The following is a 72,089-nucleotide window of genomic DNA, read 5'->3' on the forward strand; positions in this document are numbered from 1 at the left end:
CTCCAAGATCAAGGTGTTGATTTGATATTTTTGCACAAGATTTTGCAATTCGGATTTAGCTGAGTGAAAGCTTTGAAGAACGTGGTTTTGTCAAAGGAGTAACGATAATTCATAATTGGTTCAGTCAAAGAAGTAGCGGTAACCAGATGATCAATTGTTATTATCAGGTTACTTGGTCGAGCTCAAGATCTAAGGAAGAGAAAAAGTTAGAATCAACATCAAACATTGGGTTTGTAGGATTGTATTGCTACTTTTCTCTTGTAACAAATTTTTGCAAAGTAAGATTGATATCTCATTTCCATTTCGAATTTGGGGAAGATGTAGCCATAGCGAGGACGATTGATGAACTACCTAAACAAATTATTGTGTCCTCTCTCTCTCTCTCTCTCTCTCTCTCTCTCTCTCTCTCTCCCTTTCTAATTTATTTTCAATTGCAAATTATTAAATTCGTTGATTGTGCAATCGACACGTTTAGATAAACTTTTTGTAAATTCAAAACTGTTTTTTGAGTTGATTACAATCCACTAGATTGTAATTGGTTTTTGAAATCAATAAAACAATAAGAAAAAGCAGACCAACATATATTGTACACGAAGTGTTTGATAATTTTCTTCTTTGTGTTTGTTGTTTTATATTTCATTGGAAACACATTACTATTGTGATTACATTCAAACATATTGTTTGTGGAAATATATTGTCGTTGTAGCTTATCATTATCATTGCATATAACATTGGTTTAACGCATATCTGAGCTTTTCGATAACTGTTCGGATAAGACGATAATTGATCTGGGTGTTTTCCGCTTGCCATAGTTCACATATTTTTAAAACATAATTTTTAGAAGTTTATTCTTAACTTGGGATCTATTCACCCCCTCTAGATAAGTTGCTTTCGTCTAACAAGTTATACCCCAAGAAATTAGGTATAACAACTTTGGTAAATCGTCGTAGCTTCTAAGAACTCAATTTATGACAAATAAACACATTCATCAATAGTGCTATACAAGAAATTTAAAATAAGACATGATCGTTTTTTTTCTGATAATTTATAACAAATTGTTTATTTTCCCGTTTAACCAAAATCATTGCAAAATCCCTAATTTTATATTTTATTACACGTTACAATTGCTTTTTTATACAACAAAAAATAATAATTTTATAGAGATTAAAAATCAATATTTTTTTTATAGGGGCTAAAAATTATTTTGGATAATTTCATAGGGACTAAAAACATATTTAACCCAAAAATATAAGATAAAAAAATAGGTGAGATAAAGGTATTAATATATGTTAATCCAAATATCATAACTCTAAAAAAAAAATAAAAATTCTCAAAACTATAGTAACATATTGACAAAAAAAAAAAGAATACAGTAACATAATAATTGTTTAAAAATGAATTATAACATTGATATTCGACAGAAATACATCTCTTTAGAGATGTGTCATAATCTCATACATCCTTACAGACAACAAGAAATTTAATTAAATATAATACAGACATATTCAAGGCCAAGAAAATACCTACAATTATTACATTTTTTCCTCATAGTTTTTCTTAAACAAATCCACCCCATTTAAAAAGTCACCTCATTTTGCGCCTATCATTATCACTTAGTATTTTCAAATTATTAGACTGCATTGTCACAAACTCTTCATAATTTTCATCATTTTCTTCACCATCTCCCTTATTATTATTATTATTGCCACTACTCAAATTTGGAACCTCTTTTTTCCTCTTCAAAACACCATCTTTAAGCCATTCCACAACCTCTATCATACTAGGCCTTTTATCAGGACTACTATCAGTGCACATAACAGCTATCATAATCACAGATTTTAACTGCTCTAAATCAAAATTTCCTTTCAATTTTGGATCAGCAATGTGTTTAAAAACACCCTTTTGTACATAGGGTGTCACCCATTGAACAATGTCCCTTTTTATTCCACCAGGTAGTTTTTCGATCGGTTTTTTTGCACTAATGATTTCTAAAAGCAAGATTCCAAAACTGTAAACATCACAGCTTTCGGAAACTTTCCCCCACATAGCATATTCTGGTGCTAAATAGCCTAGTGTGCCTTTGACTCTTGTTGTTAGATGGCTTACGCCTTCTGGTATTAGCTTTGCAAAACCAAAATCAGCTACCTTGGCTTGAAATTCTGTGTCTAATAGAACATTGCTTGCTTTTATGTCTCTATGGATTATGTGAGGATTTGCCTCATGGTGCAAGTACCTTAATAATCAAACACATTAATTGGTCATAGACGGCAAATTAAAGTTCAACTAGTTTAAAAAAAATATTAATAGATAAATGAGATTTGAATATGTTATTTTTTAAAATTTATGAATAGACTATTTCAAGTATAGAAGTATAATAAGGTGCATTATTAAATAAATTATGGTGTAACGAAAAATCTTAACATTAAGGTTTTTTTTTCAAACCCCTCTATCAAAATTCAGCTTCAACTATCACAATTTATATGGTAGCAACTGCATTGATAACAATCACAACTTTAACAACTACATCCGCAACAGCTACCGTAATTTAAAATCATGGATCAGAGTAAATTTAACAATAATAGATATTAATGTGTATTTTTTAGTGTAATCCTTGCGAATGGATAAATTTTTCACATAGAGACGGAAATAGGGATGAGACATAAATTTTGATTGGAGGTATGGGAAATATCCCCCCTCCTTTTCACCCATTAATATCTCTACTCAAGTTTCACAAATTTTCAAAAATATTTATAAATTATTTAGTAAAGAGGTTATCATATCGGTAGCGGAAGTCAAATCGCCATTCTTGCGAGATATAAGCTAACTCATGAGTAACTAAACTAACAATTATCGACATTTCCTGATTTTTAAAGAGTTTTTAACCTATATATACAATATCTAGAGGAACTATTGAAGGATATAGATTGTAATAAAATTTTAGAGAGGTAAAATTAAGGAATACTCACGCTAAACCTTCAGCTGCTCCAATTGTTATGTTCATTCTTCTAGGCCAATCTAGTAAACAATCAGAGGCAAGTTGACCATGTAAATGAGTGAGTAGACTATGATTAGGCATGTAATCATACACAATTAACCTTTCATCTCCTCCTGCATAGAATCCCCTCAATCCTAACAAATTCCTATGCCTCACCCTTCCAAGTACTTCCACTTCAACCGCAAATTCCATCTCGGCTTTCGCAGTCATTGTCTTCAACCTCTTCACAGCAATCTGCATATGTTCCATTCATCAGTGTCACAAAAATTTCTAATACCTTAAATATTTGCAATTGCACTAACACAAATAAAGACAGAAACACTGTTACGTCAAGTCAACACATTCTATGTAGAACATCTGACACATAGAGAAACAAACACGACACTACTCACATGTCAAATATATTAACATGTCAAGTCAACATACGTGTCGAACATCAGACACATAATTGATTAGAAGTGTTTGCGGTTTATAAATCATAATAAACAAACTTAAAATTTAAGTGGAAAAAAATTTAATTGCCTCAACGCCTTTATTTGTCTGACCCCAATATACACTTCCAAATCCACCTTCTCCAATTTTGTTATCTTGATGAAAGTTATTTGTTGCACGAAGCAACTCCTTCAAAGTGTATCTTTCCCATGGATAATCCCTACTATTTTTCTTCTCATCAACATTCCTAACAAAAGTTGAATATAAAACAAACATAACAAAAATCAAGTGTCAATTAATTAGATCATTGTATCTAACTTATAGGTAAAATAAATTGAAAACATGCATACCGTCTTGGACTTTCATCTTCATTAGAGAGAAAACAGCATAAACATTTCAAGGACATATTTTGTGATAGAATATTTAGGTATGTTGGTATTAAGAATCTAAATTCCTTAATGAAAAATTAGATTTGAAAGAAAGATGAAAATATGTATCGGCAAATGCAAAGAAAGAACAAGAAACAAAAGAGTAAATTAAAAACAAAAACATGAAATAGAAAATGACTTACGATTACGACAAAGGGCTGCCTTCAAAGTCAAGGACTCTAAAGCCAAATCAATGAGTATTAAATGTGTCAAATGCCTTAATAGTAGAGACATAGGCCAATTCAATGATATATTATATAAAATCTCATTGGTATATACTAGTGTTTGTAAGCTTTTGTCAAACAACATATTCCATTGGAAATGTCACACATTTATATAATATTCCATTTAGATAAATATTCTTAACGTTTTGTTCAATATATACTAGTTATTTGTTAGCGGGGTAGGTAATTTAATTGATAAAAAATAAATTAGACTTTAGCACTATTTCAAAATTTAATCATTAGACATTGACATAATCTATTTTATTTTCTCTGGTAGAACAGCTTTAAATTGACCATAGAGTTGTTTATTTAAACAACCTTTTTATTTTACTCAAGTTGTGTATGCAACTTAGGAATTTGAATGTCTTATGAAGATTGTTAAAAGTTTGGATTCTAACTAGCTGTCATATATTATTTACATATGTTTGGAGTTAAAAAAAAAAAAATCACCATAGGTAATTATGCCTTTGGGATAAGTTCTGTCAAAATAGGGGTCCAATGAAGGCTTTGGTTAATTAAGACAAATTTGTTAAAATAATAAGAATAATAAAATATTTTTTATATAAAAAACTTTATATTTTACAAATCAGTAAAGGTAGAGATAGAGAGAGTTATTTGTTTGAATTTAATGAAATTTCTAATAGTAAATAAAATATTTGATACGTATTTTTATCAAATTCTCAATGAGATTCTTAATAATAAACAAAATATTTGATTGATTTAATGCAAATACACTGACAGTGTAAAGCAATTTTACACTGTCAGTGAATCGCAGCCGTTAAACATTTATTAAATTTTGACTTTTATTTTAATTATTTATAAAATAATATATGTGAATGGTTGTGATGCACTGACTGTGTAAAGAATTTTACACTGACAGTGCATATCCATTAAACCCATATTTAATACGTATTTTATCAATTTTTTTTGAAAATTCCATGCATATTTTTATAGACATTGAATTTAAATAATACTCGGTGTATCGGATTTTTTTTAAACCCTTGAAAATCCTATAGGTTAATTTTTTTTTTCATTCCAACGGTCATAAATGGATGAAATGGAAGAATGGGGTTCTGAAAAATTTTACACCCTATTTTATCACTATAAATGTATATTTTATTAGTATTTTATCTTTGTTCATTTGATATTTTTTAAAAAATTTATCATGAATTTATTTTATGTTATAATTGATAGATATTTTCGCTATTATCACGAGTACAAAGTATTGGCCGACTACATATATAGTATTGTTGTAGTTACGTTCGATTTGATACAACAAACGGGTAAGAGAAAGGCACAACAAACTAATTCTTGGGTTGAGAGAGGAGGAAACTTCAAGAATAAAGAAAATGGGTCAAGTGCCCTTTAAATTTGAGATTTGTGTTAAGTAGTTGTTGTTGAAACATAAAAGTTAGATGTGCTGCTCAAATCCACGATCTATTTGAGGATTTTGGTGGTCATAATATACTTGGGATAGATGTAAACATAAAGGTTATATGTAGACACACCTTGATTATATAAAGCTACTAAATTTGTTTCATTTGGTTTTGATCTTTGATTTTATGTATGAAACTCACATGTATACCATTACTTGAAATTGTTGGTGTGACATCAACTGAGCTGACACTCTCAGTTGGATTTGCTTACCTTAAACATGAAAGGGAAGCCAAATGTATTTTAGAAGAAAAAAAAACAAATCATAGAGAAAAAAAGAAAAACGTAATAACAACACAAGAAATTAACGTGGAAAAACTCTCAAACTAGAGGAAAAAATCATGAGCGTTGTCAAATGACAACTAGAAAATAAAACTATGTGAAAACTACTCTCAATCATCCCAAGGCCCCACTACACGTGAACTCTCTAAAACAAATATTTAAATATATCTCACAACACTCTAACACAGAAGCATAAGAGAAAAAGAAAAAGTCAAATGCAAGCTTAAAATGTTTTTGATTGGTGCATCTTGTAACAAACAACTTGAATAGTTTATATAGCCTTGGCCACTCCTAGGGGTGTTTAAAACCAAACCAGCCCAATAGAAAACCGCAAACTAAACCAAACCAAATTGAAACCGCAAAAAACCACATTTAGTTTGGATTTGTTTGGGTCAACTTTTAACAAAACTGCACGGTTTGTTTTGGTTTGTGGTTTGTATTTTGTAAGCCGAACCAAACTGAATCAAACCGCATCATGTTACAATCTAACTTTTACTTAACTCACATCCAACCCAAACTTAAACCTATTATACTTTAGCCTTGTGATTACGAACAATTTTCTCTAATAGCATTATCGCATATTCTTTCCCACATACATCTTCCCTCTTCTTCTCTAATCTCTACTCTCTTATATTCTTTCTTTTTCACCTTTCCATTTTTATGCAAATGTTCCCTATTTCAGTTTCGTTTTATCGCACATCTTCTTCTCTAATCTCTCAACTTTTATGTTTTTACTTTTTCATCTTGTCTAATCTCTCGTCTCTTCTATTTTTTTGTTTCATTATAATAATTTCTATATTGTTTTATACTATTATTTTATGACCAGACCCCTTCTATTATTTTATACTATTATTTTAAAAACAGTTTCTCAGCGTCCGCCCCCATAAAGCCAGCCAAAAAAGCGAGCGGGGCGGGCATGACCGCCAAGTAAAATGGACAAAAAAATCATGACCGCCCCGCCAAGGTGGCGGGCTTGCTCGCCCATTTTTTAATTTATTTTTATCTTATTTTTTAATAGATTAATAGTCTACTTTTACCTTTCAATTAAATTTTTCACTTAATTTTTAAAATAATTTTTTATAAAGTATTTTTTAAATAAATTTTACCTAAAAAATATTGCATATATTTACAAATAAATGTATAAAAAATAATAAAAATTTTAAATTACTAGAATTAACTAAAAAAGGATGGGCTTAAGGTGAAACGAACATAACAAATAGGTGAGGTGGGCTTTAACGGGCGGCAAGCTTTGGCGGGGAGAGCTTAGGCAGGTGGCTGGTTTTGGCGGGGCGGGCTGTGGTGGCCGGCGGGCCAAAAATCCCAACCCAACCCGCCATTTTTTGGCGGGTGCGCGGGTCGGCCTAGCGGGCCACCGCCCACCGCGCATTTTGCCACTCCTAATTTTTAACCAACCCCAATAATCTCCCCCCTTGATTAAAAATAATAGATTAGCTTTTCATTGTCTTTACAAACAATCATACTCCACCGTAAAGAGTATAGTCACTTGAAGCTACACCACTTCAAGAATTTTCACATTGTCTTCACTGGCAATCATAGTTCAAACAATATCATACTCCATCTATCACTGCAAGAAAAACGTTATTTGTCGGGGGTTAAGATCATCACTGAGTAAAAAAAACCCTCACGGAATATCATTTTGCGAGGGGACAGATCCCCTAACAAAACAGGTTATCGCAAACTGTTTGCATGGTGATAAGCCCCTCGCTAATTTGCTTGGGGTATTCCCCCTTGCAAAATGCAAAAATCCTGCTGACATGCAGACTAGATCCAATGTGACACAGAAGAGCAGTGTGGTACAGTTATATTTCAGTCATTATGCTTGGGGTTTCCCCCTTGCAAAATGCAAATATTGTCTTTTTGCTTGGGGTAAACCCCTAGCAAATTGTAAATTTGTATATTTTTTTTACAAAATATTATAATAATAAATAATACAAAATATTTACAATATATAATATAAATAATATTATAATTATAGGATAATATAATAAATCAATATAAAATTAAACCAACCATAATCAAAATTAAAATAAACTTAAACTCCATACAAATTAAACTCCATATAGATTAAAATCCATACATATTCAAGATATTTAAAATAAACTTCATACAAAAAAAATATTATATTAAATCATTTACTTTTAATACTAAAAATATTATATTGTTTTATTTTTGTTTTAACTTAAAAATATAAAAAATTGTTTTAAGCATAAATAAACTTTTCTATATAACTTTATATTATAGTATGCTGTTTTTTTTTCTTCTGTAACTTAAAAATAAAAAAATTATATTAAGAAATAAATAAGCTGTTTTATATAAATAAATATTTTTTATAATATATAAAAATTCTGTAATTGTTTTCTAAAATATATAAATACTGTTTTCTTAATAAATATTATAATGTTTACTAACACATAAAAAATGTACTCAACATAAACTTATTTTTAATACTAAACATAAATTATATTATTTATATTAATACATTTATTTTTAATACAAAATATATTATACTGTTTTTTTAAGCAATACAAGAAACTGTTTTATATAAATAAATATTTTTTTAGTATGTAAAAATACTATTTTTTTCCTAAATATAAAAATACTGTTTTTAAAATTAATAAATATACACTCTTTACAGAGTTTCTTTAAAAAATAGAAAAAAAAGGTAAATAATAATGATCAAAATCAACAAATATGTTGTTTTTTAAAATCAATAAATTGTATTTTAAATATTAATTTTGAAAAATTTTAAAAAGAAAAAGTTTAATATATATATATATATATATATATATATATATATATATATATATATATATATATATATATATATATATATATATATATATATATATATATATATATATATATATATATATATATATATATATATATATATATATATATATATATATATATATATATATATTATTTCTTAAAATATATATCAAAACGCAATAAATCTATATATAATATAAACACTATAAATCTCCATCATAGAGACACATACATAAAATATTTATAAATTTTATATATGTACCTTAATTGAAGACATATTTGCTATAAATTTTGAAATTTTCCTTCAAAATATTCCTCTTTTAAAAGAAAAAATTGGTAAATAAAACCCAAAACTAACAAAATTAACATTATAATTTAAATTTAAAAATAAAATAAGTACATAATTGAATCATATATAATATTACCTCAAATTTTTTTACTTTAGAGTTGAGATAATCTTATGATTCATGGATGAAGATGTTGAACAGAAATAATTTTTGTTAATGGAAAGAGAGGGGAAACGGGGGGTTTGGAAAGGAGGGGGAAACAGTGGGTTTGGAAAGGAAATTCCAATTTTTTATAATGTTAATACTGAAGCGGTGGGTTTTGTGGCCATTAATTGATCGAAGGGGATCTCGTCGCAAAAGAAACGGTCACTTATCGCGTGGAGCATCCCCTTGCAAATTGCTTGCCTATGGAACATCATCTGCACACGCAGTCTGACCGCCTCGGTGGATGGGATGCATGCATGCCTTTAATGCGTGCGGGAGCCCCTCGGAAATGTACTCCAGTCAAGTTACGTGAGGGAGCCCCTCGCAAATGCATGCACCACCTGACCAACGAAAACACTTTTTGGTGCAATTTACTTTAGGCAGGGGTTTCCCCTCGCAAATTTATTTTCAAAATTCAAACATTTCCATCTTTGTTATTTGTGAGGGTTATACCCACACTATAAATTTTTTTTTGAATTTTTTTTAATTATGCATTGTGAGGGGCTTCACCCTAAGCAACACTATTTTTTTTTTTGGGTTTTACCTCTGGCTAAATTCTCTGGAAATATATAACTTTTCTTGTAGTGTACAGAAGAGTATACTTCACTTGAAGTTAAACCCCTTAAAGAATTTCTACATATCGAAAAGCATGTTGAAAACTTATGTGGAAACTTCCATGTTGGTAGAAAGCTCTTCAACTATCGACATAGTCTCGAAACACACTTGGGATCAATGCCCATGTATTATTCCACGAGAAATAACCCATCCTTTCCCTTGACAGCATAAATTTCAATAGGAAACACTTCATAATTTTCAAAGAAGACTGTCCTCTCTCACAACGAGAAAGACATTGCTAGCATTTGACTCAGAGTCCTTTTCTGACGATGTCCCAACATGATACTTTATATGTCCAAATTTTTTATAATTCTAACATCTCACACCTGATTCATTGTATTTTTTCTCACATAAGGCCTTCCTCTAGTAACCAACACTGAGTTTTATGAAGTATTATCCTCACCCTTCAATCTTCTTTCTTCAGAAAAATTTTTGTCCTCATAACGTGCATCTCAAGAACTGTGATATGGAGATTGGAGACGTTGTGGTTAGTTTCTAATTGCACTGCCTTGCAGTCTTTACCATTCCCATTGAACTAGAAAATCCTGATCTGCCTTGCACTGCCTTACTTTGTTTGAAATCATTTTGTAGAGTGTGGGGCTGAGCAGTGCAACCATAAAGTTTCTGAAGGTCTCTTTAAATTGTTAGACACAAATAAGGTATGTAATTGTGTTTTTAATACTGTTAGATACAAGATGCATACTGTAGAATGATCTTGAATGCCCCATGTGTAACACCCTTCTAATTTCCCCGCGTAAATTATAAAGCAATCAGAGTTTAACATGAATAAAAGGGCGCCACAATTCATTTAAATAAAATTCTACATTCATGGTCATTCTCTGCTGAGAAACAACATTTGATTGGAATAAAATTCATGTTTATCACAACAGAAATTAAACAAACTTTAGATAATTTTTAAAACCACATAAAATACTATTCATAAGGTCACATGACTTAGTTTCAAAAGAAATAATTATCCAAACAATCAAAATTAAATAATAGAGTATAATCAACTCTCACTCAAGCGTTCCCCAGTGTTACAAGTCTCAGAGCATGACACCGACACCTATTTATTAAAACTTAGGACATGACTTTACAAGCCACCCCACCGATCGCTTAACTCGCTACTTCAATCTGAAATCATCAAAGTAAGGGTGACACTACATCATAAATTAAATAGCATTATAAATTGTCAGATATAGAATTCATAAGCAATTATCCACCCTACTTAGCATATTCAGATTTACTAATTCATACCAATCACAAGCACAAGTCAAAAGTATGCACCAATAACACAACACAATCATAACACCGATTTTCATTCTGACATGTCACAATTTATACACACATCCACCAATCACAATCATTAATCAACACACAATATTATAACATTGGAACACTTTCATTCATGTTATAATGATTCATACACCTAATGCAATGCAACTATATGCATGTGGTACCAAACATGGGATAACTCATCTCACCAATCCACCATCGTCAATGATACGGCGACACCCACTAACTAATTCCACACAATGGGAATTAGCTACCACCGATCCACCATCGTCAAGGATCAGCCACATGATGATTATGAAATGCATGTATCACCCATAACATGCTCATCATCAACATTAAACAACCAGATGTCATAATCATCAACCAACATAACAATCAATAGCCACACACAGTTATGCTATTTCTCAACCATAACAAACACATATTTTACATCAACAATATATGTATATCAATCACCAGTTACAACCACGACATCATAGCAAATAAAACATTCATCAAAACACATGATAACCATATTTACCAAGAATAACATCCATTTTCATAACAAGCAGAAGCAATCACATTATATAACTCGCATCATTGCACATATTCAATTAGGCAAACAACAAATCATTCCACCTCATCAACTATGCAAAACAAGAATAAACCACATTTGGAGAAAATATTAATTTTCAAAATAAAATCAAGTTATTGTTGTTTTCTTTATTTCATAAGGTAGAACATTCAATTTAAGGAACAACGTCCAAAACGGCATCTAAAACGGACTTACGGTTTGAAAGTTAGAAGCTTTTAAAGTTAAGTGAAAATTAAGAAAAATCTATGGAACCCGGTTCCTCCCCATCTGGGAACCGGTTCCTGCTGAAACAAATCACCTCGTTTCGGGTGTTTAATATGGGAACCAGGTTCCTCCCACCTGGGAACTGGTTTCTGACGCTGCTGAAGCAGAAAAACTCCAATTTTATGACTTTTCTTCATTCCTACTTTCACCGTCAACACCAAATACGAACCCACACATTATATTGACCAATTTTCATCAGTTTTCATGATTCTAACACAACAACAATGCAATATATCTATCATCCATCAATTATAACAAACCAATTGCATCATATTCATCAAATTGGGCATGTCAGTGTCAGAATCTCATAAACCTTAACATCCTAAATAGAGGTTCAACTCTTAATCTATTCTACCATCATCAAAATTATAATACTAGTAAATAAATAATAGTCACCACTTACCTTAATTCACGATTGGATTCTATTTCTCTTTGCATTCTCTCTACGTATTCCTCCATGTTCTTCGTGCCCTAGCTCTCTCCCTCTGCCTCTTCTCAAACTTTTATCGTACCGAATGATTCCCTATTTCCTCTTTTCTCTTTTTAACCCTAGGACCCCTAATATGGTCTTCCCATATTGCTCTCACTTACTCTTTACAAATGACCACTCTTATCCTTAATATCTCTAACACTGATATTATTTTATTTTACTAATTAAAATAATTCCAATTATTATTCTAATTATTCTAAAATACGCCAAAATTCATCAATGCACATAAGCATAACGCAAACCATCACGACATCAGATGAATCACCAAGACATCGCATAAGTCACCATAATCCCAAACATCACAGATCCTCACAAACCATAATAAGAACTCAACATATCATCACTTTTTTCAATACTTCACAACGACTCATAGATTCACGCTAAAATAATTAAATAAATAATTAGTCTAGAATTTGGGGTGTTACAACTCTCCCCCACTTAGAATATTTTCGTCCTCAAAAATTTATTCGATTTAACTTCTGCAACCACTTTTTCCATCCGACTAATCAACTATCATCTCCGAAAGGCAACCCCCCGTATGATACAACAATTCATAACATTAATGGCGAAAACAACACGAATGCTACTCAAGTAACACATTTTACAACTTAACATCACAACACAAAGAGTAACCAACTTAGGAATTCTCCAGTTTAAGATCTAGAATACAACAACATAAGAACACACAACTTAAACACGACAGCAACGCAACCAACCTACCAACATCATTTTTACTCCCGTATGAACAACTCCAATACACCATGCATTCGCTGCGCCACCCTGATTACTTGTAAAGTATCAACTCTGCCAAGTTTACTCCAAATATCAATCACCAAAACCGACATAACTAAGATCTTCGACTTAACTCTTCAAAAGTTCTTTTCCAACAGGTATTCTACGCTCTCGTAATTACCGAATACTTCAAACTTAGATTCGTAAGACAACACCTCGGAACATTCAACATAAACATACATATTCGTGTTCATTCATCAATGCACGAATGCAAAGTTGATAAATGCAAATCATAGAGACCGACTCACAACTCTATGCAGATACAATGCGGTACCGACTCAATCATCTCAAGTTCACTCAGGATTTTATTGGAACCATCGTTCTTTACTTAATGTAACTCCCCGTCGAGCATACGATGTTCACCCATTGCTCACACCTCACACAGCACACGATGTTACAACGGGTTCTCATTAGAATCACACAACACAAGAATGTACATCATTGTGCTTCACATGCAAAATGACTCAAGATACTCTTGAAATGCATACATATTCACAATATATATTCATGCATTCATCTCATACTATCACATACAATCCACATACATTCACATCAATTACGCCAAACTGCAACGAACTCATTCACAATTAACATGCATTTACCTTTAATCTAGACAATGCATTTATTTGCCAAAAGGCCACAATTCACAATGGAATCCACAATCTAGGATTCACTCCATAAGGCTACCCACAACACATCGTATAACAACACACACAATTCTTTAAAAACAACCATTGACAAATCAAATAATACACAAGTGCTCGGCTTGACTTCAACCAATTCAACATACATACTATACTAGTTATCATGACACATCTATCCATCAATTATGATTTCGTCTAATATCAACAATAGATTAAGGGTGATCAGTTCCTCAATTTGCCAATAGACAGTCGGTAACCATAACAGTGGCATAAATAATCATTACCCAACGACAATAGCGTACTTCAACTTGTGCCCAAAGTTCATAAGCATAATGTTCCGCTAATTCTATAAGGCCTATCAACATATTCTTAGTTTCCTCAATTCCAACCTTGCCAATGATATAAAAACATTCAAAATCCAATACACATTCTTATACACGCTCGTAGCACCATACAATTATCAATTAAACATCCTTCTAACATCGGGAATTGTTACTACATCAAGTACAATCCAATTCGGTTCGCTCCAATTGCAACTTTCATCCAAGTTAAGAATTTCAACCACGCTAACCAACCAATAGTCTTTCTTTTATTCTCATAACCTTTATAATCCACCTAGTTTCACACTTGGCCTCATTCAATTCACAACTCAACATTATTATCGCGACCTCTCTTGAATCCGTTCTCCTCTCAACATTACCATCTCATAACATCGTCACTATAATCATTCTCATTCTACATAAATTGCATCGCTGTGCATTTTTCAATACCGTCGCATTCTTACAGATACCAATGTTTCATCAATATTTTACATTCTTCTTCACCTTTTCAATTTTCAGCAAGAATCACCCAACTTCAAACACAATTATCTCTTCCAATAAAGACCTCCCAAGTACAAAATTATATTCCAAAATGAAGGGAAACTCATGTAGATTCCAGAACATCGAGAATCGCTCAAATCCGAGTTACGAGTAAAAATTTATCATCCTTGCAATGAGACTGGTTCAGAATTCCCGTATGCAGAATTTTCCAAAAGTAAGCATCAGACCCAAATATTAAAACACACTTTTCTCCCTCTTCACAAACTTCCTAATGAGAAATCTTATATGCAAACTGTAGAGAATTTTGTAAGCTTTCCAAAAAGTCTAGAATCGCTTCAATCTAAATCTCAAGTAAAAAGTTATGCCCCTTTTACTGACAACTGCTCCATAATTGCAAAAATCAAAATTTTGAGATTGATGAACATAAGTCCCATCTCTCTCGCTTGCTTCCAAGGTTTACCAACATCCTTTCTTTTCATCCAACTACGAAAATCACTCGACTATAATCCAACTATACTCAAGACATACCATCTACATAATTAATCCATCAACTATCATTTCCATTGGAATAATTCTTCATTCTCAATCAATTCACCGTCCATAATCTATGCACATCTCAAACTCGACTGATATGAATTCATGAGTCCATACTCTCGCCGGTTCACAACAACATCGCTTCGATAACATTTACACTCTTACCATTATCATCTCCTTGAACCAACTTCTACATACTAACAACACGTCCGAGAGACAAACCTTTCAATTATTTCTTCCATTCGTTCAACTCTGACACTAACATTCCGTGCAGTACCAACAAACAAGTCTCGTTCTAAGAACAAGTGTAACCGCAACTTCATATCTTTCCAACATTATCCTGTCACAATTAAATATGTTACAGCTGCTGAAACCATTTTTATAACAAAGTTCATCTCGTTAGCTTTCCGGCGCTTCAAACGGAACTCAAATCGGATGTCTGGAACTCCAGTTATGAATTTTCGAAGTTTCATAACGATTCAGCAATTTTCCTGCGTTTTGCTTACGGAAAATCTGCTCCAAAACTCATCCTCTTCAAATTAATCACACTCTTAACGTCCTTTTATCATATCTTTTTGCTTCCAAACTTCTTATAACTTGAACAATACATTTCATCACCGAAGTCCGATTACTGAAACATCACGACAACAAAACAAACAAGTACCGAAAGTAATTCACTCATATGTCGCGTACCAAGGGATAATACGCCGACAATATTCAACTGTCGCGGAACTCAACTGACTCAACACTTGGCCGGACGGACCGACCTGCTCTGATACCACTATTGTAACACCCTTCTAATTTCCCCGCGTAAATTATAAAGCAATCAGAGTTTAACATGAATAAAAGAGCGTCACAATTCATTTAAATAAAATTCTACATTCATGGTCATTCTCTGCTGAGAAACAACATTTGATTGGAATAAAATTCATGTTTATCATAGCGGAAATTAAACAAACTTTAGATAATTCTTAAAACCACATAAAATACTATTCATAAGGTCACATGCCTTAGTTTCAAAAGAAATAATTATCCAAACAATCAAAATTAAATAATAGAGTATAATCAACTCTCAATCAAGCGTTCTCCAGTGTTACAAATCTCAGAGCATGACACCGACACCTATTTATTAAAACTTAGGACATGACTTTACAAGCCATCCCCATCGATCGTTTAAGCCACCACTTCAATCTGAAATCATCAAAGTAAGGACGAGACTACATCATAAATTAAATAGCATTATAAATCGTCAGATATAGAATTCATAAGCAATTATCCACCCTACTTAGCATATTCAGATTTACCAATTCATACCAATCACAAGCACAAGTCAAAAGTATGCACCAATAACACAACACAATCATAACACCGATTTTCACCCTGACATGTCATAATTTATACACACATCCACCAATCACAATCACTAATCAACACACAATATTATAACATTGGAACACTTCCATTCATGTTATAATGATTCATACACCTAATGCAATGCAACTATATGCATGTGGTACCAAACATGGGATAACCCATCTCACCGATCCACCATCGTCATGGATACGGCGACACTCACTCACTAATTCCACATAATGGGAATTAGCTACCGCCGATCCACCATCTCCAAGGATCAGCCACATGATGATTATGAAATGCATGCATCACCCATAACATGCTCATCATCAACATTAATCAACCAGATGTAATAATCATCAACCAACACAACAATCAATAGCCACACACAGTTATGCTATTTCTCAACCATAACAAACACATATTTTACATCAACAATATATGTATATCAATCACCAGTTACAACCACGACATCTTAGCAGATAAAACATTCATCAAAACACATGATAACCATATTTACCAAGAATAACATCCATTTTCATAACGAGCAGAAGCAATCACATTATAACAACTCGCATCATTGCACATATTCAATTAGGCAAACAACAAATCATTCCACCTCATCAACTATGCAAAACAAGAATAAACCACATTTGGAGAAAATAATAATTTTCAAAATAAAATCAAGTTATTGTTGTTTTCTTTATTTCATAAGGTAGAACATTCAATTTAAGGAACAACGTCCAAAACGGCATCTAAAACGGACTTACGGTTTGAAAGTTAGAAGCTTTTAAAGTTAAAAGCTTTTAAAGTTAAGTGAAAATAAAGAAAAATCTGTGGAACCCAGTTCCTCCCCATATGGGAACCAGTTCCTGCAGAACAAAATCACCTCGTTTCGGGTTTTTACTATGGGAACCCAGTTCCTCCCACCTGGGAACCGGTTCCTGACGCTGCTGAAGTAGAAAAACTCCAATTTTATGACTTTTCTTCATTCCTACTTTCACCGTCAACACCAAATACGAACTCACACATTATAGTGACCAATTTTAATCAGTTTTCATGATTCTAACACAACAACAATGCAATATATCTATCATCCATCAATTATAACAAACCAATTGCATCATATTCATCAAATTGGGCATGTCAGTGTCAGAATCTCATAAACCTTAATATCCTAAATAAAGGTTCAACTCTTAATCTATTCTACAATCATCAAAACTATAATACTAGTTAATAAAGAATAGTCACCCCTTCCCTTAATTCACGATTGGATTCTATTTCTCTTCGTGTTCTCTCTACGTATTCCTCCATGTTCTTCGTGCCCTAGCTCTCTCCCTCTGCCTCTTCTCAAACTTTTATCGTACCGAATGATTCTCTATTTCCTCTTTTCTCTTTTTACCCCTAGGACCCATAATATGGTCTTCCCATATTACCCTCACTTACTCTTTACAAATGACCACTCTTACCCTTAATATCTCTAACACTGATATTATTTTATTTTACTAATTAAAATAATTTCAATTATTATTCTAATTATTCTAAAATACGCCAAAATTCATCAATGCACATAAGCATCACGCAAACCATCACGACATCAGATGAATCACCAAGACATCACATAAGTCACCATAATCTCAAACATCACAGATCATCACAAACCATAATAAGGACTCAACATATCATCACTTTTTCAATACTTCACAACGACTCATAGATTCACGCTAAAGTAATTAAATAAATAATTAGTCTAGAATTTGGGGTGTTACACCATGCATCTAACATTCTCCCGCTTTATTGCAGGTATGTTCTGTGTTAGAGCTTATGTGTCGAAGTCGTTGTTGCTGCAATTTGCGGTTGATTCACTGCTGTTGTTGTTGTTTGATGTGGTTTAATCACAAAGATCAAAGTACGTTACTGTGGGGAAACTACTCAGGTACGATGTCCTTGGGTTGATTCATCTTCAACACTATACGGATTTTTATTTGAGGTAAATACATCTATTCAATAATTTCCTCCTTTGTCGTATTTTTTTCTTCTTTTTGTTCTTCTTATGTTTTCTTGTCATAACAATAGCAGATGATTCGTATAATTTTTTTAAACCAGTGGCTGTTGTAGTTTCGTAGGTCAGGAAACCTAGAGCGAATATTCTTCCACCTTGATAAATAACATTTCTTGTAAAACTTCAATGCTAGGATCTCAGCTCTCGGGAGGTCGAAAGCAAAGAGCTGCAACAAAATGGTTTCATGGTTACAGTGTGCGTGTTTCATATATGATTAAGTTGTTCTTATGTTGTGAAATGTAAGTTTAGAGATGATAACCGCATATCAATACAATTACCTAATATTTGTGTCTAGGTCTGCTTGTCTAAATTATTCTGCATTGTTTGATAAACCAATTTCTTTTTGTAGGAACTTGAGTATGACAATGATTCTTTTTCCTCGGCAGAGTTTGATGACGAGTTTGAGGATGAGTTTGAGGATGAACGTTCGCCACCAAAAATAAGTAGATCCAAATATCAAAGAAAGCATCAAAGGATGTGGACAACCGCCGAAGTGATGAAGTTGGTTGATGGCATATCTGAACATGAAGTTGGTCGATGGACTGATATACAGAGGTTTTTGTTTTCTGCTTCAGGCTACCGAATTCCCACATATATCAGGGTACTTTACTTTACTGAAATTAACAAATTCAGTTGAAATCTTTCTTCCGAAATATGATTTATGCAGGATAACTGGCGTAACCTTCTCCGAGCCAGTTCTGCTGAGAAATTCATCCAGAAAGAGGTTAACTTTCTAGTTTCCTATTTTGAAAGCAACTTTTGTAAATATGCTATATCTCTGATGTAAATTATTGAGGATAAGTTAATGTAAACAATCATTTGGTGATTGTAAGGTGAGGAAAATGATAAGATTGCCCCGCGGTCCTTACCTTTCAAAAGTTTGTTACATTTAAAAGCATGTTAGTTTTTTTATGGCTCCATTCACAGGATCAACTACATGAAAAGGCTAAGTTATAAACATGCAGAAAACCTCATTGCACTGCCACAGAATGAATCAAGGTTATATTTATATATGGTTCAATATTGAGAAGGCTTTGGGTTTAGGTTGGACATTCTTATAGTCAGTTTCATATAAGGTCTAATATCATAAATTAATACACCAAACTGGTGATGATTTTGCAAATTTAAAATTGGTTAAATACTTAGATATATGTATAATTTCTTTTTAATATAAGTCACAGGCCACTGGCAGGATTATTAGCTTGATGACACTGGCACTACATGGACTGACAGGATTAGTTGTGTGCTACATGGACTGACAGGATTAGTTGTGTGATTTAGAGAAGAAAGAGGAAGAGCCGTAAAAAATACAGGTGATTTTATTTACAGTGACAACAATGTGATGTTGTTGTTTTTGGTGGCCTTGCAGGTGAAAGAATTACCAGCCTATCTAGCAGTAGCTTCAAACACCTCAGGTTCAACTTCCGAGGAATTGTTTGAAGATCTTACCGAGTAGCTTTATATTTTAGCCCAATGTTGAAATTTTATTTAGCCTAATGTTGTTAAATAGCCACAGGTACTGCATTGATGTTTCATCAATAATAAGATATTATATTGCAGATTTTTATTAGACCATTTACAATGGTTGAAAAACTCAACACCCACTTTTTCAACTCCCAACACTCCACATCATTTTCTCTTTCTTCCACCTAATAACTCAACACCCATTCAACTTTTACCCTCTCCAATGGTTTTTCACTCAACACCCTACCCCACCACTTTTTATTTTTATATTCTTATTTAAATTTTATTTTTATTTTTATGATTACATAAAATTACAATTATTGATTAAAATTAAATTAAAATAATAAATACTTAATAATTTATTTTTTAATTTTTTGTAATAAAAACAAAATTTATTTAAATAATTGGATACGATACAAATCATCTTAAATTAATTTAAAATACAACACACAATTAACGTAATTAGTACGTTACAAATAATTTAAAATGCAATACAACACACAGGTAACGTAATTAGTACGATACAAATAATTTAAAATGCAATACAACACACAAATAATTCAATCACGGAACATTCCAAACTTTGTCCATATGTGCTTCACTAGATCGGCTTGCAATTCTTGATGAACATTTGGATCACGGAACTCTGATCTAGCACGCACATGATTTGCAAAAGCGGGTAACACCTCGGTCGAGTATGGTTGTGGTGCACTAGATCCACTTTCCCCAGATTGCTCAAAATCGGTCCAACGTTGAGAATATGAATCTCGTTCATCCTCAACAATCATATTATGTAATATGATGCATGACCTCATGATGATACCCAAATCAGCTATGTCCCACAAGCGAGCTGGTTCACGGATGATTTTAAATCGAGCTTGGAGCACTCCAAATGCACGTTCGATGTCCTCCCGACATCCCTCCTGAAATTTTGCAAATAATTTATCGGGTTCACTTTGAGGAAGTCTAATCGATTTGACGAAAGTTGGATAAGAAGGGTAGATACCATCAGCTAGATAGTATGCCATATTATATGGACGTTGATTCACAAAGAAATTCACACTTGGAGCCTTTCCCTGTTCCACGTCATCAAACACTGGTGACCGGTCTAGAACGTTTATATCGTTCAACGTTCCCGGACATCCAAAAAAGGCATGCCAGATCCATAGGTCATGAGATGCAACTGCTTCAAGAATAACTGTGGTGGTTCCCTTATCCCCTCTAGTAAATTGTCCTTCCCATGCTTTAGGACAACTTTTCCACTCTCAGTGCATGCAGTCAATACTCCCAATCATCCCTGGGAACCCCCGCATTTCACTAACATGCAGTATTCTTTGCAGGTCATCTTGGGTTGGTGCTCTCAGATACACTTGCTCGTACAAGCGTATGATTCCTTTACAGAATCTACGTAAGCACTCCAATGTTGTAGTACCTCCTATTTTGATGTACTCATCGACCGCATCTGCTGCCACACCATATGCTAACATTCGCATTGATGTGGTACATTTTGCTAAGGGTGATATACCTTCTTTATTGGCTGCATCAACTCGCTGGGTGAAGTAGTTATCACTACTTGAAAGGTCCCCAACGATTCGAAGGAAAACATTTTTTTTCATCCGGTACCGACGACGAAACATTGCATCGTCATATGTAGGCTCATTGGCAAAGTAGTCGTCAATTAGTCTTTGGTTTGCCGCTGCATGATCTCTATTGAGATATTTTCTACTACGAGGTGCATTATCTTCCGATATTTTGTTTCTACGCTCTCTAAATCGATTGACTATATAATTTTCTTCAATTTCACGATTTTGATTATAGGCTGCGATATCAAAATGATATTGTGATGGATCCATTTTTTTGTGATATTGGAGGTAGATTGGATGGGATTTGGGATATTGGTACATAAATGGATGTATGAGTCCCTATATATAAATGGATGTGGGTGGTGGACCACTGACGGATTCGAAATAATTTATTGTATAGAGTTAATTATCAGATAAGGAATAGATTCGAATTGGGTGGTGGACCACTGACGGATTCGAAATAATTTATTGTATAGAGTTAATTATCAGATAAGGAATAGATTCGAATTGGGTGGTGGACCACTGACGGATTCGAAATAATTTATTGTATAGAGTTAATTATCAGATAAGGAATAGATTCGAATTTGGTGGTGGACCACTGACGGATTCGAAATAATTTATTGTATAGAGTTAATTATCAGATAAGGAATAGATTCGAATTTGGTGGTGGACCACTGACGGATTCGAAATAATTTATTGTATAGAGTTAATTATCAGATAAGGAATAGATTCGAATTTGGTGGTGGACCACTGACGGATTCGAAATAATTTATTGTATAGAGTTAATTATCAGATAAGGAATAATTAAAGCAAACACTACACTGGCATATTGAAACAACAATAATTAAAGCAAACACTACACTGGCATATTGAAACAACAATAATTAAAGCAAACACTACACTGGCATATTGAAACAACAATAATTAAAGCAAACACTACACTGGCATATTGAAACAACAATAATTAAAGCAAACACAACACTGGCATATTGAAACAACAATAATTAAAGCAAACACAACACTGACAAATACTTCATTGAAATTAATTATCAAACAGTTCTGCCTCCAACTTTTTCAACAGCTGGTTCTTTCGGTCATCTAGATGCTCTTCGGAAGTTAGCTTTAGATACATCTTCATTTTCTTGGTTTTAGTCTTTTCCAAGGCTATATTGTTAGCCTGCTGTTGCATCAAGGCTATGTTGTCCAATCGTTCAAGCTCTTTCGTCTTGAATTCTTTGTATTCAGCCCATTCTTTGTCCACCACCTCCGAGGCATATTCCTTGCTTTTCTTTTTACCCTTTTTTTTAGCTGCCTCCCTTCCTATAGGACGAGCACTGGATTCTACAGTGTTTGAGCCACATGCATCACTCTCACGAGATCTCTTAGATCCACTACTTCCTGAGCCAATATTTCCTCCTACTTGACTACCATAACGTGGTTGATCACGGAGAGCGTGCCATTCTTCCATTAAAGTGAATCTAACATTCTTCCCACATGCATATAATTCTTGAGCTTTTGCCAAAACATCATTCTCCGACCAACCACTTCCTTGCATACGCTTAGCGCCATCATAAGCGCCAATCCATTTACCCAACACTTTGTTCATATAATTAAAACGGTTTCGGCATGCAGGTGCATCACGCGGAGGATCGAATGAGCAATGCTCATTACAATACTCAGCAATTTTACCCCAATATGTTTCACCTTTCTGGTTTCTCCCGACAACACTGCTTGTTCCAAATTTAATCCACCCACTAATTAGCACCAAATTTTGTTCAGTGTTCCATGTTGGTTGCTGAGTTTTCCTGCTCTTAGGAGTTGAATCCTCTGAATTTGGACCGACTTCATTAGAAACTATCATGCCACCAATAGTTAGTTGTGTTGAAAACTCGGGAAATTCAGGTACACCACCACTTGGAAAATTTGCATTCGCCATTGTCACATAACCATTAAACGGGGGTGTTTGAGATGGATTTCTCGGCATAGATCCATAATATGGTTGAAAGTTTGGAACAGAGGATGACTGGTTGAAATTTGGTGGAAAACCAAAATTAGGTATGTTTTGAGGATGTTGGTTGGAAAATTAATTTGGATTTTGATAATAGTTGGGATTTTGATAATTGTTGGGATTTTGAAAATTGTTGGGATTTTGGTTAAATGGAAAATTAGCAGAATCTTGAGTGTTAAAATGATTATTGGGATCCATTTCACTAAAAAAAGACACTTAACTTCAAAATAAACACTAATAGAAAGATAATAATAAGATTAAGATAGTGAAAAACTTGATTTTTTTTCTGTGTACAAATCAAATGAACCAAGTCTCTATTTATAGAGAAAAAAATCATGAATTTTGGTAAAAATAAAAAAATAAAAAAATAATTTGTAACGAAATAATTGAGTCCAAAGTATTAAATGGATAAAAATCTGGCCAGCCAATCACAAACAGCCAAGTGGCATTAATTATCTCTTTTCTCTTTCTCTCTCCGCGTGGGATAAAGCCCACTCTCACTGCCAGGGAGTGGCTCACACGCGCCAGCTTTGGGCCATTCAGGCGCTGCCACGTCAGCCTCTGGGTCAGTTTACTTGGTGTTGAGTTTTCTCAACATCTCTCTCCTCCAACACACACTCAACACCACTTTACACACACCATTGCACATCATTTTCCCATGTTGACTTCAAATAAACCCACCATTGTAAATGGTCTTATAGTTTTACTCCAATACGTGCTTTTAGGTATAATTTTCAAAGGGACTTTATATTGAATAACATAACGAGGGACTTTTAGTTGTCAATTTATTTTTAAATGGGGACAAATGACACCATTTAATTTTTATGTATTTAATTATTTATTATTTAGAATAATTGTTTAATGTTTTCGATATATTTTACACTAAAGGTAACATTATTCAACTTTTTGAATTGGGTAAATAAGAATTCATGATGGAACGGTTCTTTTGTTGTGATAGATCATAATATATAAAATCAAATATTTATTGCATGCCTCTACTTATTTGGAAAATGGAAATTTCTAAAAAAAATGATTTTTTAGATAAGATATTTATAAATTAGAAAAGGAAAATGCTAAATAACGGGAATATTTTTTCACGACAAATATGCGAATTAATGTGGCTACAAGCCTACAACTAGAAAAATGCTGGAAATTTCTAAAAGGAAATGATTTTTTTAGATAAGATTAAATCAAAATGGTATAAAGATTTTATATTAAAGTCAAACTAACAAGTAACAATACTTTTCTTATTTCAGTCAAAATTTCCTTTTAAATATAGTATTAATTTGTTAATTACATTAACACCAAATCACCATCAAGATAATAACGATTTTTTTATCAAATATGAGTATTTATCAGCAATTATAATTATTAACTAAATATTTATAATACATTAAATTATATAATGATATTTAATAATATTTCAAGGTGATTGTTCAATTATAAACTACTAGCTAGTACATAGAACATATTCACTACGTATCATAATAAGTGTTTTATTTAAGTTTTACGCAATTCTTAAGAAAATGATTAGATGTGATGATTTTAATGAAAAAATTAGTATCAGTTACTAAAGTATCATTATTTATTATAGGTAATGAAGTAGTTGAAAAACGTGAAAGTTAATATATAGGGATATAGTGGTGAAAAAAAATAATAAATATTGTATTGGTATTTTAAAGAGACATTTATTTTAAGATATAGAAAAAGTACAAATGAGACAGTTATAACTTATTATAAGACCGAGTAGTATTTAAATTAGATAAGTTTCACCAACCATCTTTGAAGTCAGTAAAGCTAACAATTCCCACTTATCCAATAGATGGAGTTAGTAAAATGCAATGCAGGTAACATTTCAAAATGGAGTTAGTAAAATCACACAATGGAGTTATAACTTTATAAATAAGAGTCTTATCCTCCACATATCCACATATGATCACAATCAATTTACTTCTCTATTTCATGTTAGTGTATTGTCTAAGTTTAAGTTTACATATGTGTATATATCTTTTATTGGTATCTCTCACGTCATTTACAATAAGATTTTGACGGATTTTCATGTTACAAATAAACATATACGGAAAGAAGAAGAAAATTTGGTATGGTACGTGTATTTAAGTCAAGGTAAATTCTTATCTATCCAACTCAAAAAGTTGGGTAAAATTACCTCCAATTAAAATGTCTTGGAAACATTCAATAATTGTATTATTTTATAATTAATTAAATATGTTAAAATTAAATGAGATCTTTTTATTGGTTGAAGGTACTCTACTCAACTTTTTGAGATGGGTATAGAAGTTGTTCCCTTAAGTCAATGGCATGACATGTATAATTTTTTTTTTCCGTCATTTTTCCACTAGTACATTTTCAACTTCAAATTAGATTCCACCCATTTTGAACCACACACACTTACTAACAATTGGTCCCCTAGCTTAATTACGTGCTAGCTGTCCTAAATTGTCTCTAACCAGCAGTTTGAAATTTCTACATTTGTTTATACTTAACTAACCGAATAATAATCTTAAATTGACTGCTAACAAACCCTTTCGTACGACATATCACATGATCAATGTTCCTTATAAAGTTCAACAGCATCACATATCTTTGTACCTGCGATTTCCAAACCAGTGTTCCACAACAGATCTATAGCCATGCCTGTGTCACTACACATTGCTGCTACTACTATACTCTCCTTGCATTTTCTTCTCTTCCTTGTTAATGCTAACTCATCCATGGATCCATACAAAGTACTCAACCTAATCCTCAACCCAAACGGCACCGTCACACGCTTACAAAAAATCCCACAATCCCCTCCTTCACCAAATCCAAATCTCCCCACAACCGCACTCTCCAAAGATATCACCATCAACCAATCAAAACATACTTGGGCTCGAATCTACCTTCCCCACAAACCACTTTCCAAGAAGCTACCTCTCATCATCTTCTACCATGGCGGCGGCTTCATTTTCTACAGCGCCGCTTCAACTTACGTCCACAACTTCTGCGAAAACATCGCCAACAAAACTCAATCCGTCGTCGTTTCACTCGACTACCGCCTCGCACCAGAACACCGTCTTCCCGCGGCGTATGAAGATTCCGTGGAAATTCTTCACTGGATTAGAACTTCAAACGACGCATGGTTGACACGTTACGCTGATTACTCACGTTGTTATCTCATGGGAGAGAGTGCTGGAGGTAATATCGCCTACATCGCGGGTCTACGTGCGGCTGCAATAGTTGATGAGATTAAACCGATTAGCATCAGAGGGTTGATATTGATTCAACCGTTTTTTGGTGGGACCAAGAGGACTCCATCGGAGTTAAGGCTTGAGAAGGATATGAATCTACCTTTGATTTTTACCGATGCGTTGTGGGAATTGTCGTTACCCGTAGGCGTTGATCGTGATTACGTGTATTCTAATCCAACGGTGAATGGTGGTGATAAGATTTTGGAGAAGATTAAGTTGTTTGGGTGGAAGGTTGCGGTTTTTGGGTGTGATGGGGATCAACTTGTGGACCGTCAGAGGGAATTAGTGAAGCTGCTTGAGGGTAAAAATGTCCATGTGGTTGGGAAATTTTATAGTGGGGGTAGACATGGTATTTTTATGGGTGATCCTTCCATGTCTGAAAAAGTGTTCGATTTGGTCAAGAGTTTTCAATAATGAATTATAAGTAATGTAGTCAATATTTTGGCATGTAGTTTGCATTTTGGAGTAGTATGTGAGAATAAAGCAAGTAATCCTATCTATCACTATTTGTAATGGTAAACAATGAGTTATAACAAACATACACTTCTCTTATTTTAATGGTACAGCTAATATATGAAATATCGTGCTTCCAATAATGTTTGCAATTTACAACTTTGCGTTCAATTTTGAAAATTCACCATGTCAAATAGCTCTTGTTACGCTACAGTAGCACATGCTTTGCTGTATAGGTTTATGTATGTCATTACACCAATGACAAGTATCTCTAATTGCACAAGTTGGAAAACAATTAAGCAAAATTCATTCATTATTCTTTAAATTGTACAAGTTGGTAAACAATTAAGTAAAATCTATTAACTATTACATTGGAAATTTTACGAAGATCATCCCTCCAAACGCGCCCATCCTATAGAACAGAGTTAAAAAAAGGTGTGCTTAAACGCATCTTCAAAGATCAATTGAGGTCTCAAGTAATAAGGTTGTGATGTATGCATCTTTGTTCCACGCCTCTTGCCCAGACAGTGATAGATCATGCTTGCAAAATCGTTCACATGCCACTTGTTGTGAAATACCCGAATGTTCACTTTGTTTCTATTCCATTGATGAACCACAACGGCATGGTGAAGTGATGGAATAAAGTCTAGGTGTGGTGAAGCAAGGTTTCGCTATGATAGATAGGAGGTTGATCTGTAAGATTTGCACTTTAACGCCAAAAAAAGTAGAGCAAGTTATGGTTAGAACATATCCTAGGTCTCACACGGGATCTCATATGAAGGACAATTAGAAATCGCACATGCTTCTCGACGTGGAATGAGGGGAATGGTTAGATAATATACAACAGTGAATAACGTCTATGGTGAGATCAATTACAGTCTCAAGGTCGTAGGTGTAGTGTAGTTTCAACTTTTTACTGGGCTTAACTTTTGACTAATGATTGACCCTCCTTTTTATTAGGCTTTTGGTTGGCCCATAACAGTTGTCCATATGGCTTGCTTTAACGTGGCAATGAGAAATTTCCAAATTACCGGGTCGACATCACCTTAGGTCAGGATCTTCATGGAGGGTCCTTCGTTCATTCATTTGTAGAAGTGGAAAATATTTAGAAATTCAAAAATGAGTTACCTTAGGAACATGTGCATTAAATGTCAGTTTCACCATTAAGATGCTTCCCAAGATTGTGTTTACAAGTAACCCTAGATCCTTAGGGCAGAATGTGGCTCTCTCCTTAAGGGGGTTCACGTATACTGGAGTATTGTTGTAATCTCGAGGAAAATCTGAATATTGTTTTTCATCTGTATGTTTCCCTTCATTTTTGAGTCGTTGATTTGTTTATCTCAATCAACTATATAAAAGTTATTTCATCTTTCAACGTAAATTTTCTCTCTTTGCGCAAATTGTAATTTTTCTCTTTTCTTCGCAAACTCAGATTATTCCTTCCTGAGCTGCAGAGATTCCTACTTTGTCTGTCCCTTTCCTTCTTTGAATTTCACACCTCTTGGTTCATCACACCTTCAAAGCACCCTCTATCGTGTAATTTCCTTCAACTTTTTGTTTTTTCCAAGTACCACTTTTATCCTTCTCGTTTAAATTTGTTTTCTCTTCTTTGTTTTAGCCTTGACCAATGTAGGAGATAAACCTCTAAATGTCATCAAAATATTTAGTGGCAATGATATGAATGATGCTTCATCTCACACTGGGGTTAGTAGACCCATAAATGTTGAATTTCGCTCCTCTGGAAGTCACTTACCTTTTCAAACCTTATTGTTGTCTCTGATTGTTTTGAAGTTAGTGAGGGTTCTATCGAAGATGGTAGTGAATCCTTGAGTTCCGACTTTGGTGTAAATACATATGTTTCTACAAAAGGATTCAAAGGGATGATACTGGATCGTCCCATTGTTGGGGAGGGTGGTGTGTGTCCCCCTTTTTCTGTATTGCCAGCATTAGATTTTGAGTTTGTAGAGGCAAATCGTGATGACTCCAAGGATCATACATTCATTAAAAAAATTTAGATCTTTGTGAAGCTCCTTTGACTAATGTGGGTGCCTCTCTATGGATGTATGTTCTCTTGACTGAAATTTAAATTTAAATTTAATGGTTTTAAGGTGGAAGTATTAAATCATTTAAGGATCACTCCATCCCAATTGCACCTGGTAGCTTGGGCCTTTATAAAGTTATTACAATATTGGCGAGACTACTCGGAAGAAGTTCCGAATTTAAAATATTTTTCAATCTCTTCAACATGACATGTACTTCTTCTCGAAGGGAAGGGAAAATGGTTGTTCTCGTTCTGTCCGCCAATAAAGATGTTTGGCTTATATCTTGAAAGTCAAAAAAAATTGAGGATTGTTACTTCTCAGTCACTCCCTATAATTGTGAAGCGTATTTTTAGTTATGAATCATTCTTGAATATTTCTCATCCCATTCTTCCCCCATTGTTTGGATCCGGCAAAATGTCAGAACATAATTAAAAAATGTTGGGCCCGGAATCATTTTTTCTGGTCTCCAAAAAGTTGTACATTTTACTCTAACTCTAAGGGCCTGGAAGAGGAGTTTCTGAAAGACGGTATATTCTCCTTCTGGGAGATATTGGGTTATGAATATGGGGTCAGCCCATCAGATGAACCATATACCCAACAAAATGGGCATTACATTAATACTCAACCGATCTTGTTGATTAACTAACTGTAAACATAAGAAGGAGTGAACTGTGTTACTTATAAATTGAGTTTATTTTTAAAAAAAAAAAACCTTCTTAAAAGTGGTTTATGTTAGTTCAATAGAGATACAGAAGTGAAAAAGAAGAAGAAGATAAAAGTAAATGACATAAATTAAAGAGATAGAGTTTGAGAAGGTACATATGAGATGTATACAGGTTCGACCTACCACTTGACCTACTCTTGTCACAAAGAGTTTCCTCTTGAGTGTTCTACTAAAAATGAGTCTTGCACTTTTAAGGATATGCCACAAACCTTTTACAACAATGAGAGATATTACACAAGCTGGTCCCAAAATCAAATGGAGCTTTTAACAAGCTAAGCTCACAAACCAAATAAATATTTTAACGGGTTGATCTCAAGAACCAAACATAAATTTTAACAAGTTAACCTTTAGAACCAAACGATAGTATTATCAAAGGAATCTTACCTTTAAACAAGAAAAAAAGCATCACTTCACCAGTACAATCAAACTCTCACATGTATTTTTCACCATCTTGACACTAGGGCAACTTTTTGTGAATAATAAGAAAGCGGAATAATTACACCATGGTTCCTTTAAGTTATTTTATTGCATAATATAGTCTCAAATTCAAAATATGGTGTAAAACAAGAATGAGGAGAAACCTTCTATTTATAAGAGAATATTTGTCCCAAAAAATAAAATATCCATGAGTTTTTTTAATGATTTAATCGATTAACCCTATGACTTAATCGATTATTTAAGATAAATATGGAAGGTTTTAAATCCACTCTCACTAATTGATTAGAACCCTTATAAAATGATTGAGAGAAGTTACCAAGATTTAATTTATTAACCCTAATCTGTTAATCAATTATCCAGTATAAAAATCATTCCTAATTGTTTCAGCAAGCCACTAATCTCTTAAGAACGTCCAAAAAAAACTTTTTCAAGTGTTTTAACAAAAAAAAAAGGCTTCAAAACATTTTTATGACTGTGTGTGAGTTGCCTTAGTATCTTGAGAGTTAATCTTATACATATACATTTGATTGACCACCCAAACACAAGACCATGCGAGCTTTCATAATACCTCTTTTTTGAAAACCTTGAAGCTTCAAGTTTCTCAACTTGGTTCATCATTGATTTAGCATTTTATTTGGATCATGATTATTCTACTAATGAGTCTTGATATAGAGTCTTTGATATACACCAACATCAAAGGTTGTTGGAGCAAAGATCATCAGGGACTTCACCAAACATCATTTGGCAATAGATGTTGCCATCATCAATCCCAGAAAGGTCATGTGATGGTTGTGGATAGTTATAGCAACAACATAGATCCATAGGTCATAGAAGCAACTAGTGCTCGAGACAGATAAAAGAACTATTTGGTGAAATGAGGGGATTGCATTTTAGTTTGTCTTAATTACCCTCTTAGTATTTTTCCTAACATTCATCTTTATCTTGTCATGCATATAACATGAGGCTGGTTCGTGACATTTTTAAGAGGAAGAAATATCACGAGGCGAAGAATGTGCCTTCGTCTCATTTTATGAAATCCACTTCGACCTTGGCAGAGGCAACACTGGGGGCAGTCCAATAGGAAGGTAATGCCCTTATTATTGAGAAAACACAACTAGTTTAAGACGGACAAGGTCATAGGTCAGACCATAGGAATTCGTCCTTAAAACGTCGGAGAAAAAAGTCCCACGACCGGTCTATGACTTGCGCTAATGAAACTACCTAAATACAATGGAAAGATCAAGCTCAAGAAGGAAATCCTGCCAAAATGTCTAAAACTTCTTGAATACTTCATGACTAGGGGGATCGTAATGTCAAGTAAGTGCGGTCTAGCCTCCTAAAAATGGACTATGCCTACATCCAAAATTTATTGGATACGAATAAGCTGGAAGATATAACCTTCAAGATGTATTTGGATGCCATTTTGATATCCATATCAACAGCTGGTCAGGACAAGGTGTTGACACCCGATAATCTTACCTAGGAAAATGAGGTTTTGAAGGGTCATTATCATGTCATGTGCTATAAGCGAAAAAACTCTAGGAACAACTAATTAGTCATATAAAGGTCATAGAGACAAATGGTGCTTCTTCTGACCTTGCTGAAAAAGTTGCCATCTTGGAGGAGTCATTGCGAAGAAGGAGAAAACATTAAGCAATATTGGGAAAGAATTGGGAGAAGTTCGAGAAGTACTGACTTATCTTACTCCAAGTTTAAGGAGGTTGAAACCATCTGTTTAAAAGATAAAGATGATCATTCCAAAAAGGTGATGCCTTATGAGGATCGCCTAGTAGAAGGTTCACTGCTAGTCTGATCGCGGTTACCCTTCCTATCGTTATTCAAGTGGAAGGTTCACCGCTAGTCTGTAGGCTTTTGGGAAAATCATACATACAAGGTTCACCGCTAGTCTGATCGTGGTTACCCTTCCTATCGTTATTCAAGTGGAAGTTCGGGATTCTCCAAACTGAGTAGTAGTATAAAGTATTTTATGTTTGTTTCTAGTTGTAATTGGAGGGAGCCTTGTTACTAGGCTCGTTGTCAGAGTGAATCATTGGAATGAACCACCTTCTCGATATCAGATGCTTAATCAAGATTTAGGAAGGCCTGTTCTTGGTGTTTCTATAACATCGAACACGATTGTGTTGCATCTTTTTGTTCTTAACTCATCCTAGTCCACTAATGACTAACGAGTTTCAATACTCTACTTTGATGAGGATTCACATATTTTGGGGAAATAATGAGACTGTTCACCAAGAAGAGTAAACTTAACTAGCGTACCATACTCGTCAAACATCAACTAACTTGGCCTTTGGTGATACCACTATGGGAAATGTATTCTTGTGCGACTAACTTTGGAAGGAAAAAGAAATGTTTCATGGATGTGTCAATGCTTTTACTATCAAACGAGATTGGTACTTAGAGAAGATTACCAAGATGACTAGAGTGTTGATAGAGATAGCAAATGAAGTGTAGAGTTTTAGATACCCTCATTTATTGGTTGAGGTGAAATCTCTTGGGCAAGTGTTGAAGCGGTAAAACAGAAAGCAAAAAGTAATAGGTATATTATTACTGGGTGATATACGTCATATCATATCGTCTACACAACGATTAGTGAGAGGGAAAAACTACCGTTCAACAGTTTCAATTCTTCTAAGTTTGGTTTTGGGTGCGGAAGGTATATTTCGGGAAAACTAAATAAAGAAAATAAACAATCTATTGCAACTCAAGAGAATTCATTATGGAATCGTATTTCATTCTACCCGTCAAATACTTAATTCTGAAGATCTATCGCGCTACACCTACAATACGCATCAATATCATCAAGCATCACTCAAGACTTACCACAATAGAGGTTATGTTTAACGCAAAGTTGCAGACAACAATATCACTGCGTCAATAATTTCCCAACTGAAACAAACAACACGGAGGCATTAAGCTCTGATACCCACAAAGATTATCAGCCCTAAATCTATGATAGTTTAGAAACTAATAGATATCATCCTTAATCAAAATTCATGATGTCTATTTCTACAACAACACAAATCCGAAGCATTTAAGCAAAGAGATCAAGAACAACATCAATAATGATTTGTAAAGCAAATATAAATATGATCCCAAGATTGAAAAATGTACATACAAGAAGGGAAAAATATACATATAACACCCACCATTAGAATGGATCACAAGGAAAAAGGAGAAAAAGCGGGAACTTCTTCGGCTGTCAGCACGAGCCGCGACCAATCTATATGATGAACTACCCAATGATGTTGCTTAAACCTCTAAACTACATAGAATGGATCAGAGCTCAACTTTGTCAAAGAAGAGATGATAAAACCTAACAAAATATGACTTTATAACATATATACAAAATAGAAATCGCAGACCGCGCTACGCGCGCCATCATTTAATGTACCAAATCGCCCTAGAAAGCGTTTCGCGCCCTCCAGACCGCGCGACAGGTGCTCTAATTTGCCAAAATTTATTCTTCAACTCTCAAACCACGCGGTGCGCACTAGACCGCACGACGCGCCCGCACCAGAAAATTATTTCTCCCAAAATTGCATGTCTGAAGCCGTGTCTTCGACACTTTATTACTCATGCTCCAAATACGCATAAATACCTACAAAAAGACATTAAAACTATCAAACGGTACACAATTACACGAAAATACAATTATTCACAAACTAAACGTATTTACAAACAAATCAGAGATTATTCAAACTATATTTACAAAAAGAACCGATAAGCGCTAAAAATTACATACACAAAATAATAACATTTTGGCACTTATCAGCCAGAGATGAAGAGAAAAGTTGAAACTTTATCGACTTCCAAGTCGACGTTATCCACAGTTGAGGTTGCTCTAGTAGAGGAGAACCAGGAGTCGGAGTCTTCCCGTGAGTGTGTGGAGGATTTAGAGATGTCTTTAAATGACGCTCTATAAGGTTGGAAGAGAGCTAATGATGGTCTTTGGGAGATGCGACATGAAAACCTTAAGTTGCCCAATTAGTATGCAAAATTTGTGGAAGACAACTTCTCTGTTATTCAGATTACCACTTTGTGATACATTGTTTTAATCCATGTTACTTTCAATGTGTGGTTTTATTGTTGTGGTTGTACGCCTGCAGTGTTTGCGATAACATACCTGATTCGTTTGTTGTGGGATTTTGGTTGCTTTAGTTGTATGCTTGTAACGTTTATGATAGTAGCACTGATTCATTTGCTATACTTTCTTATCATAAATAAGAGAATTTAGTGAAACTTGATTCATTCATTTTAAAAAGAAGGTATCAAATGCTTATACGATAAATTCAATTTTAACTAAGTGATGTGATCACTACTTATATTTCATCAATTTATGTTGATACGACATTATCCAGTGGGCCTTAATTACTCAGAGTTCTCCCATGCATCTTTCAATTTAGAACCATTTGCAATATACTACCTGAGATCCCTGTTACTCTCTTTCGAGAGTTTGATTACCGATTCTTCTAGTTGCTTTGAAAGAGATGTCACATTGATTTTCATTGGCTTCTCTGTCTTTCCCCTTTTTGTTACATTGTATGGCTTTATATATATCATTCATGCTCTAGACAGACCGACACAAATCGTTACCATCTCGTCATGAACATTGTGATACTTTACTTTGAAGCGGACCGGGAAGGCAATTCATGCATAAGATGTAATTTGTAGACACTCTTGTAGAGAATCACTAAGAATGGCAAGGCAACCATCCTAGTGTCTCTCTCTTTTCTCCCAATGTAATCATCAACTCAATTTACCCCCCCCCCCCCCCCCCCGATTGAAGGTGTATAGGTCAAATCTCTTATATGGACTCACCTTCTCTCTTCTCAATCCAAACTTCTTGAAAAGTTTTGCATACATGATGTCGCAAAAGCCCCCCTTCAATGAGGATCCTAGATACATCAAAATTAGCCATTGTTGTCGTTATCACCAAGGAAGAAACTCATTCGAATTCCGCCTATCTCTTCACTATCTTGGAACACGATGATTCCTTTTTCGACTTCTTGTCAATGTTTGTTTATTCTTCTTTGTTAATTTTCATTAACTCGTCCACCCGTGGTTCAACGTCTTTTACGAGTTATCATTTGATTAGATTCAATAATAAGAAATGAGATGAAGGGCATGATTGTTTGTTCTCGATAAAAATAAGAGCCCACCCATTCCATGGGCCTTCACTTCGACAATTGTTGTAAAATCTTGCGAAGGGCCTGAAAAATTAAGGGATACGAATTTCTAACTGAGAAATGCAAGTTAACAAGTGCCACTATCTCATCTTATCATCTAAACAAATGAAAAACAAAACAATCAAACAATTAATCACTTGATCACGTTCCAAATTTCCAAAGACAACAACGTTATTTAATTCGTAATTTTCGAACGTTGGTGGATGATACTTTTGTGCCCGTGGACTGCACCAATTATTACCTAACGCAGATAAAATAATGAAAGATTCTAACCTACTCGTTTGACAAACACTACTTTTACAAACTCTCTTGATGTTCACACCTTAATTTTTTGTCGGAAGAAAAGAGAAATAATTGATCAATGATTAAACCAAGAAACTTTCATCAGCCTCCACAACCAACCATGTCAGGTCAACCTATCTCACAACCACAAACCAATGATCCCTTTATCCATCTCAAAATCCTCCCAAACCCCGACGGCACAATCACACGCCTACGTGGTGACCAACACACCCCACCTTCATCAAATCCCAGCCTTCCAATCCCCGTTCTCACCAAAGACATCCCCATTAACGCTTCACACAACACCTCCGCTAGAATATTCCTACCCCGCAAAACACTCAATCCCTCCTCCTCCGCCCATAAACTCCCTCTTATAGTTTACTTTCACGGTGGCGGTTTCATCTTCTTCAGTGCAGCCTCAGATTTTTTCCACGATCTTTGTTCCAACCTCGCTAACGACGTTAACTCCATCGTCGTATCAATCGACTACCGTCTCGCTCCTGAACATCGTTTACCTGCTGCATATGATGATGCTATGGATGCGTTACACTGGATTAAAACCCGACCGGATGAATGGTTGAGAAAGTATGCTGATTATTCAAACTGTTACATCATGGGAGGTAGCGCGGGCGCAAATATCGCTTACCACGCAGGTCTACGCGTAGCTACAGAGATTAATCTCAATAATTCACTTAATATCAAAGGACTGATATTGTCGCAACCGTTTTTCGGCGGGACGAAGAGACTACCATCGGAGCTGAAGCTGTTAAACGATGCCGTTTTGCCGCCGCACGTGTGTGACTTGATGTGGGAACTATCGTTGCCTCTGGGTGTTGACCGTGATCATGAGTATTGTAATCCAACGGTTGGCGATGGTGTTGGGGTTTTGGATAGGGTGAGGGAACTTGGTTGGAGGGTGCTGGTGAGTGGGTGTGAGGGGGATCCATTGATGGATCATCAGAAGGTGTTGGCGAGAGTGATGGAAGAGAAGGGTGTGGTGGTGGTGAGAAGTTTTACGGCAGGGGGGTGTCATGGGGTTGAGGTTCGGGATCTTGTCAAGCAAAAGGAATTGCATAATCTGATCAAAGATTTCATTTCTTTTCACATCTAAATTTTTAATTTGTCACATTGTGTTTCGTAGTAATTTTTAAATAAATATTTGTGTAATTGTTTTTGTGTGTTTGCACTTTGCATGATGCCATTAATTGTTAATTTATAAATTAATTTTCCACAAACAATACATATTTGAATAATAATAATCTAATGTAGAGTAAAAACAATAGTCATATTATTTTAATAACCAAAAACATTAATAGAAGTGCTAGAGTATTCAAAGTCATTCTGAAAGAGAATTAGTTACTTTGGGCACAAGATGAGAACAAACACATCAAACAAAAAAAAGTTACAATATCAAGAATTGCATTCTACACGAGCCATGGACACCACGGTATCGTTAACCATATAAAAATTGTCCTTTTTCCTCGTAGTTGAACCCCAAATGTGCAATAGTTTCTTGTTAAAAAAAAGTCATCGTATGTTCTCTTTGCGAAATTTCTCTTTTACGTAATTTATGTCGAGTTGGTAGCCGATTTAATAGCAGCCAACATCCAAACAAATTGATATTTAATGGCATGTTAGTATTCCATATAGCCTTCATTACTTCTTTTGAAATTCCATGCCCATATGTTAACAAATTGTAGAATACAAATTTTTATAACATGACCCACCGAAAAACCATATGTGACTGCCCTCCAAATTAGGTCTGGCCACATTACTTTACAATCATAAACTAGCTAAGATTTTAAATGGTCATAATATATTAGATCATTTAAAAGATGATAAAAGACAGTTTATGAATGACACGACAAAATATAATATGTCTCTCAGATACATAATTGTTGTTTTAAAATATAGAGATTCAGAAAACCTCATGAGCGTTGCCTAGGTATATAAGACAATATATACATACAAGACGAGCAAGAGAGGTCAGTTCACTGAAATACAACATATGTTGAGTTTTATTCATAAAGGGAAATAAATGTACCGGACCAAAAACAGATACATTTCAAATTTTGTTACTCATATCATTTGGACTCATCCTGATTCAGTGAAGTTGTTTAATATGTTTCATTTGGTGTTGATGTTTGATTGTACGTTCAAAATAAATAAGGTTTTGCGGGAATGATGAGACATGCTGCTCTTGGAGGTATGTACAAAAGCTTTAAACTATCTAGAGTGGAATATAGCTTGTTACAATTTGCCAACGACACTATCATGTTTGGTGAATGCTCATGGGCTAACTTGTGGCCAATGAAGGCTTTACTCATGGGTTATGAAATGGTTTCTGGCCTGAGAGTTAACCTGGATAAAAGTAAGATTTTCGGTGTTTGTTGTTCCTCATACTTCCTGCAAGCAGCCTCGGCTTTTCTGGGGTGTAAGGTAGACAGATTCCCTTTTAAGTTCTTGGGATTTACAATGGGCGGTAATCAAAGGTCTATTAACTTCTGGAAACCGGTGATTAATTCCTTGAAAGCTAAGATTTTAGTTTGGAAGGGCAGGCTCCTTTCCATGGGTGGTAGAGTCACTCTATTGAATAACGTTCTTTCTAATATACCGAGCTATCAACTTTCCTTTTACAAAGTCCCGTCTAAAGTGATTAAGGAGATTAGGGCACTCCAAAGGAGGTTCTTGTGGCAAGGTGTGGTGGATAAGGGAGGAATGTCGTGGGTTAATTGGGATATCGTCTGCAAGTTTAAAAAACAGGGGGGGCTCGGTGTCAAGGATATTGGCAAGTTTAACAAAGCATTACTATCGAAGTGGATATGGAGATTTATGGTTGAGGAGGAGGCTATTTGGTGTGGTTTTATGAATGTAAGTGTTTACGGTGATTTCCGGTAAACAACCGCTAGTCTTCCAAACTATAATAAATATGATTTGGTTACTTGCAGGATCGACTAGATTGATCCTAGGACATAGTCAAAAAGGTTGTTATCCATGATAGTTCGAATTATGTCTATGGTTGGTGCGTCTCGAAATAAGAAATACTTAATCAAGGAAATAAAGATTAGCAATCACCTTGTTATACACGTAAATATAACATCAGCGAAAGGTAAGTTAAAGATAAAACATAAGACAAAACTGTGAAAGTGCAAGAATCTTAAAGTGCAGGAAAGTTAAATGCTTCGAAAATTAGGTGACATGAAAGTAAAGAGTGCAGGAATATTAATGACATAAAGTAAATGGAATGCAGTAATATCGAAAGATACTTGAATAAAGAAAAATACACATGTATTTAAAATGGTGTTGGTGTCATACGTACATTTCTCAGCGAACTCTTTCTCTTAACACTTGATACTTGAGTAATATGTGAGTGATTTGTACAAAATGAACACACGGAATCCTAATACTAAGACCCTTATTTATACTAGTTTCGACCCTAACGGTCCTACATTAATCTAATGCCACGTTGCCCACAGAAAATCCAGGGATGCCATCTGTCTTCGTGCGGTTATATAAACTACTTCGAAATTCAAATTATCCCGCCTGAATCCTCTTTCGACGCGTGGCAACGTAATCAGAATCGAGAATGCCACGAAAACACGCTAAGCTTCAGTACTTCGCATATTTCACAAAAACGTCTAAGTCCCAAAGACCATTCTTTTCGAATTTAGCTTCGGCGCTCACTATCTTTGTTCCAAATTAAACATCATTCTCGAAGCATGGCCATCAGTAGCCATTTTTATCTTCAAAGATGATCATCAGTAACCATCTTCCTTTGAATTCCAAATCTTCGAAGGACATTCTTCTCAAACGAAATCTTCAGCTAACAGTAAGATATGGTGATTTGAGATCAAGAATGTGGAATATTGATGGAGGCAGTTGTGGTCTTAAAGAGTCAATTTGGTGGAAGGATTTAATGGGTTTATGTGTTGATTCTCAAGGAATTATTAACAAGATGTCTGTTAAGTTGGGCAATGGTGAAGTTGCTGGTTTTTAGAATTCTCGCTGGCTTGGCATATACAAACTGGATGAACTATTTCCAAATCTGTTCCAGGAAATATCTTCAAAAAATGCTTTTGTTAGTAACATGGGGACCTGGTGTGGTGAGGTCTGGTCTTGGAAATTTATCCAAGCAGAAGAGGTTTTGGGTTTGGAAGCAACTACGGAGTTGGAAGAACTAAACTCACTACTTATTGATGTTCATCTAAAACTCAATGTTGTAGACGAGATAGTTTAACCATATGATGATTTAAAACGGTTTACCGTTTGTTCTTGTTACAATTTGTTAATGCAGGAGCAAGGTGGAATTGAATTGGAGGAGGTTTGTAAACAGGGGCTGAACGTGATTTGGGGGGCCGATGTCCCATCTAAAATTAAGCTTTTTGCTTGGAGGCTAATTTTCTACGTAGAGGAATTATTATGCAGAATCAAGAAGCTGTGTGTGTCTTTTGGCAACTACATGTAGAAGATGTAACTCATCTATTTATGCATTGTCCTAAGTTACATAGATTATGGATAATAATATTTCTCTGGTTGGATTTAGATGCATTCTTGGCTGAAGATTGTTGTTGTCACCTACTGCTTACCACACACTCACTGTCTGGAAGGTTGCCAAGGAAAAGGGTGGGGGCAATATGGTTGACAATATGGTGGTGTACTTGGAGGCTTAGAAATGATATCATATTTAACAATGTTGATTTTGATAGTGATGAACTATTTTTCTTGATCCTTTGACATACTTGGTGGTGGCTTGCAATAAGAGCTAAGGATAAGATTAAGTGTACCTTTTATGAATGGTTTAAAAACCTGTTTTTATGCTTTTAATTTGTACTGGATTTCAAGTTTGATTTCCTGGTTTCTCTTGTAAGGGTTTAAGTACCCCTAGTACTCAATTTCTAATACAAGAGTTGCTTATGAAAAAAATAGGTATTGCATCCCCCAATAACGTAAGTTTTCATTTATTTGATTCTGGGTTGGTAGTTCACTACAAGAAAATTTGTAGTTTGCGACAGTTATTTTGGCTGATTACGAAGGTTAAAACCGTCGTAATTTACAATCTACGACGGTTGTAGTACCGTCTCAGAATCGTGTGTCCCCAACCTGTTTTGCGACGGTTAAAACGTTGTTGATTATTTATTGTACATACAAAACAAACAGGTACCCGGCTACCACTAGGGGTGTTCGCGGTTTGGTTTGGGTGGTTTTGACGCTAAAAAACATCCGAACTGTGAGAGAAAATAAAGTTTGGTTCGGTTGACTTTCAAAAATAAAATCAAACCAAACCAAACTAATGCGATTTCGATTGGTTCGGTTTCATACAAAAAAATCATTGAGCCATACATACACATATAGAGGAAAATATAATTTTGTGTTTAATCATTTATACATTACCCTAAAAAAGTTTATAATTGTCAAAATAAGTTTTTAATTAGATACATAAAAATGCGTCTTACAATTTTATTTTAGGTCTAAAGAATGATATATGAAATTGCATTCGTAAAAAAATATTGTAAAAAATACAATAAAATATATTTTGTCAAAATAGTATTTGTAAATGAATAAAATTTTATTTTTTGATGATATATAAATTAAAATAAATATCATACAAAGAATATGATAAAATATACACATAACTCTACTTGATTTCTCTAAAAAAATTAGAGAAATATATATTAGTTAGTAAGATTTTGTAATATAATGCGGTTTGGTTTGGTTTACAAAATACAAACCGCAAACCAAACCGAACCACGCAGTTCTATTAGAAAATGACTCAAATACATCCGAACCAAATGGAGTTTTTTGCAGTTTCGGTTTGGTTGGTTCGGTTTTGCGGTTTTCTATTTGGGCGGTTCGATTTTGAACACCCCTAGCTACCACTACTTGAGATTGTTTGTGTTACATCTACGAAGTTGACATTTTCGGTTGGATATTCCTATATGAAACATGAAAGGGAGGAAAACTTCACATTTGCACTAGAAAAGCTTAAATAATTGTTCGCTTTCGAGAAGTTGCTACAGAAGGTTTTGGTGACGGACTAGGAACTGACGTTGATGAATTCCATGAAAGTTATGTTCCCAAACTCAACTCATTTGTTGTGTTTGTTCCATATTACAAAATAAATGTTAGTATGAAGTGTAAGGAGTATGTTGAACACACAGGAAAAAGCATGTTATGGATCTATGGAACAACATTATGTAATCGAATAGGGAGTATAAGTTTGTGGAACACCTGAAGAATTTTGAGGTTGTATGTGCTCATATTCCCTTATTTGTTCAGTATATGCATGAAACATGACTGAAACCCTATAAAGAAAGGTTTGTTGTTGAATGTATTAATGCAGTCACTTGTTTAGAGAGCACGACAACGAACATGTACATCGATGTGACTTTGAATACGTTACATTACTAATTATCAAATAATGACATCCTTTTCTATTTATGTTTTTAGGGTTGAGTCTGCTCACTGAAAATTAAAAAACATGTTGACACAGTAGGTGAGATTTATGGAAAAGTTAGGATGTTGTGAATACCATGTTAAAGTTATAACTAGGTTCAATTAGAGTATCATTTCAAAAAATTCTTGCTTGCATTCATCATCGATATAACGCTCTATTTTACTCCACATTGCACGACTTTGGTTCAAGATAGTGTATACAACACGTTGGAAAGGAACTCAAAAGGGTAAAATTCGTTGGTTCTGACAAAGATGCGTGTGGTTGATTCAATAAATTGTGCGTGTGAATTTGCAGGAATTCAAATACAAGCTGAGTATGTTCCGTTAGAATCGATTCATATGTTTTGGAAGAAATTATACATTGAAGATCATGAGGTGACTTAAGAAGATAGTGAAATACATTTGGATTTAGAAGAAGAGTGTGAAGAGTTGAAGAGGTATTTTAGTACATTGGATATTGTAGGCCAAAGAGCGATGAAGAAAAAGTTTGAGAACTAACACATCCATCCATAACTTCCATTTGTCCGCCACCAGTGAAGTCCAAGCCAGATAGGGGAAATAATAAGAGTAAAAAAGGTCAAGAGAGTAATGTTCATCACGATCCTTCCCATTGGGAGTATGCCGAGGGCTCGTTGGGAAGCCAGGTTACAAACATATCATGTACAAAACCAATTAAAAGTCAATCATCTAGCTAGTCTTCAGAACTTATTTACTTGTCTAAGTTTCTTATTTTCTTACATTAGTACATTGATGACATTGTTGATGTGGGTCAAGATGGAAATTGTGGTTTCTGTGCTATTTCAGCTTTACTTGGACGGGGAAAAGAGTCATGGGCTTTAGTTTGAAATCAGTTAGATGTTGAAATTTATCAACACCATCAAATGTATTCTAATGTGTTATGTGACACGGTATCTGAAGTTAAGAGTTCGTTGTGATTATCTACCTTGTGTGTGAAGGGTTATGAGAAGTGGATGACGATTTCTTATATGGGTTACCATATTGTTTCTAGATATGTGGTTATATTGGTCTCGTTGTCCGAAAACCTTAACATCACATTCTTCACATTAGTGATATATTCATGCATAGCTCCGAGTAAGCATGACATTATTGTTGTTGATTTTGTTAACACCAGTCATTGGGTTCAGGTGAAGTAGAAACCTAAATGTCCATTTCCTCCCTCCACTATTGATGGGGACAGAACTATAGTGAAGGTGCAAGAGCATGGGAAACAACATATACAAGACGTAAAAGGCATTGGGAAGAAGAAGTTAGGAAGTCAACATAATTTATTTTGTAATGATATTGTAGCAGCTTTTGCAATATATGTATATATTTTATCGGATATATTTTGTTAAAAATGTCAAAAACTTAAGTGTTTTTCAAAACTCACCACTCCGTACTAGATTTTTCATATATTCAAAAAATTTGTAATGTACTGGAATTTTCAAAATATCCGGTATATTTATAGGTTATCGGACTTTTTAAAAATATCTGGTTACCAGAAACAATGTTTTTTTATTGAAATTTTTTTTATATTTCTTTAAAAAATCCAATATTATTTTTTGCAATATTCGGTATTTCTTTATATAAATGCAAAAATTTTGGTAATCCTTTGAAGAAACCAATAATTTATGGTATATTTAAAAATTTGGAATTATTAATTAAGGGCATAAAAATAATAACAATGCTCATGTGGGGGTGCCTGGTCAAATTTTGGGGGTGGCAGGATAGATTCCATTATGCCCTTAATGACAATGGTGTTGAGTTGAAGAGTGATGAAGATTTGAAGGTTATGTGGAGAACATATAATCGAATACTAACTAAGAGACCGTTCGAGTTTGATGCTCTAATTTCTAGATCTGTCGAGGACATAATCAAGATGTTAAAATATCCAGAATCATCATGTAGTGTTTAGGTTTCTTTATTTATCACTCCCTCCATTCCTTTTTAATTTTAATGTTTTTACTTTTTACACATACCAATAAAACTAATAATTATTGTTACTTTTTAAGCAATAATTTTCATTTTACCTATAATACTCTTAAATATTCATTAATCCATTTTTCTTTTTCTCTCTAAATGAATCACTAAGGGTAATTTTGACAAAACAATAATTAATGCTACCTAGAATTCTGAAAACGACGGTTAAAAAGAAACAAAATTTCTATACAAAAGAGACAATTAAAATGAAACAAAGGGAGTATTGTTATGTAATCATTTTTCTAAAGTTATGTTAATCGTCATGTGTTATGGTATTTGTCAAATGTTAAGTTATGTTCATCCTGCAATAATGGAGGTGACAAAATGTTATCAAATAAATTGTACGGTGCAAATGTCTGAATAATAATTCACATAATCTACAAATAATATAAAAATGATAAAAAGGTCTAAATAGACCCCCCACAGGCTAAGTGTGCTTCCTGTGACGCCAAAGTATAAAACTCACCATCTGAGTTTACTAAACCCATGATGTTATCCATAATGATTGATATCATCTACAAACATTGAGCGTCATCTGCACCATATGGAGGCGGAAACACGCCATTAGAAGGTCACATAGCATGAGAATACCCAACATCATCTCCATGTTGCCTGGGTGGGATGATGTGAGGGTGTTATTTAGTAAGGTACTACTCCAAGTATCCATCAACACACTACGCATATAATTAAACCTCCCCTGCACGATACTTTAATGGCACAGACAGAACTGATAACAAACCATGTATCAATGCCCTTAGATGGAATAGAAGGGGCTGGTTATGGGATATCCTGGACATGTCCAAACTAGCGCAAACACCTCTTAGGTAAGTGTTTGGCCACTAAGGTCTCCCATTGCAGATAACCAGAAAAGTGAAGCTTCATAAAACTCTTGATTCACTCTCTGGTCTACACGGGGTGTCCAGATGACATCGTCTACATTTAGTGCATCAATCCTTTTCATGTACTCCACAACACCTCTTGGATGTGTATGCCTGGACTTCCATCTCTTGGCCCATGTGGAGTCAAGAGTGGTAAGCAGAACTGGTAACTCACAAATGGATGGGAAATGCTCGTATATCCAACACTGTACAAGAACATTGGCAAATCTCTCATAAATAAGAATCAAATAAATAAGTAATAAAAAATTTCATACCTGAAATAGACTCATATAACCGGCAAGCTGCCTAATCTCAAATATAGTCATCTCTCCAAGTGTATAATATAAAATAGTTATTGCAACACACCCCAAGCCCAACTAACACGGAGAAGGCTATTAAACACCCACATGTACTTTGCATCAATATATACATGAGACTTATTCTCTAAGATAACACATCCTACAAGATGTCGCATGTATACCATAGTGATTTCCTCATACATAGACTGACACACTAGGTCGCCATACCTATCCCAGAGCCAAGATAAGCGAAAGTGGACACCAATTTTAACCCTAATCTCCTTTATCACCTACTTCTCAATAACATAAATTACGTACAACAATAATACATGCTAGCTGTTGGCTAATGAGAAGACTAGTGAAAAAACTACCTGCTAGTGGAAGATGGAACAGAGATGAGACATCATCCAAGGTAATCATCATCTAACCAAATGGAAGATGGAAAAAAGAAGTCTCCTTATGGCATCTCTCAATAAAGGATGTCAATAACTGAGTGTCGAGCTTCGTCAGCGAAGAATCCTCAAGTTAAATGAGACCATACTCTTCGACAATCGCCCTAATCTTCCGGGGCATCTTCTAAGAAATTCTCCAGCTCCCCCCTCCGGTGTGGGTGGGCACCTTCATCGGCGGGTCCTGTAATAAACCAAGTAAAGAGAATAAATTATTTTCAATGTATCAATAATAAATAAAGCCAAACTCAACATAACATATGCATACCTCTCCATGCCATAATCTGAATGCCATAAGACTGGCATATGAGTGAGCACAAAATAGTTAATGGGCTTTCTAAGAAACCCATCATCCGTGTGTACAGACGACTTTCTCGAGGCTGGTGCAGTAACCTTTGTCTCAACTGGATGATTAACCTCCATATCACCAGCAATAGGCACCTCAGTAGTTGTCTGCGGTGTAACCTCTATAGTAGTCGGAGCCTCCGTCTTAGAATGATGGGACATCTCTGTCTAGGTCACCATATGCATGACATCTTCAACTTCCACCTGGACATCCTAAGCAAATGTCTCATCATCAAAATATCTGGTCCATGAACTAGCGGGTCTAGATCCTCTATGTAGGATACTACAGGGTGCATGAAATTGCTCGGCCACCATCTGCCTCCTGTGAGAACTGGTCGGGGTTACTCTTCCTGCTCGAATATATGATTCCTCGACGTCATCTCTCTCACACGAGCCCTCAGTGCAGCAACTGCAGCTCTGTCACATTGTCTAAAAGCAATCGTGTCGTCTGATCTTTTGGTCCTCATTGCAAATACAAAAAGATGCAATTTAACTTGCTAGATTTTTTAAATATCCGGAAAACTTCATGGTTTTCTCAATTTTTTTTTAAATTATCAATAAACCTAAGCAATATTTGTTCACTACTGATTTTTTCAAAATCACTTGTATAAATGCATGCATTTTTACCGATTTTTTCACAATATACAGTTGAAACCATGCATTTTTACCGATTTTTTCACAATATACAGTTGAAACCATGCATTTTTACTTTTTTTCCCACTAAGTCTGATACAACGTATGCAATTTTACCGGATTTTTAAAATATCCAGAAGAATGTATGAATTTTTATCGATTTTTTCAAAATATCCGGTAGAAAGTATGCATTTTTACCGGATTTTTCAAAATATCCAATAAAAATGTATGAAAAACATGAATTTTTATCCTGATATTTAAAAATGTTGTAAAAATGCATAAATTTTTTAAAAAAAACCAATATAAACATAATAATAAGATAAAATTAGATACTCACATATCATAAATTTGATAGTTTGTCTGAAAAATTCGATAGTTTTTAAAAAAAGAATTCGAAATTGCGAGAGATTTTCAGAATACTTGAAATATGACCATAAAATTGTGAATGAAATTTTTATATTTCACAGGTTTGATATAGTAATTAAATAAGATTTGGGGTATGACAAAATTTTGGGGTAGCAAATTTTGGGGTGGCAGAATAAAATTTCCAAAATTTAAGTATCCAGGGGCAATTCATTTTGGGCCTTATAAAAGTCCTCGTTACTTGGTGGTTTCGTAAGTAACATGAACTATTTTTTATTTTTTTCATTTTATCCTCAAGCTATCACTTCCTCTTAAAGATTTAAAGTTTAAATTTTTATTTAATACAAATTAGTTTTTGTCTACAGGTACATTAACTTCATAACCTATATATTATATTATAAAAATTGTTGGCAATAAAAAATTTATCGAACATTTTAAGAATATATCAACTCGAAAATAATCATCGTAATTTATACTAGATTTTATTTATATGAATTATTATTATTATTATTATTATTATTATTATTATTATTATTATTATTATTATTATTATTATTATTATTATTATTATTATTATTATTAGAGAAATGCTAACCAGTGCCTTCAGGGCAATGGTTAAGATTTTAAAATGATTTCGGTAATCTACGTATTTAATGTCTCGAATTCCTTTAGGGTGTGTTTGGTTCGGAGTAGATGGAGGGAGGGGAGGGAATATTTCTAATTAAATGTGTTTGGTTCAAATTTTATGAGGGAAGGGGAGGGGAGCAAAATCCCTCCAAAACACACTTTTTGCGTCCCCAAATCAGGGGGATTTGGAGGGGAGGGGAGAGAATCTAAACATTGATATTTTAAAACTTATTATAATTACTATAATATCCTCAGTTTTATTTTAATATTTCAAAATTATTCATTTTCTTTTGTATTACTGCTCTTTTCTGTGTGAGTTTTCTCGATTGTTTCTATAACTTATTATAATTATTATATAAGTTTTTCTTTTGTCTTTAATATAAATCATAACCATTATATATTTTTTATTTTTTTATAACTCTTTTATGTTTATTTATATTTTTTTATAATTTTGTTATGTATCCTATCATATTTTCTTTTATATCAAACTTTAAATCTTTCATTTTAATTTATATATTTATTTTATTAAAAGATTTAAACTATTTATATTTAATAATAAATTATTTTATGTATTTGATGTGTTAAATAATTCATTATGATTTAAAAGTTATTATCAACATATAATTTAATTTGTTTTTGAACATTTTATTTGAATTAAGTGAACTCAATTTTTTAATATTATGTAGTAAATTATAACTTTTTAGTCACTTAATATTAGAAATTTTTCTAACAAAAAAAATATGTATAAAATTTTCACATTATCATATTGTATCACTTATATAAGATTTTTCTAATTTTAATAATTATTTATTCCACCAACATTTCCAAAATGGTTCCAAGGGGGATTGAACCCAAGACATTTGGTTTATTACACTAATGCCTTGCCACCAAGCCAATTCTATTTCTCATCATACATTTACAACTCATTTATATATATTACATATGTTAAATAATTATTATTAAAATAGTTGTTAAATAATGTATATAATAGTTATTATTACTACACATTTCAATACTGTAGGTAAATAGTGTATATTATTACTACACATTTAAATTCTTTACGTTTCATATTGTAGGTAACTAATTATTTAATAATCTATATAATAGTTAAAATATTTAATAAATTAATTATTTAATAAAAAAATATGTAAAATATTAATAATTGAGGTATTAATATTTAAAAAAAAACACACACATTTTTTTCCGACTTAAAATATTTTAATTATTATTGGAAAAAATTATTTAACAAAATTATTTATTATTGTATATTATTATTTATTAGAACAAAACAATAATTATTATCAAAATTCAAAACAATACAGTAATTATTACCAAAATTCAAAACAAAACAAAATTTATTTCGAAAAAAGTATCTCATTATTATTTATTAAATATTTTAACGTTAATTATTACATCTTTAATTTACCAATTATTATTTTAATTTATTAAATATTTAACATTAATTATTAAATATTTTTCCAATAATAATTAATTTTTTTTCCAATATACAGTAAAATATTAATAGTGATAGTGTTCAATAAAAAATATAATTAATTAAACAAAATATTAATATGAATAGCAAAATTTAACACTTTTCATTTAAAACAAAATTCATTTAAACAAAATTAACACAAGTATGTAATATAATACTTATGTATTGCAATTATAAAACAAGAAATACAAGTGGCCTAGTGGATATACAAGGTTGTGGTAAGTAGGAGGTAATTTTAAATCTTTGCATTTTAATATTTCAGGGATCAAAATGAAAAAAATCAAACAAAATAAGGTGACATGGAATTACTGGGAATGACTGGATATTAAAATAAATGGAAAATGAAAAAAATTGGCTGCCACGTTGACCAAAGTCAACAAGAAAGTGAGTTATAAGGACTCAAACCAAAAAAAAAAAAAAAAGATACAGGGACCAAATTCAAAAACTCACTAACTTACAAGGACCAATGAACTATTTAAGCCTTAATATAATATCTCCCCCTTAGTTGCCTTTATGTAATTTTTATGGTTGGAACATCCAACCTATTTTATGCCTTGTTGTGTAACCCTCTTTGTATTGGGGTGGAGCATCCTTTGCTCCCTTTAATTCCATTGCGTATTGAAAAAAAAAGTCTCAAAAATTGAAATATTATATTTTTTATAAAATTTATATATTTTTTAGAATACTTAACCATTGTCCTGAGGACTGGTTAGCAAGATCCTTATTATAATTATTATAATTATTATTATTATTATTATTATTATTATTATTATTATTAATAAAAATAAGATTATTATTATTATTGTTTTAAAACATCTCTAATAATTTTCTTTAGGCAAAAAATATAAACTAATTTTTAGTCCCCACAAAAACTTCTTAGTCAGTCACAAGGTTGATATATTTATTTCACTTTCAAATTGAAATATAATTATAATTATATTCCAATTTTTATATTGTACATGTCTTATATTATATAATCATTAAATTAATTTTTCCAAAAGCTTTGTCATTTCTTTCACCAACCTCAATATCGCCCCACAAGACAAGTTCATGGAAGAAATTAGATTATATTAATTCATTCACATTAACCGTTATGCATGTTGGATATGCAGACACGTAATTGTGCAATGCGATTTGAAGTAAATTAAAATAAGATAATTATATTTTAGTTAGGAAAACAACACGAGATATCACCATTCTCCAACTCGATCAGATCGTGTTTGTTTTATCGTTTTCTGGTATTTATGTTTGTAAAATGGCCAACTTAGTCATAGGTCATAGCATGCATTAACTCACTTTGTAAGTATTCAAGGCTTATTAGAATATTAATTATCTCTATCATTTTGAAGGAAAATAATACTTATCTTCTCTTTTGTCTTATTAAAAAATAATTATAGTATCTAAATAATCAATGAGGGAGCACAGTATTATTTTTTATACCTCATATATTTTACTAGCTAGCTACAACAGAAAAAATATTGAGTATTTGTCCTTTATAGCAATGTAAATAATGAGATAAGACAAAAACTTATTCAATCAAAACTAAGGTGCAGTAGCTCTAGACTATAGAGTTGATCTAGGGTAATTGATTAGTGTAATAGTTTAATTAAACTAAGCAAGTTTGTTGTATGAATATATTCATTTTAAATTTTGGGCTAGAGTTCACTATCATTGTCCTTACTTCTGGCGGCTGCGACCTTGAATGTAAAGAGATGATGTAATCAATGATAGTGAGAAGGGAAAACTTATTACTATAGAAATCATGTTTAGTTTTTAGTGTTTTGTAATAGTGTTTTTTTTTTTTTTTTTTAAATCTTGGTATCCGGCCTTGCGACCGACTAATCCAAGAGGGACCAATCCCACCGTCCACTAGCGGGGGCCCCGTTTAAAGCCAGGACTTTGTTCTGTATGGACTGGCCCACACAAATTTTTAGTGTTTTGTAATAGTGTTTTGTAATAGTGTTAATTAGGGGGTGTTGAAAACGGTAAAATTAAACCAAATTAAATCGAAATCGCAAAAACTTGCATTTAGTTCAGATGTATTTGGGCTATTTTTTAACAAATTGCGTGGTTCGGTTCAGTTTGTAGTTTGTATTTTACGAACTAAACCGTATTATATTACAACTCTCATACTTCATTCAACCTATATCCAACCCAAACTCAAGCCTATTATGCCTTAGCCTTAGGATTACGAATGATTTTCTCTTTTTCACACTTAAGATTTCAATTTAAGTATTCTTAAATCTCTCCTAGCGGTATTGTGCCTTTTACTCATATTCTTTTACAAGTACTATTCTTTCATCTCTTAAGATCTTTCTTTTTCATCTTATTATTTTTATTCTATTGTTTTATCTCCTGATTACATTTTTAATGTTCCTCTTCTTATCTAATCTCTCATTTCTTCCGCCATTTCTTTTTCATTTTGTCTAATCTTTCATCTCCTCTTTTTTTTCTATTTCATTATAATATTTTTTAATATTATTTTATGCTACTATTTTATGTTTTTTATTTCACTTTTATCTAATATTATTTTTGTATATTATTACCCAAATATGACGAATTTTGTTGTTATTTGATAACTTATAAATGACTAAATACAAAGTTATGTTGTCATCTATATGTGTATGTATGACTCAATAAATTTTTGTAAAAAAACCAAACCAACTCAAATCGTATTGGTTTATTAAGTTTTACTTTTAAAAGTCAACCGAACAAACCGAACCGCACACTTTTTTTCTTGCGGTTCAGATGATATTTTTTTACGTCAAAATTGCCTAAACGACACCGCGAACACCCCTAATGTCATCACATGTGTATCGTTACATAACAACTAAGTAGAAGTGTTGTAAGATAATAATTAAGTTATTTAATTTTAATTAATAATATATATATATTTGTGTTTAATTAAAAAAGTTGATTTTCTTCACAAATTATTTTGAAATTTCTAGCACATGCAATATATGTCACTGTATATGTCTCAACATCAGAACTTGATGTCAAGACAGATGTGGCAACACCTGTGAACAGACAGATCAGAATAGGATAAAACACACCTGACTGTAATTATGTAGACATAGATTACAAAATGATCCACATCCTCAAACATACGGTAAGACCAGTGTCTCAACACAAACCACAATTCCATGACAGATGTCTTGACATCATCTGTTGACAAAACACATATTAACCAAACAAAAAGTATGTAGAATTCAATTGCAAAATGGTAAATAACATAGAGAATTGTTAACCCAATTCTGTGCAACAACACCTAATATGAGGGCTACCAAGACAGGAAGGAAATTCACTATCAGTAGTATCAATTCAAAGCTAAACAATCTCAGTTTACAACTTCTCACTTAATCACTATCCAGTGCAACTTCAACCAAGAAATCGACATCTAGATATGAGAAATCGATATCTCACTTTCAATCATCGCAGTGATAAATAAACAGTTCTAATCCGAGTGACTGTTTCAAAACAAGTCACAATCCTAGATACAAAACTAATCAAAAACTAGTGATAAAAGAAGATTACTCTTCGAGAACAAAATACTTAGTTTTGCTTCACAACTTCAGCTAAGAACAATACTTGATATCTTGCTTAAAAACTCCAATCAAGAATAATACTCAACTCTACTCTTAAAAGCTTAAAGATTGAGAACAACAACTTAACGAATAGTCAAGTAACAATCAGTCTACCACACTCTATCAAAACATATGTGTGTGATTTACACACACAAGAGACTCTCAAAACTTCAGACCCAAGACTTCTCCAAGTTTTACAATTGTGAAAATTGTTTACAATATGTCTATGGTTCTCTTTAAATAGTCTTCAGCAGTCCATGGGCTTCGAAAAACTTTACTTGATCCACAAACTGAGAGTTGCAACAAATCTGCAGAATAATCTTTTTGAATTTTGGAACAAATCTTCAAATTTCCTAAAGTGTCTCAATCATCCAATTTTAGAAACTTTAATTATATTGGAGATTTGATTCACTTGTTCCAGATTAAATCTTCTTGACCTGCGTAAATCATTTAGATACATCCAAAAGAGACATAAAAAATCAAATCAAATCAGTCAAGATTTAAACCAGCCTATATTGATGTTCTGGTATAGAATGTCACGACATTTGTCAGGACATCTAGTTTTTAATGTAAGCTCATACTCAGTTGTATCAGAAGATTAAGATGTTATGACATCTTTCTTAACAACTTTCAAGCGCCATATTTTGACAAAATTCTGCCAATCCTAAAATCATGGATCTAACACTTTTCACTTACCTCAAACTCTTATTGCACAAAAATGGACACATAAAAGATTTTGTAGTGGCAGAAAACACAAGTCAGAGGCAATTTAACACACAATGAAACATAAAGATCATATATATGAGGTTTTTTAATGTTATAATAGTGTCGATATGAATTTGAGGCATTTGTTAGACTTTTATAGTGAGGTCTTATGGCTTTCAAGGACCTAAAACCTTTTATTTGTTATAGTTGTCTTAGAGGAAAGATGTCAGAAATTCTACAAATCTTTGTTATCTAACAGTTTATACGGGCCTTTGTTATCCTTGACCATATGTGTCTCTAAGATGTTTATATCTTCTATGTCCCCCGACTTACAAGAACCCATGTGACCCAGTCCTCCTTATATTGAGTCTTGATCCATACATGTCCATCACTTGGATCGTATATCCTATTAATGACATGTTTGGATTGGTTTTTGGAAGATTCAAAAGTAATTCTAGCGGTGTAAAATTGATTATGGAGTGATTTTGATGGTTTGGTTCTTCAAAAGTAGAATTGATTCTGTGTTTATAATTGATTTTACTTGAAACTAGAATTTGTAACTTCTGAGTTAAAACATGATTCTTACACTGAAATTTGTTATTCAACTCACTTTTACCTAAATGTATCCAAACAAAAATCAATTATGTTAAACTCAATTCTGTCAAACTCAATTATGTTAAAATCAATTATTTCCACCATCAATCCAAACACACACTAAAACATATGTGGTCGGGTTCCATACAAGCGGGTGATTTGCCTAGACCGGAACAAATGCTAAAATAATTAAAAAGTATTTTTAATTTTTAAATAAAAATTCAAATAATAATAATAAAAATGTGAGATATTGGATCGAACTCTAGTATGGCCGAAGGGTAGCTTCTTGGTTCGACAGGGTTAAGCATGAAGTCGAAGGTTGTTCACATGCTTGTGTCGAAGATGCTAGGGTTGTTAGCATGTTAAATTAGGTTTTAGTGTTTAAACCCTAATTTGTTAAGTTAGCTTATTTATTAAGTTGACTTGTGTAATGGGTCTTGTGGAAAAAGCCCATTAGTTAGTATGTTAGGTTTTATTATAAATAGCATACTAGTCTCTCATCATTGCTAAGCTGAAAATCCTAATTTAGGGTGAGAGAGGTTATTTGTTATTCTTGTAAACTTGTAATCTTGTTTTAAGAGAAAGTAAAAGAATAGCAGTTATAACCAATATCTGTGTTCTCCTCTTCTTCCTTGTCCGTTATTCATCCCTTATTTTATACTTTGTTCGTGGCATTGAATTCAAAAAAAAAAAGAAAAATGAAAAAATTTAGTAAAAATAAAAATAAAATATTAAAAGAGATAGTTATTTATATAATTGAAAGAGGAAGCTAAATATGTATATAAATCATCTCTAGGGCTACACAAATGTAAGAGAAATTCACATACATACCGAATCTTAAAATGATTGAATTTGTGTTGTGTATATGCACCATAGCATTCAAATAGTATGAGCCACCTTTTCTGATTGGATTTATTTGCTGTTTTTTGACCTCACTACCACACGGGTATAAGATCTTGAAGATATATAAAGATTATACGGTGATGTGTTTAACCTCTAGCTTATTTCATCAAACAACTTAAAGTTTAACAAAAATTGAATCTTCAAATAGAATCTGAAATTTTCTCAAAGTAGCGTTCAAAAAGGAGTTGAGTAAAAGGAGCTACATAGTTGCATCAACACTGAATTGAAACACTAAAAAGTTCTGTTTTAGCAACGAAATTAATCTTAAAAAAACAACATTTTAATCAGCTTAGTACCGGTGTTGAAGGGTTATTTAACGATATGTCATACCATTTTTTAATTAGCTTATACGATTTGAGTATAAAACTTTTACAAAAAGCTTTAAACAACAACAATTTAACTCTGTCGAGTCCTTCAGCAACTAAGGCTATCTTTAGGAGTTTGGAGAGAAGCGAAGAGGAAGACTTCTAAAATTATTTTTTGAATATAAAAAAATATTTAATATTTTTAAAAAAATTATTTTGTTTATAATGATAAAAGAGTGTATATCATTGCTATATTTTTTATTTTTCGAATACTATAATATAAAAAATATTTTAAAAATTTATGTAAGTTCTCCAAAACCTACAAAGCTCTCCTTACAAATTTTGAGTTCCTTATATTAGAGAATTTTTGGTGTTATGAATAAAGCAAACCTTCTAAAATCCTTCCCAACCAAAATCATTTAATTTATTCCACTCAATCCTTCTATTTTCTTAAAACCATCTTTTCCCTTCCCCTCCAAACTTCCAAACATAACCTTTGTTAAATACAAAATCTTCTTCATAACCCAATGATCCCCTAGTGGCCCCCAAGTACTAAGGAGGTTTGTATCACAATTAACCTTAACAAAAATTTTAAGAGGTTTTTTCCTTCCTATTTTGCATCTCTTTTCTTCTTCTTCTAAAACACCACTTTATATAAAGTATTATAAATTCCATAAACCTTTTTAAATTTTTTAATTCAAATCAATATTAACTGTATTTTAAAAAAAAAATCAATAATATACTCATGCGCCCGCACGGGTAAAAATTATTTAGTAGTGTAAAATTGTACTGCAAATTGAGAGTTTGTTTATGTATGTTTAGCTGTTTAGAATCTAGTTGGTGGTGTCCCGTGACACTTTATAATGTATTTCATTCACATTTTCAATATTAAAGACAAGTGCAAATGAGTGATAATCCAATACCTACTAAATAACAAATTATAAGAGTAAGAATGAATTAGTTATTCAATCATATTACAATGAAAAGATTGAAATACATATTAATATTTAAAATATTTCATCATTGAAAGAGTCGATTTATGTATGTCTTTTTGTCTAGATCTAACTGATTGTGCCTAGTGTCACTTTATCAAGTGCAAATTAACATTTATGCATGTTTTGTTGCTTGGATTTAGCTTGTTGTGTCCCATAACATTAAAGACAAGTGCAAATTGCTAGCATGTTTACATTATATTTTTCGAAATAGTATTGAGATGAGATGTCAATGAATTATAATCAATAAAAAGATAAAGTTGACAATAATATAAAAGTTAAGACAGTTGTAATAATTTGAAATAGATGTGATTTTGAGAATGATTTAGTCAAAATAAAAAAAAAAATCATATGACTTCAATCGATAGAATTCAAAGTTATAATGAGAAATATGTAATATGATTTTGAGATAAATATGGTGAAAATCATAACAAAGCTAAATAATGATCTTATGTAGCAACGAATATATATATATATATATATATATATATATATATATATATATATATATATATATATATATATATATATATATATATAATTGTCATTCATTTGTGTACTTATATAGATTTGTTAATTAAAATAAAATATGTATTTTATTGATAGTGCCCCGTGATAAAAATAGAAATTGTGACATTTTAAAATAAGAATTTTGTGTCTCAAATAAAATATGTATTTTGCTAATAATGTCCCGTGAGAAAAATTAAAATTTTGACATTTGAAAATAATAATTTTGTGTCTCAAATAAAGACAATTGTTAATTAAAATAAAAAAGTATTTTGCTGATAGTGGTCCGTCAGTAAAGTGGAAATTTTGACATTTAAATTTTTTTTTAATAATTATGAATAATTTTTTAATAATCACAAAATAAGTTTATACGTGTTTCTCTTTGTTATATTAAAAAAGATTCAATTTATTAATTTATTTATGTTTAGAAAAATTAAAAGGGATAAAGAAAATTGAGTGAGAGAAAATTAAAATGAAAGTGAAAACATTGGAGAGGGAAAGGCAAGAGAGAGAAAGGTAAGTAGAAGTGAAATGAAAAATAAATCTTGGGAGAGAAGTGGGATATGATATGAATTGAAAAAATGAAGAATAATAATTTTAATTTGAATTTCAAAATTTAGAAAGGGACAAAAAAGAGAGAAATGTGTGTCACATGACACTCTGGGATTGTGTATGCAATGTGATTAAAATGGTTATTATGATCAGTGCATTTTGATGCACATTCCTCTACGGTTGTACTTATACATTTCCATGGTTTGCTTGTCTTATTTTTGTATTTTATAATGTTTTTATATTTTAAATTATTTTTATTGTTATTTGATTTTCTTATTTATTTTTCAGCTTTAGTAGTCTGCACGGAAACGATCATAACTGGAGTTCCGGGAGTCCGATTGAGGTGTTCTAATAATCGCCGGAAAGCTAAGAAAAAGAGCTACAACTTTTATGTTGGAGTCAAAGTCAGAATCGGGACCTATATTTCCCAGAATTGTGTTTAAAGCTGCAGCACTATTTAATTTTCAGTTTTTGGGTCGTTTAGTAGTGGGCCTGGTTTTGTCATTCGACCCAGTTGGGTCATAAACGTTTTTTGGATGATTCCTAATAGGTCTAGCAGCCGTGTTACTGTTTATCACGTTTTAGTATTCACAATTTTGTTTCCACTCTTTTGCTCTGTACGCTTGAATGGAGAACTAAACATCCAGAGTCGATCTACTGTAATCGAATTCCAAAAGCTTTGAGGTTTTTATTTTATCAATTCAATTTCGTTTCTCTTTCAATTATATTCTATGAATTTGCATTTGCTTAATCTGTTATTTCGTGGAATATTTTGATTAATTTCGTATGATTGTATTCCTAACTGTTAATCGTTGTTTACGTCGCTTCGTCGTTAAATTGCGTTTCTATATCGTGTTTTCTTAATTCGCGATTGTATTAATCCGTTTGCTTAATTCGGAATAGGAATCCAATTTGTTTAATATCTTTTGCGCTTGTCAATTGATATTGAAATCGAATAGAGATCGAAGCCGCTTAGGGAATTGGTAAGGTAGAAACCTATGATAAGCCGGAACCGAAAACAGTAGATTGGCTTAATTTTATAATCACTTTTTCATAATAACTTATTTTCTGCATTTTTATAATTGAACACGAAATAACCCCCCCTTAATTCGAATTCCATTCAGTTAGTAACAACTAAGAATCCTTGTGAGACGATATTCGAGTCACTTGTCGCTATCTACAGTTTTATTCAAAATAACTAGTTTTTGATCCGCGCGCGACAGCGGATCAAAATTGGCGCCGTTGCCGGGGATTCTTGTGAATATTAACTGATATTAGAGTCCTAGGTGTAGTGTTTGTGTGTTTTGGCCATAGTTTCCTCACGGTTTTGGCCAATTCGCGTTTAGAGTCGAAAAATTCAGTTTTTGAAAAAAATTGTGTTTGATTGTAAAAAGTTTTTTCCTACTGGAAGTAGAAAAATCGTGCGATTAATACTCCCTTACTCTTCTGAGTAAGGGAATTCGAGCCAAAATTGCCAAATTCATCGTTTTTCTATTTTTAATGAATTTTTTACTATTTTCATAGAGTCAAAAAAATACAAAAAAAATCCTAAAATTCTAATTTGTCTTAATTAGATTAAATTTCGTGTTTTTATATTTTTCTGAATTTAGTTAATCGTTTTTATTCTTTCTATTCGTTTATGCATGTATGGGACATAATCGGTATTTCGGTGTATGTTGAATCCATGGCTGAACAAAGAACACTAACGCAGTTGGCTGTCCCTAATGTGAACTATAATGGTTTATGTATTGACTATCCTGCGGGTGATGCACCTTTTGAATTGAAATATGGTTTAACACATTTGTTGCCTAGGTTTAATGGTTTTGCAGGTGATGATTCGCATAAGCATCTGAAGGAATTTCAGGTTGTGTGCTCTGCACCTTCCGAACCTTCACTAGAGGATATTGTCAAACAAATGGCTGCAAATAATCTTCAGTATCAACAGCAAGTAGATTCTACTCTCCAGACTTTGCAAACACAGATTGGACAACTTGCCACTTTGATGAATGTCATGCAGCAAGCTCAAGGATCAAACCAACAACGCTTGGAAGAGCATTCTGTTTTTCAAATAGAGTTTCTTTCTGAAAATGTTGTTGATACTTGTACTGATTTGTTTGCAGATGATTTTCCATCATTGTCTGGTTTTGATGATGTTTACTCTTGTGATGTTTGTACTGACACTAAAATTTGCTCTGTTTGTACTGAAATTGAGGTTGCCTTGCAAGTTGATATTCTTACTACAGATGAGGTTGCAAAAGAAGTTGTTCATGTAGATGAAGCTCTCGACACCCCGGCTGCCCGGATCAAACCATCCATTGAACAACCACCTTCCCGGGAGCTGAAACCAACTCCTCACAATCTTAAATATGCTTATTTAGAGATGAATGAAAAAATTCCGGTTATAATTTCTTCTAAACTTTATTTTGATCAAGAAAGTAAGTTTTTGCAGGTTTTGAAGAAGCATACCAAAGGAATTGGATGGACCTTGGATGACATTTATGATATTAGTTCGTCCATGTGTGTGCATAGGATCTCACTTGAAGATGCAGCAAAAGTAGTAAGGCAGCCCCATAACCTTTGGTTCCTTGATGTTGTGAAAGATGAGAGCACCTTCACGTGCCCATTTGACACTTTTACTTTTAGAAGAACATTCTTTGATCCTGGAATAAAAGGAGAAGGAGCTAAACCACTTTTTAAGGACGATGAGCATTACCGAAAGCTACTCCATGAGAGCTCCACTTTGGAAGAAGAGAATATAGAAGACCTCTCTTTGGGAAAGGCAGCTTATGTGATCACTTATCCCCCTTGACTACTCGGGTGTGTTCTTTCCTTTCTCTCACTCTTATTTTATATTAATGTTCTTTCATTGAGGACAATGTATGTCTTAAGTGTGGGGGAGAGAATCATTTATTTGTTTTGTTTTCTTTCAATTTTTTTTTTTTTGTTTTTGTTTTAATTTCAACCAATAAAAAATGCATCTTCTTGAAAGTTTTAGGCTATAGACTGATTTGAATCGAGTTTGCGGAGACGTGGGAAAAATTCACAAGATCGGTATCGTTCTAACACCGTAAGTCTCCTGCATATGGAAATCGATTTGAATTTTTTATTATGTTTTAGCCTTAAATTCTCATTCTCTGACAGCTCTTGAGTAGTTTATTTCAGCAGTCGGCACCATCTCTCACACACTTTACGCAGGAAGCCGATGAATATAAGTGAATGTTCCGAAAAGAAAAGAAAAAAAGAGAAAAGAAAAAGGTAATACACCTTCTAAGTTTGGTGATCCTCACCCGGTCACTTAACCCAACGGTTGTGTAATCTTCAAAAAAAAAAAGTTTTCAAAACTCTTTGTTAGTTGGTTCAGCGGTTTCTGGTGCTGAACTTGGTAGGGAGGATTACGGTCCGATCCCCCGCAACTACATCTGAGTAAGCAAAGGGTTATGCCACGCAAGTACCGGAACCCCGTGCAAAAGGATCAGAGTCACTAACCGGTCGTCCTGCTATAAGTGTGTGGAGATAACAGGCTTAATGTGATTGCGCTTGAATGAAAAAGAGCAAAAAGGATGAGTAAGTTAGGCTATGGTATAATAATATGATTTGAATTGGTTTGTGTATTTAGGAGGCTTATGTCTGCATATCTGTGGTTAGTGTTCTTACGATGTCCTTAGTGTGCAAGATTAGTACCTGTCGATGCAAACTTACCGGAAGAAGATTGGTAGCCTAGGATGAGTAACTATTGATGTATTTCTGCTTTCTTTGTTTTGTTTTTCATTTTGCTCGGAGTGCAAAAGTTCAAGTGTGAGGGAATTTGATCAGTGCATTTTGATGCACATTCCTCTACGGTTGTACTTATACATTTCCATGGTTTGCTTGTCTTATTTTTGTATTTTATAATGTTTTTATATTTTAAATTATTTTTATTGTTATTTGATTTTCTTATTTATTTTTCAGCTTTAGTAGTCTGCACGGAAACGATCATAACTGGAGTTCCGGGAGTCCGATTGAGGTGTTCTAATAATCGCCGGAAAGCTAAGAAAAAGAGCTACAACTTTTATGTTGGAGTCAAAGTCAGAATCGGAACCTATATTTCCCAGAATTGTGTTTAAAGCTGCAGCACTATTTAATTTTCAGTTTTTGGGTCGTTTAGTAGTGGGCCTGGTTTTGTCATTCGACCCAGTTGGGTCATAAACGTTTTTTGGATGATTCCTAATAGGTCTAGCAGCCGTGTTACTGTTTATCACGTTTTAGTATTCACAATTTTGTTTCCACTCTTTTGCTCTGTACGCTTGAATGGAGAACTAAACATCCAGAGTCGATCTACTGTAATCGAATTCCAAAAGCTTTGAGGTTTTTATTTTATCAATTCAATTTCGTTTCTCTTTCAATTATATTCTATGAATTTGCATTTGCTTAATCTGTTATTTCGTGGAATATTTTGATTAATTTCGTATGATTGTATTCCTAACTGTTAATCGTTGTTTACGTCGCTTCGTCGTTAAATTGCGTTTCTATATCGTGTTTGCTTAATTCGCGATTGTATTAATCCGTTTGCTTAATTCGGAATAGGAATCCAATTTGTTTAATATCTTTTGCGCTTGTCAATTGATATTGAAATCGAATAGAGATCGAAGCCGCTTAGGGAATTGGTAAGGTAGAAACCTATGATAAGCCGGAACCGAAAACAGTAGATTGGCTTAATTTTATAATCACTTTTTCATAATAACTTATTTTCTGCATTTTTATAATTGAACACGAAACAACCCCCCCTTAATTCGAATTCCATTCAGTTAGTAACAACTAAGAATCCTTGTGAGACGATATTCGAGTCACTTGTCGCTATCTACAGTTTTATTCAAAATAACTAGTTTTTGATCCGCGCGCGACAGCGGATCAATGTTATTACTTAAATGTCTTTTTGTGAGTCTAAAAAATAAAGTTGACAAAGAAGGGCAATTTAGAAAAAGTGGTAACATTTTTTCTATTAATGAGTAGATAGTTGATTATTATTTTTTCTTTATTTTTAAGAGAATTTTTATTTAAAAGAAATTTTAAACGAGTGCTCTTAAAATCCTAATTTTGTTGTTAGTTAATCAATTTTATATTGTTTAGAGTTAGCTAGGGATGTCAATCAGACCCAAATCCACGGGGTTCACCCGCACCCGAACCTGAGTTGATTGGGTTTGGATTCGGTTGCCACCCGATATTTCGTGTGCGGATTTGGGTAGTGTGAAACCCTCACCCTCACCCGAAATCACACCCGCTTATATATATATATATATATATATATATATATATATATATATATACCCGAAACCCGAAATCACACCCGCTTATATATATATATATATATATATATATATATATATATATATATATATATATATATATATATATATATATATATATATATATATATATATATATATATATATATATATATATATATGGGAAAGCGGTAAGAAAATTGTAGAAAAATGTATTATATGTATTTTATTGCGGGTTTGGGTGAAAAACCCGAATCCAACGAGTGTGGGCGTGGGTGTTATTTTTCCACCCGAATAGCCTTTGGATTTGGGTTTGGATTCGGATGGTGATTTCGGGTGCGGGTTTAGATAGTGTGAAACCCGCACCCGACCCGACCCGTTGTCATCCCTAGAGTTAGCTATATGGTGTTTAGGGTGGTTATAACTAACTTCCTATGTGATTACTATTGGTTGTGCATGTGGTTACAACTAATTCTATACGTGGTTATCTCTTGTTTTGTATGTGGTTACAACTAATTCTATACGTGGTTATCTCTTGTTTTGTACGTGGTTATCTCTTATTAGTTAGTAGAATGGTCATATATATGTGATGTAATTCATATTTGTATCAACAACCAAGCATAATTGAATATAATTCTCAATTCCATCTCTCTTAATTCTATCTTTATTTTCCCCTTCCCTAGTTTCTTATAGAGTAATAAAGCTCTTGCTCTAACATATTTGGTATCTTGAGCTCGATTGATGATCATGTAGAGTACACAGATTCAGGAATTTTTGTGCAGTTATCATCCAGGTAAAGATGACTGGTGTTAATGGCCTCCCAAACTACCTTCCAATCATTGATTGAAAAAATTGGAAGATATCACACAAATGAATGAAGACTTTGTTTGGATATCAAGATACACTCGAAGTAGTAACAAATGGAGCTCAAGAACTCACAATTAATGCAACGGAAAGTACAAAATAATGTTTATAAGGAAGAGAAGAAGAAAGATTACACAACTATGTACTCCATACAAGCTGATCAAAATGCTGCAAATTTTGATAGAATTTCTCATGCAGATAATACATAGGAGGCATGGCATATCTTGATCAAATACTATGAAAGAGGTGACAAAATTAAGGGTGTTAAGTTGCAATATCTAACAAGACAATATGAATTGTTGAAAATGGAGAATAATGAAATTGTTGTAGCTTAAACATCAAATATTCAAGGTTTAGTTCATACAATGAAAAGTTATGGTAAAGTATTGACTGATAAAATGGTGATTAAACAGGTGATGAGGACATTCACTCATCATTTCGATCATGTGATAGTTTTTATACAAAACCTAACACCTTATCAACTAAGAAGATGAAGGATTATATAAGGTCTCTAGAAATACATGACTTAATAATTCCTGAAAGAAGGGGATGGTAAGAGTTTGTGCAAGCTCTGTAGGATCAAAATTTCAAGAATAATGGTGGTTTCGAAAGGCACAAAGTCAATAAGAGTCAATATAAACTCTAGAAGTATACATGTTCAAGCTCCAAAAGACCAAGCTTGATGGTAAGCTTTAATCCTTCAAGAAATGAGGATGGACATAAAGCTTCAACCAACAAAGAATTCAAACAAGGACAAGAAGTACATCCAATGCCATAATAGTAAATAGGGAAAGGAAGCAGGATTATGGTTTCTAGATAAAGGTTGATTAAATCATATGATAGACCAAAAGAATTGGTTGGTTAAGTTTGATAGCACAAGAAGGAGCAAGGTGAAATTAGAATATAGTAGCACCCTTTAAGCGCAAGGACTGTGAACATGGTGATTATAAGGAATAATGACAGATCTGCAATCATTGAGGATGTGAGGTCTTTGATCTATATGGTCCTACCAAGATCCTTGTATTGAGGTCCCAACTTGCAAATAATAAGAGCTTCAAGACATTGATTAATATCACAAAGGTACAATGCTTGAAACTTGTGGTGGTGGACGAGAAATGTTGGCTATGGCATCTAAGGTTTTATCACCTTATCTTAAAATCCCTAAGCCAATCATTCAATCAAGGTATGGTTCTAGGCTATCCAAGATTCAAAATGCATGACAAAACTATCTTAGATATGGCTAGATGTATGCTAAAGCAAAAAGGTATGCCAAAATCATTTCGGGATGAAGCAGTTAGCGGTGCGACATATGTGTTGAACAAATGTCCAACTAGAATATTAAAGAACAAAGTATTGAAAGAGGTTTTGAGTGGAAATAAGCATAATGTACACCATTTTATAGTATTTGGTGCAATATGTCACAAACATGTACCTGAGGCCAAGAAAAGAAAGTTGGATGATAAGAGTACACAAATGATTCTAGATGGTTATCATGCAACTAGTGCCTATAAAATGTATGATACCACCACTCAAAAGATGTCCATCAACATAGATATAGTGATAGATAAGGGAAGCTCATGGGAGTTGGAATTATGGAGTAATTCAAATAAGTCGTGGGTGAGTTCATTACTCAATGACAATGATGAGAGTGATGAATCATCTAAAGAAGATGTGGAAGTTCAAAATGTTGAGGTGAATCAAATAGCTAAAAACACAAAGAATATTACAAGAAGGCTGGAAGAATGTGAACTGGACAATGAAATGAGGTGACTAAAGAAGGTGATTTGGTTCGTATGGTACTAATGGAAGATGTAGAGCCCATAAACCATCATAAATCCTTAATGAGCAAGGCATGGAAAAAGGAAATGAAAGAAGAACTAGCTACAATTGAAAAGTAATGATACATGGGAGCTAATGTAATTTCCATCTGATAAGAAGGTTATTGAAGTAAAATGGGTGTTCAAGCTGAAACACCATCCTGATGGATAAATTGAATAACACAAGGCCATGTTATTTACTAGAGGTTTTTTGCAGAGTCAAGGTCTATAATATTAAGAGATTTATGCCCTATAGCTAGAACCGAGGCAGTTAGGACTTTGATAGCTATAGAAAATGAAAATGGGTGGTCCATGTTCCACCTAGAAGTTAAGTTAGCATTTTTAAATAGGCCAATTGATGAACTGATCTTTTTTACCCAACCACTAGGATTTAAGATCAAAGATAATGAATATGTGGTGTATAGACTAAACAAGGCACTTATGGCCTAAAACACGCACCTAGAGCTTGAATTAAGAGAATATATGGATTTCTAGTGAAATTTGGCTTCAACAAATGCATGACTAAGTATGATGTGTATGTGCAATGAAACAAAATCAAGCATTATTTTGATATGCTTATATGTTGATGATTTACTTGTGATTAGAAGCAACAAATATGAGATCAAGAGATTCAAAGAACTCAAGATGTTAGAATTTAAGATGATTGATAAAGGCATATTATCCTATTTCCTAGGAATGGAAATTCTCAACACCTTAAGAGGGTTGATGCTACACCAGAGAAAGTATGTTGGTGAAATAATCAAAAGATTTAAGATGGAATAATGTACCCTTGCAGCAACACCTATAGAAGAAAATCTCAAACAAGAGAAATGACACAAGAAAAAAAAGTGGATTCCACAATTTTCAAATATAATGTTGGTTTTCTCAGATGTTAATGCAATAATTGGCCAAACAGTTATTGTGCTGGTTGTTTTGTGAACAAGTTTATGGATGATCCTCGGAGAAATCATATGACTATAGGTAGAATAGTGTTAAGGGATTTGAGGAGGTGGACTATGGAATTTTGTTTCCAACATCTGCAAAGCACTTTGATGTAGATATTATTCTCTACTCTGATGTAAATTGGTGTAGTGATAAATTAGATAAAAGAAGCACATCATGATAATAGTTTAAATTTCTTTGTTCACCAATTTCTTGTTATTCAAGGATGCAACCAACAATGGCTTTTTCATTATATGAGTAAGAGTACATAGTTGGATCTTATGCTACATGTCAGGTTATATGGATGTAGATAGTTCTAAAGAAATTAAAGATTGAAGTCAAGAGGCCAATCAAGCTGCAAATTGATAACAAGTCAACTATCAATCTAGTAAAGAACTCGGTTTTGCATGGTAAGAGCAAATATATTGAGACAATGTTCCATTTTTTGAGAGAGCAAGTCAAACAAGGAAAGTTAGAGGTTGTATATTGCCTTACCTTTGCACAAGTTGGAGATATGCTAACAAAGGATTGAAGAATGATGGATTTCTTAATCAAAGGAATGCATTAAGTGTACTTCCTATCAAATGATTACTATAGGATTAATTTAAGGGAGCTTGTTGTTAGTTTAACAATCCTAGGTTGTTTGGAAGTTAATTATATGGTGTTTAGGTAGTTACAACTAACTTCATATGTGGTTACCCCTAATTTTGTATGTGGCTACTATTGCTTATGTATGTAGTTAATAGTTATGTAAGTGGTTACCACTAGTTGTGTATGTGGTTACTACTAGTACTAACTATACATAGTTAGTAGTATGATCATATATAAGTGATGTAACTCATATATGTATGAACAACCAAGCAAACTGAATATTATTCTCACTTTAATATCTCTCAATTCTTCCTTTATTTTCTCTTCCCCTTATTTCTTAAAGTTTAAGAAAGCTTTTGCTCTAACAAGTTTAACGTAGTGAATGTAAATGAAATGTGTGCCTCTCACACAAATTAGATGTAAGAACATATAGCATCTCACTAGAAAAAGTCGTCCACAAGTTCATATAATTACAATATTAACACCTCCTTATCAAATGTTCACAATAGATTGTCTACAAGTGTTAGTATTCAAAATGGCCAAGATCATTTTGGTTCTAGCCAGATCTGCATAGTTCTTGCCTATCCTCAAGGCGGAAACGAGGACGTTTTAAGGCTTTTAACTGCTTTAAAGAGGTCCATTACCTAGGGATCGATGAGATGAACTCGAAAATTGAGGGCATTTAATTGCTTTAAAAGGGGCCCATGATCTAAGGCTCTATGAGATGGACCGTAAATTAGACTCCAATTGTGCAAGAGACAATTTTCTAAGCAAAATGCAAACCTCTCCAACTTTAGTGACATCATATCATATCAGAATGAAAAAATATATTTTCTTATAGTCTTAAGAACTATCTTACTAAATTTGTTCGAGTAACAAGCTAATGTGGTTGTATTAACTCTTGCAAAGATGATTTCTTTGTTAATTAATTTTCATCTTTTTATAGGTCTTTAAACCAGTATTCAAAATATTATCATCATAAATGAAATGCTCTAAATTCTATTAAAAGAAAACAACAAAACTTCTCATGTTATTTTATCTTCCATCTTTAATTAAGTAATTGAATAAATAAATTGGTAAGAATAAGTAAAATGTCATAGTTTATATTCAAATTTATTAATCTAAAAATTATTCCTTATCACTTTGACCCAAACTGAGTTTTCCCTTTATTCTTTTGGTTTTATAAAATATCGAGCCACAAACTGACTTGACTCAAACTGACTTAAGGGCCCCTTATTCTATCACTTAGATGCAATCGTGTATGTAGTGGACCAAACTGTCCAAGAACCGAACATAATATGATGCAATCCTAATATGTCGTTAGCCAAATATCTCATCCACTTCTGAAAAAGTTACATTTCCCATTTGAAAAAGTTGCTTGATCTCTTCTATATAATATACCATCAAATGAAAATTACATGAATAACCTTACAAGTTTTTTCCTTCATCACTAGTTTTTACCATACACAAAACATGAAGAAACTAACTCTCTTGTCAGTTCCACATGAGTGTCAATTTTTGTTTAGACCAATATTCATGTTCTTCATGTGCTCTTATGTTGAATCCAGTTGGCAAATGCTTCTAGTGTTTTGATATCAGCTCTATAGTGTTTTTGAGTAAACTCAAGCAACATAGGCCATGTGAAATCAGGGTAGATTCTTGGGTTGTAATTGTCCACCAATTCACATGGTGGAGTTACCACCTTATCACTTAAGGGACATAGAAAGAAAGCTAGAGATTTTCTTGTCTTTTCACTGTTTACCACTGCTCTGTGCAAGCAACTCTTGTATCTCCCATTTGAAAGTGCCTATTCAATTCAAAAAACCAAATTAGGTTTAACATAACAAAAATATGATATGGTTGTAAAACAACTAAATTGCTTGTTAGTTTTTTAGTACTAAAATTCCATGCAACATCACATGTTAAAAAAAGTTAGGCAATAAATTGAGAATCCAAAAGTCGGGCAAGTCCTCTGAATTACTTGGTGATTCTAATATACGAGAAAAATATGTGTCAAATACAAATATTTTATACGATGTGTCTTTTTCTCTTTTATGCAAAGAGAACCCTAACCTTTAAATTTTGTCGTGGATAATTAGAGGTCATTGTACCATTCAAAAAAAATTAGAGGTCATTGTTTCGTTAACAATGATAAAAGTAGAGATGGTCAATTATACTCCGTCAAACATGTCTGTTTTGTCTGTATTTTTTTCGTGAGATAGACTAAAGTTTTAGACTCGTCCCCTCTAATATTTCTACGCCATTTTTTTGGGTAACATTTTTTTTTTACAATTTTTATCTTTATAGATGTAAAGCTCACTTCTCCATCTCGCCCTCATTTTTTTCGGAACAGGTCATAGTTTTAGGTGAGTACCCTCAATTATATCCATCTCGTTTTCTTAGGAGCTTTTGAAAAAAATGGTTTAAAAGAAAGTAATGGATAGGCAATTTGAATAGAATGAAAGAGCAAACATACCATGAAGGTATCTCCAATATTGACAACAAAAGCATTGAAATGTGGTGTAATGGAATGCCATTGATTATCAACAAAAACTTGCAATCCACCAACTTGATCCTGATGAAGAATGGTTAAGGAAGTTGGATCACAATGAGGTCCGGTGCCTAGAGTGAGCTCAGGTTTTTGACAAGGAGGATAGTAATTTAGCCTCATTATTGAGCTATTCTCTTCAAAAAATTCCCTAAAATAGCCTTTACCAACTCCAAGACTCATTCCCAAAAGCTCCATTATTCCTAATGAAAGATTGCTCATTGCTTTGCAGTAGTTCTGATAAACCTCCCTGCATAAATAAATAAACAAATAAATATAAAATAAGAACTTAATTTATTAAAATTATGAAACATAGATTAATCACTATATTACTTTTTAATCTTTATTTTAAAGTTATTTACATATAGAGAAAATTATCAAATTTAGATAAAATTATTTATGTTTTTCTATAATATTTATCTTATTTTCATCATATATGTTTTTCAGATAATAAAACACGACTATATTTGATATTCGGAGACGTAGGGTTGAATCTGCGATATCTCTTACCCAAATTGCTCAAACTCATTGCCCATTGTTTTGCACAAATAGTCTCTAACAAGATTCGGCGAATTTTCATCGGCTTCGAATTGAAAAGAAAGTGTTTCTTTCCATGGTAGCTTAGAAGAGAATCTACCAGTAAAACTACTGGCATAACCACAGTGTTCCCCTGTTTTTCTCTGAGCTCTCTGTTTCTCAACCAGAGGAAGTTCAAAGAACTCATCCATGAAACCATGAGCATCAGATATTAGCTTCTTCTCAATTCCATGATTAACAACAAGAAAGAAACCATGTTTTTGACATGCTTCACCGACGAGCTTTGATGCTTCCGTTGCTGCGAGTGGATCGCCGGAGAGAAAACCTCCCAGGTCGATAAATGGGACATCGAGTTCGGGAATGTTTGAACAGGCTTGTTCTTCGTCGGGCCATATGAATTGTGTTGGGAGATTGGTTTGGTTTTTGAGAAGGGATGCATCGAAAACTAGTGGTTTTTCAGGTTCTTGGTTTGGAAGTTGTTGAGGCATGCTTGTTATGCATTGTATTGGCATTGCATTAATTAGTTAATAATACAAAAAATGTTGGTATGATCAAGAGAGAGAAAGAGAAAGAGAGAGAGGGAGTGAAAATAAGTTGAAGGATGAGATGAAAGAAAAGCCAAGGCCGTTTGTTGAGGAAATATTGTAACAGAATTTGGAATCTTATATAAGCAGAGGAAGTATGCATATCCCACGCGCGCGCACACTCTCACACATGCTCCATCATACACACAAGCACCCTTAAATTTAGAAAAAAAAAATTGCATTTAACAATGATGAGTTTTGAATTATGTGCGATAGATACTCCGTCTTATATATAAGGGTGTGCAAAATATCCGATTGTGATGTCCAAATTCATAATCAAACCTAAATTATTTTTAAATATTCAGATAGTTGAATGTTATTAACCGATTTAGTTATTAATGGTTTGCTTATCCATTCATATAATCCGGATATAATTAAATGGTTATTAATCGGGTAAATTATTTTGAATTCGGTTATAATCCGGTTATTATCCAAATTCAAATATTTTAATTGTCAAAATAAATTTTTTTTTTGAAAAAAATAATTTTCAAAACTGGATTTTAAAAAAAAACGGTTATATAATCATAACCAAATTTATAACCAATTTTAATTAAAATGTAGTTATGGAAAAAAATTTAAATAACCGAGTTTAATAAAAAAATTACGAAAAAAACTATGTTTTCGAGATATTTACTATTACATTTGGCTCCTATGTATTAGTTTATTTTTTAAAGAAAAATAATCATTTCGGATATTTTCGCGCAAAGTAAAAAAAAATAAAAATACAAGAGTTTCTCACATGGCTACTAATATACTATTATCAATTAATAAAATATTTTTATCTTACATATACTTCACATTGATAGAAGAAATAAAATATTTTTATCTTACATATACTTCACATTGATAGAAGAACCTCAAAAACGATATGTTTTACGGTTTTTAAATCAACCAAACAATCATTTGTTATATTATAGCCAAACCAACCCTCACCCAATGTGTGCCTCCCAACAATCTAGCGATCAATAAAATCAAACTCAAATTCTTTGGAAAAATAAAGCATCACGTCCAATTAATTAACTATACCATATTAACTAGAGACACAGTCGAGTGATCGTAGGTCATAATTATCATATGATTTTATACATTGTATTGTATTTTGATACCGCAGAAAAATTAGTAGTATTTGATAAAATGGAATTAAAAATAACTTAAATTATGATTCTTGTATCAAAAATATATGGTGTCTTTCGAGAGGTCAAAAATATACTTCTTGTGAAAGAATAATAATTTTTATTTTGGTTGCTTTTTTGTTTATTGTGTTGAGAATCTTATTTTGATACAAATTCTTATTTTCATTCTGAATTGAGT

The 72,089-nt window shown here is 33.1% G+C and overlaps 4 protein-coding genes and 1 pseudogene across 4 annotated transcripts; 2 read left to right on the top strand and 3 right to left on the bottom strand.

Moving 5' to 3' along the window:
• Nucleotides 1-1,398: 1,398 nt before the first annotated feature.
• Nucleotides 1,399-3,973, bottom strand: LOC131624758 (PTI1-like tyrosine-protein kinase At3g15890). The gene is made up of 4 exons (XM_058895675.1): nucleotides 3,778-3,973; nucleotides 3,518-3,674; nucleotides 2,967-3,229; nucleotides 1,399-2,233 (listed from the first exon to the last, which is right to left on the bottom strand). Exons 1-4 carry the CDS (start codon nucleotides 3,831-3,833, stop codon nucleotides 1,585-1,587), a joined length of 1,125 nt encoding a protein of 374 aa, XP_058751658.1. The 5' UTR covers nucleotides 3,834-3,973; the 3' UTR covers nucleotides 1,399-1,584.
• Nucleotides 3,974-20,530: 16,557 nt separating this feature from the next.
• Nucleotides 20,531-23,595, bottom strand: LOC131624759 (uncharacterized; annotated as a pseudogene).
• A 2,510-nt stretch (nucleotides 23,596-26,105) lies between these two features.
• Nucleotides 26,106-27,385, top strand: LOC131624760 (carboxylesterase 1-like). The gene has a single exon (XM_058895676.1). It carries the CDS (start codon nucleotides 26,231-26,233, stop codon nucleotides 27,239-27,241), a length of 1,011 nt encoding a protein of 336 aa, XP_058751659.1. The 5' UTR covers nucleotides 26,106-26,230; the 3' UTR covers nucleotides 27,242-27,385.
• An 8,500-nt stretch (nucleotides 27,386-35,885) lies between these two features.
• LOC131624761 (carboxylesterase 1-like) lies at nucleotides 35,886-37,293 on the top strand. Its single transcript, XM_058895678.1, has one exon. It carries the CDS (start codon nucleotides 36,053-36,055, stop codon nucleotides 37,082-37,084), a length of 1,032 nt encoding a protein of 343 aa, XP_058751661.1. The 5' UTR covers nucleotides 35,886-36,052; the 3' UTR covers nucleotides 37,085-37,293.
• A 30,958-nt stretch (nucleotides 37,294-68,251) lies between these two features.
• LOC131624771 (gibberellin 20 oxidase 1-like) lies at nucleotides 68,252-70,891 on the bottom strand. Its single transcript, XM_058895688.1, has 3 exons — nucleotides 70,168-70,891; nucleotides 69,586-69,907; nucleotides 68,252-68,916 (listed from the first exon to the last, which is right to left on the bottom strand). The coding sequence occupies exons 1-3, from the start codon at nucleotides 70,704-70,706 to the stop codon at nucleotides 68,653-68,655; spliced, it is 1,125 nt and encodes a 374-aa protein (XP_058751671.1). The 5' UTR covers nucleotides 70,707-70,891; the 3' UTR covers nucleotides 68,252-68,652.
• Between the last annotated feature and the right edge of the window lie 1,198 nt (nucleotides 70,892-72,089).

Source organism: Vicia villosa, unplaced genomic scaffold (genome assembly GCF_029867415.1).
Source record: "Vicia villosa cultivar HV-30 ecotype Madison, WI unplaced genomic scaffold, Vvil1.0 ctg.000162F_1_1_1, whole genome shotgun sequence".
NCBI classification, from domain to species: Eukaryota; Viridiplantae; Streptophyta; class Magnoliopsida; order Fabales; family Fabaceae; genus Vicia; species Vicia villosa.

Coding starts and splice junctions, on each gene's coding strand:
- LOC131624758 (XM_058895675.1), bottom strand. CDS start 3,833: ATGTCCTTGAAATGTTTATGCTGTTTTCTCTCTAATGAAGATGAAAGT. Junction 3,675..3,777: donor GAAGATGAAAGTCCAAGACG/GTATGCATGTTT, acceptor AACTTTTGTTAG/GAATGTTGATGAGAAGAAAA. Junction 3,230..3,517: donor AGACAAATAAAGGCGTTGAG/GCAATTAAATTT, acceptor GAACATATGCAG/ATTGCTGTGAAGAGGTTGAA.
- LOC131624760 (XM_058895676.1), top strand. CDS start 26,231: ATGCCTGTGTCACTACACATTGCTGCTACTACTATACTCTCCTTGCAT.
- LOC131624761 (XM_058895678.1), top strand. CDS start 36,053: ATGATTAAACCAAGAAACTTTCATCAGCCTCCACAACCAACCATGTCA.
- LOC131624771 (XM_058895688.1), bottom strand. CDS start 70,706: ATGCCAATACAATGCATAACAAGCATGCCTCAACAACTTCCAAACCAA. Junction 69,908..70,167: donor AATGAGTTTGAGCAATTTGG/GTAAGAGATATC, acceptor TTATTTATGCAG/GGAGGTTTATCAGAACTACT. Junction 68,917..69,585: donor ATATTGGAGATACCTTCATG/GTATGTTTGCTC, acceptor TGAATTGAATAG/GCACTTTCAAATGGGAGATA.